Here is a 69,556-nt window from a genome sequence, read left to right on the forward strand (position 1 = left end):
AAGGTCTGTTCAAAAGCATCTGGAGGTCTGGATTTGGCCCGCAGTCCAGCTACTGACTACCCCTGCATTACAGGTTATGAGGTGCTCAGATAGAATGGCAAGGGCGGGGTGTCATATTGGTAGACAGCTTTGGGCTGCATTTTAGTAGTTAAAGAAGACCTGATTTGGTGTTTCTCAACCTCATGCCATATAAAGGAGAGGCACATAGGGCAAAACTCTACCTGTAAGAGTTGGCATATTTGTTTTGAGCTGTCACTCCACCTATATGTAGCTGAGCTGGAGTTAGTGCTGGATTGACATCGGGGATAACATGTTTCAGAGTAACAGCCGTGTTAGTCTGTATTCGCAAAAAGAAAAGGAGGACTTGTGGCACCTTAGAGACTAACCAATTTATTTGTTAGTCTCTAAGGTGCCACAAGTACTCCTTTTCTTTTTGGGGATAACATGGAGTCTTTTGGTCATTGAATCAAACTGTTCTGATCTTTCCACCACCCTTTGTGGGTAGTGGGGACTGGAAGAAATACGTCTGAAGTCATTCTGTAGCCTCAACACTTGGAGTTTGGAGCTAGTAAGCCATGGTCAATAGCTACTTCTTCCAGAATGCCAGAATGAGACTTTTAATTTTTTTCTGACCTGCTGAGTTATAGGGCTAGTGAAAAGCAGAATTTCTACAGCTGATTATTAATATATTACAGGAGCATCTGGAGAGTCCAAGCAAATCAGGGCCCCATTGTGTTAGGTGCTGTACAATCGTATGGTGAGACGCAACCTCAGACTCAAGGAGCTGACTAGCTAAATAGACAAGACAGATAAAGAGTGGAGGGTGAAACAGAGTCACAGAGCAGGGAAGTTATTTGCCTAAATACCAGTGGTTTCCAGAGAGGCATGTCTCTTTTTCAGACATACACTGCCATTTATACAATACAATGCACACAAACAGCTCCTAAGCACCTTTCTTTGTAGCTGCCTCATCCCTATAAACCAGAGTAACTTTTTTCCCAGCATGCTTTTCTGGGGGCTAGCCCTTTAAATTTGACAGAGCCAAATACCAGCAGCCCTAAAATGGTGATTTGCCACTGCACTGGGTTGCTGGCTGCTGCTTCTTCTTCTTCCTTTCCAATTGGTACGTATTAACCCTGGTTTTCCTCTGCTTTTTCCCTTCTTATTTCTGAGGAGCTGATACATTCTCACAGTAGATTAATGACAATTCAGACCTTAAGGCCCTGATCCTGCTAGAACTGACTAGTACAGACCCGGCTGCAGTCACATATGAAGCTGGGTCTCTGTTATAAACAAGGAATATTTGACCATAATATTAAAATATTTAAAAATTTTAAAAGAAATGCATATGGATCTACATAATAATTCTTGGTTTCAGAGTAACAGCCATGTTAATCTGTATTCGCAAAAAGGAGTACTTGTGGCACCTTAGAGACTAACCAATTTATTTGAGCATGAGCTTTCGTGAGCTACAGCTCACTTCATCGGATGCATTAGTTCTTCTCTAGCACTTCTCAACTGTAGATCTCAAAGTGCTGTCAAAAGAAAATTAATGTAAATACTATTTATCATCTACCTAGGGCCTGATCCTCCAAAGACTTAACTGTAGATCATAGAATCCTAGAAATGTAGGGTTGGAAGGGTCCTCAAGTCCACCTCCCTGTGCTTAGGCAGGACCTAGTAAACCTAGGACCTTCCCTGACAGGGGTTTGTTCAACCTGTAAGGGCTGGTTTAGGCTTAGCTTGTTCGGGAGGACTGCTCGCCGTACCTAATGTCAATAATGGCTAGTGCTTATATAGTTTAACTTAGTTAAACTCATGTCTTTGCAGGATTCGAGAATTAGATTGTGAGCTCTTTAAGGCAAGGATCATCTTGTCTGTATGGCTGTGACCATGATCTTAGCGCATTGGGACCTTGCTCCCTGCTCGGGATGCCAGACACTCTCAGAACAGAAATAAATAATAACAATGATCCCCATATTACAGATGGGGAAACTGAGGTGCACGGGCAGTGACATGCCCAAGGTCAGTGGCTGGGCCAGGAACAGAATCCAGGTCTCCTCATTCCCAGCTCACCCATCAGCCCTCTTTCTAAACAGCAGTTCATAACAATATTCCTGACGGTAAGGCAGGCAATAGCAAGAGAGGCAATGGCCCGGTGTTCACTGGTGTTGGGCACTACGCCTGTTTTGTTTAGATCCTAATAAACACAAGGGAACGCTGACCAGCGGCGTTCCGCGAGCCGCCTCAGGAGCCGACCCTACTTTCCCACGTGCCCATTTGCCCTTAACAAAGATGGTAGCACTCTCCCATTCTCTTCAGTAGTGTGAAGTCAGATCCCGGATGTGCCGGCCCGTCTGCCCTCTACCAACATGGCGGCCGCCTCCCCATTCCCATGGTTTTGAAACCACCCACGAATACCCCGGATGGAGCCGCCAGCCTCCCTCCACAAAGATGGCGGCCGTGCCCCCATTCCTTCCTGTGGCGGTGAAGGAAGGCGGCGGGACCCCGGATGTACGCAGCCCCTCCTCCTCCCCCGCCCACTCGGGAGGAGGTGCCGGTTACCCGGATGTTGCTCCTGCTCTAGCGGCAGCGGCCGCCTCCCTCGGACGGGGAGAGAAGCTGACGGATCCAATATGGCCGCCCTGATCCTGAGGAGAGAGTGAGAGGCCTAGGGAGCCCGGGGCAGCCCCCCAGTCCGACAGCAGCAGCCCCTGGGGGCGGGGAAAGGAGGAGCGGGGGGAACCAGCCCCTGCAAAGGTCCAAGCTCCCCCCAGCTCCTGCCACCCCCCCGGGCCCTGGGTGTCCTGTTCTCTGGGGGGAGGGGCAGCCTCTAGCTGATCCTGGGGGGAGGGGAGCACTTGCCATAGCCCCCCTCTGCCAGCTCCCACTGAGCCCCACCTCCTGGGGTACGGGGGGGATGGGGAAGAGAGGGTAGAGAGCAGGCAGCTAGGAGGGTCCCTGGGTTGATCGTTGCTGGGGAGGAGCGAGCCATTCATTTCTAGCTTCCCATCAGCCCTCTTTCCCTGGGATCTTTATTTTTGTTGGGGGGAGGGAAAGGGGCAATAGAGCTGGAGAGAGACGCATGACAGGCAGGTGGAGAGTCTCAGGGTGGCTTTTTCGGGGGGAGGGGGAGAAATAAGCCAGTTAAAAACATCCACATTTTCCAGCTTCTCATAAACCCAGTTTTCCTGATTTATTTTTTATCTGAGGAGGCAGGATTAAATGTGTATATTGACGTGTGGGAGAGGAGGGGATCGTCTCTGTGGGGGAGAGTTGCAGAAATTAAAACAAGACACTTTAAAAACCTTTTCTCAGCTTCACATTAAACCAAATTTCCCTGGCCTAGGAAGGGAGAGAAAAGGGGGTCAGGGACAGGAAAGTAGGACTAGAACTGCATATTGAAATGTGGGAACTGCTAGGTAGTTATAGCAAATATTAGTTAATAAAAAGGGAGGAAAGAAGCAATCACAGGTAAAAAGCAAGCTGTGTGATGACATTAAGCATCTTCAGATAACCCTATTTTGGTGGGTTAGTTATATTTTGGGAGCTTATTTTTAATTTCTGGGGGAGTCAGAGTTTTAATTTTTTTTAATATTTAAAAAGAATGTAGGAAGATACAGCTGTAAAAAGTGGGGAAGAGCCTTAAAGTTGAACAGCTGCTTGGCAAGCCAGTTTTCTGAAAATTTAACCCCCAATTTCTAAATCTCCTGCTTTTGGAGAGGGGTCTGTTCTTTGGGGTAAAGTAGTATTATGGGAAGAGTGTGTGTGGGGGAAGACAAGCACTAAAAGTAACAATCACAATTAAAAATAAAAAGGAAAGTACAGGTTGAATTTTCAAGTATTTCGGAGATTCTAATGACTTTTTCTTGGTTATTGTGGTAGAGTCTCTACTTAAATTTCCCAGAAATTCAGTTAGTTCTAATAAAACTAGAACAAAATAACTTGGGAGCAGAGGAAAGTAGACAAACCCTCCTTTTAAAAAAGAGATCATCTCTGTTTTTGCAAGAGTGGCAAAGGAACTACTAGTAATAAGGAAACAGAGACGCGTCAAAGCTTTAGAAAAATGTTTTTAAAAGAAATGACCTAGAGGGTGCAGGATAGATTTTGGATCTTCCCCTCCTCCCCTTCCTTTTCTCAGTGGGGTGAGATAGATGGGGAGATTTTGGCATCAGAGTTATTAGGAAAATTCTTTAGGCAAGTGTACCTGCTTTAATACCACACTCTGATGCTCTAACTGTAGAAGTTAGGCTTCCCTGACACGAGAGCCATACTGTAAAATCATTCACAAAGAGCTTAAGCTGTTCTGCTGGGTTTTTTGTTTATTTAAAAAGTAAAATAAAAGGGAGGAATAGAAGACTCCTTAAAAATTCTTGTTCAGCCCCATGTTCGAATCAGTGCAGTAGAGCGGATATAAACAAGACAAGAAGAGCTTCAAATTAAGGTTGGTCTCTATTTTGTCTGTATTTATATATCATTTTATAATACGCTAGTGATTCATCCGCTTCAGTTTATCTTCATAGGAGGTTCTATTACTCCATAAGTGGAGATATTGTGCCTTGTGCTGGCTTCTGTTGTGTGAACTGACTTAGCCTCCAACTGCCCAGCTGATGTGTAAAAGTTTCTCACACTGTGTAAGCCTTAAACCATTGATTCATTTAAAACTGAACATGTGATTTGAGGGAGGGGTGAGAGTGTGGTTTTCAGTCCAAGACATGATACTAATTGCTAGGACTGAGTCCAGTTGCTCTTGGTTTAGCTTCTTGCCAGCCTTCTAGAATCATAGAATAAAGGAGAATGCTAGAAATTCCATGACTTGAAACATTTAAAACTAGACTGGATAGTGCCCTAAATGAGCATTTCCTAAAGTGTGGTGTTACACCTCCCTAGGGTTGTCTGAAGCTGTGTGCACATATGTGTGAAGAAGACATATACCTTAAGGTGGGTAGGCCTTTAACAACACATGGCACAGTTCTGTGATTAGTTTCATTTTCTTGATGGTGGGATTCAGCTTCCAAAAGTTTGAGAAACGCTGCTCTTAGACAAATACATAGCAGAAAATTCTGTCCTGGAGATGAATGGGAAGGGAGGGTGGATGAGAAGTGGCTTAATATATCAGACATCTCTGACCTCTTTGCTTATATAAACAGGTTTTTGGATAAGGTTGGCTAGACTTGAGAAGTTTTCACAGTGTGGTCCAGGTGATAGAGTACTGGGCTGGGAGTCTGGAGATGTGGGTCCAATTCCTGGCTCTGACACTGATCTGCTGTGTGACTGTGAGCGAGCTGCTTCACCTTTCTGTGCCTTAGGTTCCTGATCTGTAAAATGACAGGTTTCAGAGTAACAGCCGTGTTAGTCTGTATTCGCAAAAAGAAAAGGAGTACTTGTGGCACCTTAGAGACTAACCAATTTATTTGAGCATAAGCTTTCGTGAGCTACAGCTCACTTCATCGGATGCATACTGTGGAAAATACAGAAGAAGTTCTGTAAAATGGAGATGATACTGACCTCCTTTGAGTTTGCTGGATTGGGACGATGCTGTATTAGAGCTCAGTAGTATATAAATAGCCAAAGCGCTGTTCAGAATACTTATTTTTCAGAAGAAACTCTGGATTCTTAGTTGAACTTTCATGTAGCCTTAAACTTGGGGTCCAAACTTGGGCTCCTGATTTGAGCCTAACATTTGGCTAGATCCAGCTTTGAAGCCCACTCATTTAAACTAGCGTGCTTGGTTAGTTCTGCTGTCTGTGGCTCCTTAGGTCCTGCCTACGCTATAACTTTTAACTGAGTTTGTAACTAGTCCTCTGGCTGTAAACATAGCTTGTGTCTATGCCCAACATGGTTATATTACAGTTGTTAACTCTGGTAGCTGTTACGCCCTTGCCAGCAGCCTGGGCTACTGCGTGGCTGTTTTTCTCTAACTGTTCTGACAAACTTAATTTGCTTTGTAGATGGATTCTCTCACTGTGCCTGTGCATCTCAGTTGGCTGGTCTTATCCTCCCAGTTTTCTGCGTGGTAGGAAGTATCTGAGTGCATTTCTGTATGTCTTACTCCTCTGAGTGTGTGTCCTACTGGCACTCCATCCATTGCTAAGGCATTATAGGAGAGCACTTGGATACTGTGCTGGTTAGTGGTATAAATACCTGAAAAGAAAACGGCCTAGTTTTCCCATGATACACTGATCCCATGCTGCCAACCATGTTTGTAGTGTGGATGTGCAAACAGGATGGATATGTGGTTGTGCTGTGGGGAAAAAAAGCCTGTTGCATGGCCACAACCATTTTTGCTGTAACCTGGTTAGATAAGGGTGTCATGACCAGGAAGTGAGCTGTAGCTCACGAAAGCTTATGCTCTAATAAATTGGTTAGTCTCTAAGGTGCCACAAGTACTCCTTTTCTTTTTGCGAATACAGACTAACACGGCTGTTACTCTGAAACATGACCAGGATACAAAACCATGGCTGTCGTTATAGTGTAGACAGTATTTTAAGTTATTTGGCGTTGGAGTCTGCCATGGAATGGGCGTGTCATATTGAAAGCCATCTCTGGACTGAAGAAGAAACTTTTGAAAGGACTACTTTAAAACAGTGGGTCACCCCAACAGGGTTACAATCACTTTGTCTAACAGTGTAAACCATGTTTTAAAAACTTTGGCTACACTAGTTCCTTCTCTAAGAGCCCTTCTCTAACCCCTGTCTATGCTACAGATTGAACCACGTTGATTATAACAGGTTACTGGTAAACAGTTCCCAGCTGTACTAGAAAACTTGTAACAGTATTTGGAAGGTGAATAGCACAGGTGCAACAGGCTTTTTAATAACTAGCCACTGAGCAGGACTAGCTGATGTCGAATGCCCATGTCCTGCCTGCAATACAGTTTAGAACCCCAGTAATTCAATTTCAGCTGTTAGCTGTGTAACACACATTGGGCTCAATCTAGTTCAATGCAACCATTCAGTGGCATTTCTGCCAATGTACAGAAATCTCCATACTGTATCAGATCAATGGTTCCTGCAGTCCAGGATCCTGTCTCTGGCAGTGACAAATACCAGTTGCAGAGGGAGGTGCAAGAAACTCCATAGTAGACAATTATGGAATAATACAGGTTAGTGATTGGCTTATGCCCTGAAGCAAGAGTGTTTATACCTCTGATATTTAAAAATAATCCTATCTAATGTGCCTGAACTTTATTGAATTGTTGTTTGCTTGTCCATACATACCATGCTTCACAGTTACATTTGTTTGCATTCTGGCAAAAATCAGGCAGTTCTCCTATCTTCCCTTCCCAGATGCCATAGGTAGAGGATTGTGGGTGTCTTTCAGGTGATGTAGTCCACATTGGGGTATCCGGTGCTTAGAAGCCGGAGAATTAAGAAGACTTGCTAACCTTGTTATACACGCATTTAAGTATTCTAGTCTACGCGGCAGAAGAACCATCCAAGAACCTGATTGCAGCAGGCCTGATGATCACGTTGTTCGTCTCATGTGCAGGGTTGAAACATTATGCCACATGCACAGTTGGGAGCCATGTGTTAAATATGTTTAAGCTTGGCATGATTCAATTTAAATAATTAATTGTTGGTAAATGTCAATTTCACCTGACACACAGAACAGCTAGCAAGCATGGCCTCCACAACATCTAGGGCCTGTAGAGATCCGGTGTCCCTGGCCCAGGGCTATGCAGGGAGTCCTGTGCAGTCCCCTGTCGTGGCTGTGGCTCTACCCGCCCACCTGCTTGCTCACTCGTGGCTGGGAGTATGGGGCCTATTCAGCAGTGGGATGGTCTCTCCAGTGGCTGGAAGCTTGTCCTTCTCTTCATGAGTCTGGCCTGGGGTCACTGCTCTACAGCCTTTCCTGTGCCCGGGTGTCTCAGGCCCTGCTGTTAGCACTAAGAGCTCCCTACAGCCCCGCTGTCCATGCTGCACTAATCCAACCCCCCCTTAATTTCCTGCAACTGCAAAAATTAAAATGATTAAAAATGAAAAAATTCTTACAAATAAAAATAATTATTGTGAAGCCTTACAAATAAAAAACAATATTGTCAAAATTACAAAAATAATCAAATTTTGTCAAGCCTAAATATGTTGTATATAGGCACTCAAAGGCTCTAGTGTGATTTTTAAAAATAAGCTATGCTATTTTTTGTCCTACTTTTTGATATAGAAGGCCTTAAGTTAGCACCTCCTCCATCCCACCCCCCAAAAAAAGTTTTGCTTTAGAAAGATCGGGAATGCTAACTGTACAGTGTCTTTATTTGTACTGGGTCTCAGTGATGCTGGATGGGAATGGGCCAGAGACACACAAATTGGGTCACTGGTCAACAGCTCACAAACCCAGACAAATAAGGAGTGTCATTCACATACCATAAATTAGCTTTCAGGCGGAGCACTAGAAAGACATGCTGATTCATAATATGGAACCAAGAGACGGAGGATTCTTGATGCTGGAGCTTATGGAACTTAGATACAGACAAAAAATACTGTATTGGTCCTTTTGAGTAAAGAATTAGGGAGTTTATGGTGGTTGTGATGGTTTGGGAAATTGAAGAAAAAGAGAATCCTCGAGGAAAGAGACATTTTTAGTATTATAAGAATAAATAATTGCTTCTGTCCTTCCAGAATTTTGCACTTATATAGTTAATTGCATTTAAAAGGGAAAGGCATCTGTTTTTAAAAAGACCTTGTCAACTTAATCAAATTTTCAAACCAGGGGTTTGCCTTTTTTCATGTACTCTGGTTTCAAGTAATGTGTAAGGGCAAAACAGTTTTGCAAAAACTTAAGTATGAGAGTATGTGGATTAGGGTTTACGGTCCTGATCCTGCAAAGACTTTTCCACATGCTTAACCTCATGCACTGGGTGTAGTTTCACTGAAGATTAGTGGAACTGTTCGCGATGTGTAAAGTTAAACATGTGCATAAGTCTGATGGATTGAGACCTAAGATTGCCATTACTGATAGGGGTAGGGATTCGGGGGGAGGGGGTTTGGGGAGGGTGTATATAGCGGTACTTTGTCTAGTGTCAGTTGAAGTATTTCCCCTGTATAGTGGGCTTCCTCTGGTTTTGTGAGTCTTTCACTGTACAACAGATGGAGAAAGCAACGTGTTTTAAAACAAAAAAACTAATAAAGTGTGATTGTAAAACTAAAAGAATAGGCAGGGCTGACTCAGGACTGGTGGAGAAGCTGAAACTATCTGAACCTTGATTAGATTTCAAAGTTGATGGTGGCCCTTTTAAAAATATTCCTTGTGTGTTACTAGTAAATTCCTGAATTATGAAAACAAGACTTAAAAAATACAATTTACTCTGCAAGAGGTAGAGCATTAAGGTTGACTTTAGAACATTAACCTTCCATTTTCTGAGTTTTATGCAAAATCTCAACCTAAGGTTTGCACTTGTATAGCTTTTAATATATTGCGTGCTTGCAGTTTTCATGTATAAAGGGTACCATAGATCTGTTGTCCCATGGAATAATTTTTTGGCCATTGTCTTAATTTAAAAAGTGAGTATTTTGAGAAAACATCCCAGGAATCTGTGTGTAGTAATAATCTAGTCTCCTAATATTATTTGAGTTGATCTATTGTAGAACATATGTGACTTAAGTAGGGTTGTGGGGTTTTTTTGGGTTTTTTTTGTTTTTTTGGCTGTTCAAGTTACTTATTGTACCTATGTCTTTCTGAGTAGTGTGGAAGGAGAAAAAAAACAATAACAACAACAAACTCCTTCATTTGAATAGGGGTGTGTGTGTGGGGGGGGAATAAATGTTTATGTACTGGCTATTAAACTCAGTAATAGCTAGCCAGGCTGTGATGCTAGAATGATCAGATACTTTATACCATGTGTGCTGGTGCAGTGGTGTTTTTGTAGCCATGCCATAACGGGCTTGTCTTACTCGGTTACAATGAATACAGTTGAGTTGTACCTGTACATCCTCTTTCTACAGAATATAGCCATGTGGCTCAGATAGATGCTTGCAAGTACATGCACCTGTGTGTGTTTTTGTCAGTGCATTCTGGGAGAACCTGGGCAGTTGTCTAGTGCCTCAGAGGGACAGAGTGCCCAGAGGATATGTGCGCGTATAGTGTCAGCAGCCTGTGGACAATGTGCTCCTCGAGCATGAAGAACTGGGAGGAAGGGGGAACTGCCAAATCAGTCGTACATGCTCACTGCCAGTGGTCTTGCGTATGCTGCAAAATAAGTGCTATGAAGTGTTTACAGGAAAACAACTCAACATGCCAACAGCATATTAAAGGGATACCATCAACTTAAAATCACACTTCTGCATGCAATTTTTACCCATTTTTGTTACAAATAATAAAACATCTAAGATCACTGAGTAAAAGAGAAGAACTCTTCTCTGTTTTTGCCGTTTTGCTTCATGTATTTTACAGCAGTTTTTATAGTTCACTTTCTCTCTCCTGCTGTTGTGTGAAAGACCCACACAAACAGGGAAACGTGTTTTAAAAAAAATCTCTAAAATTGGCTGGAAGAGTTGGGACAGGTGTAAGACACGTAACTACTACTTTGTAATTAAACTTTTGAAACTGGCTGCCTCTCCAGTTGACTGGGTCCCTTTAATCATGTGGGGTGTGGACACAAACAATTGGAGCAGATCTTCACCTGCTTTGTTTTGGCAGGAAGCTATTCCAGTTTGAGGAGCTGGACTCACTTCCTCTCCTCCTCCCCCCCCTCCAAAAAAAAAAAAAATCATGCCACTTGCTTGTTGCAAACTGGGATTAAGAACTGTCCTGTACAGAGGGTTTTAGTCTTCAGTGAGAGATTCTGTTTCCCATCCATACACCCACACCTTCAATCACAGAGCAGCTGTAAAAGATCAAAGGATTCTAGTCCTTTATATACATGCTACTGTACAACAAAACAGGTTGCGTTCTCCTGGGTGGGTGACTTCGAAATTGGAGGAGAGCAGAGTTGGAGGGGAAGTGGAGTGTCTTCTATCCTGTACACAATGGAAACCCCTGATTAAAGTAGCCTGAATACAACAGACTTAAATGTCGTTCTGGAGTATTGCAGCAATGAGAAGCTGCCTGCTGGGACTTCAAGAGACTGGAGTTTTTGTGCTGAATTTTCATTTCTGTCCAGAGTGTACAGCATAGAATTTCCTTATGCTTATTAATTTTTTTAAACTTTGCACTTAATTTTCCAGGTGTTTGGTACTTATGTATATATAAAATATACATACATGCCTTTGAATTCTAGAGTAAGGGGTTGTGTTAATTTAGTTTATACCTCAAGTAGATTTTATAAATCCTAATGTCCCTAGAAATGACTCATGAGAACAAAAATACTTATTTAAACAAATTGTATGTATGCATATGTATATTTGGCATTCAAACCTTGCCCTGCAGTCTTGGATTCCCAGATTCAGCATCAGGCCTAGAGCATGGGAACCAGGAAGTGAAACTTGAGTAGAAACAGAGTGAAACTGAAGAAGTGCCCATAATAAACAAACGGCATAAATGGGGAAAAGCGAGCTAGACTTTTAGAGTTGGTTTTTTAAAATATGTTTGTAAAACATGGAAGGTAAGTTATTTTCTTGATAGTGCCCCTTAAACTGACCTGAGTGTGCGGAGGCTGAGAGTGCAAATTATGTACAACAGGTGCTTCAGGATAGAAATTTGGTTGTATGGGCTGTCCCCATATCTAAAATGATTAGTGTTGCCACTCTAGTCTTTTGTGGTGTTGCTGCTCTTGGTGGAGTGTGGGAAGGAGGAGGAAAATGTTACTGTGTAAGCTGCTAGGTACAGTCTAGCTAATGAATTCGGCTGAATGATACTTGGCACTACTTTGGTGTCATCTCTATAGAGATCTCAAAGCATCGCACAAACACTAAGACTTATGATTGAGGAAGGCAAGCGTCATTCTCCCCTTTTTGTAGCTGGAGGAAACTGAGTCACAGATTATGAGCCTACACCCAGTGAAGTCAGTGGAGCAAGTCCATCAGCTTCAGTTGGGTTGGGATCAGATCCTCAGTGACACACACAAGGTCATTAAGCGAGTGTGTGTGGATCCCTGCTGCTTGCTATCTGCAAGCTAGGCACTTCTGCCTTCTGCACTAGCTGCAGGCAGCAGAGAGGGAACTACTATAGTTAATCCACTTGGTCATGAAGAGAAGTAGTCACACAACAAGCAAAGGGTTGGCTTGCCCAAATGCAGCAGAAAGAAAACTTTATACTACATCCAGCATGTGGAAGGGGTATGTACGTTAATGACGTGGTTCTTAAACTGCTGTAGTTAAAGCAGTATGACCTTCCTCAGTGGATGTGGTTGTATTGATACAAAGGTGCTTATTCCAGTATAGCAATCCCTGTGTGAAAAGGGGAATAAGCAGTACTGGTGTAAAGTACCTTTATATTGATATAACTGTGTCCACACTTGGGGGTGCAGTGCTATAACTATTTTGGTTAAAAATAATCAGACCCCTGACCAAAATGGTTATACAAATATAAAACCTGTGTAGTCCAGGCCTAAAAGCTGGAATATATTGTTGGCCTCTACATATAACATTGATTGCTCATTTTGAAATATGTTTTTGGCCACTTTTGTTACAGGAATTAAAAAAAAATCACTATCCATTGCAGTCTTAATATTTCACACTGTTATAGCATCTTCTACCCAAGGATCTCAAAGCACTTTGCCTTAACCAGTAAAACTTCATGGTGTCCTGTGAGTTGTGGAAGAAGTATTTAGAGATTGGTTTGCTTACTGCTGAAATGCACTCCTTTCTGGGGTGGAACGTGAGTGCACCTTAGCATCCTGTATCAACAGCACACAGCACGTCAGAGCAGAAAGTGAATGAGGTTAGCCCTTACAGCTCTTATATCTTCAAAGTGGTGCACAAACATTCATTAAGCCTCACAACAGCCTGTGAAGTAGGTCAGTATTGTCATCCTCAGTCGTGAGTCATTGATGGAGCCAGAAATAGAACTTAAAAGATTCCTGTCTCTCCATTCATGCTTACTCCATCAGGCCATGTTCCCTCTCAGAATAACGCACCTTGGCAGTGCCCACCCTCATTTTGTTGAAGTCCCCGCATTCTGTGAGTTGGTAGAGGGGTGCCCTCTTTCTATATCCCCTTTTTGTACCATGCCGTGACCAACTTCTCGTTCTGTCCGTTTTCTTTCCCTCCTTTTTTTCTAGTTGTCTCCATTGCCTCCCTTCTCTAAAAGGCTATGTGCTACTCAGGGTGATCGTCCACTGACTCTCTGGGTTTGGACCTTGTTTTCTTGCACCCGAGTCAAGTGCCACAGGGCTAGAGATTGGGGGATGGAAGGGAAACTTGATCAGGTCAGCTGCTGCCTGCAGCCCTGTGTGTGAGCTGCTTCAATGGCCAGCTGCAGTGGGGGAAAAGACTGGTGGTTTTCTAGGAGCCACCACCTACAGTCAGGGGAGCAGGTTGCAGTGGATGGAGGAGATGATCCAGGGTTCTGCAGTTTTCTCGGCCTCCACTGCTCTTTCCCTTTCCCAATCTCCAAACTGGTTTGATATCCCTGGGCCTGCTCTCCCAGGCAAGAAAATGTTGCTGTGTCTGTGGGTTGAAACCATAAGGCCAAGTTAGGGAGACTCCGTAGTTAATGTCCTGACTCTTGTGAAAGGACTGCTCAGGACCTTGGTTTGACATGTCACAGGAAAGAACAGGAGGAAATCTTGGACACAGACTGTAAAGGGCCTGCATTCTTTGAAGGAAACAAAAGCGGTTTGATTAAATGAAGCTGCTGGATCTCCCCAAGCTGGCAAATTGAACATCTCTTGATGTTTCACTACTTTTGGTTCTCTTTTAAAATGCTGGCTCTCTTCAGCCCACCACTCATTTGAGAGGGGTCTCTTTCCCGTGGCTTTTTTACTGCTTGCTTTTACATTCTGTTACAACCTCAGACACACATCTCTTGACTTAGGCTGTGTCTTCCCTGCAGAGCTAATTCAGGCTCTTATTTGGCTGTTTCCCCTAACTCCCCTCTTGCCCACAATCACATCCCTCTCATCTGTGCTTGGTGCTTTCACAGCTTGGGCTGGCTGGAAGTGTAGGTTAGAATTGTGTGCTGCTTTCAACTGGGCTGATCTGCCCGCTTTGCAGTGAGGATGCAAGCTAAACCACTTGAGTGTTTCAATGCTCCTCCAATGCTTTTCCACAGTTTCCCTCTGTGCACCCAGAAGGACAGACAAGTTCACTGGGAAAGAATCACAGAGTGGCTCAGCTTATTGCAGCACAAAGAACCATAGGATATGCCCCTCAAAGTTCTAGTGACGCACTTGAGTGTGTTCAGTACCAGTGAGGGTGCAGTGATTTGAGCAGGGCTTTCTTTGGTTGCTCACACCCATGCTAGGCCTGGGTGCTGATCACTGGAGTTAATAGTGCAGTGAGGACATCCCTGTAGACGTTTCTGATGGTAGGGGTGTCATTGACCTTGATGGAAGACCCTACAGTTGAAGTGTAGACATGAGTTAACTTACACTAACTTTATTTGAAAAGAGTGCGGGTGGGTGGGTGGGTGTGCACACCCGCGCATGCCTGTGCACACACGTGCACTTTTAATTGGAGCGTGAGGATTCCATAGCAGCCCTGGAAGAGATTAATTCCCAGACAGCATGAAAAGTGAGAGGAGCTCCTCTGTGGTACAGGTTTTTGACAGTTAAAGGATATAATGCTATCAGTCCCCAACTGTTAGGCAACTGTGCTTCAGCATGGTCATTTTCTTGCTGAGAGACAGGAGCAGGAGGTGGAATTAGGAGGTCTCTTTTCTAAGATTTTAATTGGCAACATATATACACTCCCTTGGTGGAGACTTTGAAACAACCTTTTCTCCATTGTTTGATCTTTACTTTTAACAGTTGCTACATCTAAGTCCAGTGTGTACCTTGTAAAAGTACAGCTCCTTCAGGAGAAGCTGCATCTCAAAAGAGATAAGCAGGGCTTCTGATTTTAGATTTTAACCAATAAAACATCCCTCCCCCAGTATTTATTCAATAAACACCAGAAATGGTTACTCAATTCATACTGACCTCACCTCTTTCCTAGTGCAGTTTGTTTATAAATGTGATGTTCCTGCTCCTTGGCTCATATCTAAGGGCTTGTCTACACAGAGCAGTAATGCGGGCTATGGGGATTGATTTCTAAAGTGCATAAAGATGTTCCACATGAATTGGTCTGTATGGACCCTACAGGTTCACGCTCGTAACATAGTGCTGTTTGAAACAGGACTACCTGTATATACAAAGAGATCCCTGAAACCTGCTGATTTTTGGACGGCTACATGGAACTCAAAAATTAGTTAAAAAAATATATATATTCCCCCCCCCCAACCAAATTAAATTAATAAACTCCAAAAACCAGAAGCCTTCAATACAAGCCTTTTTAATGTCTTTAAAATGTTCCCTTGTCAGTTTCTTACGGCATTATTTGTTCCCGCAGTGTGCTTTGTGCTCTGCAGTGCCTGCTTCCAATCTAGTGCAGTCTGTTAAAACAATTCAGACATATGCAGTTTTTTTTCCCATGTAGCTTAGCAACTATGGAGGACAACCTTCTCTGAAAGGGGTAGGCAAAAATAAATCATATAGATGCCTCCCATCAGAGCCCCGGTGCAGCAGGGGGCAGAGATCGCACTGTGTGTGACCCAAAATAGGGCATGCAAAGCATTCTCTGCCTATCCTAAGCAGCCTACCTTGCCTACAAATATCCATGCTGATGATATGCAAACTTCATATTAGGTGTAAAAGCTATGTAAAAGTAATCGTAAGTTTATTTTTTTAAAGGACAAGTTCTGAAATTCACAGCTATCGCTGTCTTGGTCTGTGAGAACTTTTCAACTCAAAATTGTCCTAAAACTTAAATTTTGCTTTAAAAAAAAAACAACAACAACCTGTTGCTTCTCTTCTCCTCCTCTCCCGCTCCCCCCCAAACCTTCCCTTGTAGTGAGAACCTGGAAGTCAAGCTGATTCTAAACAAAACCATAACTGGCTAAATGGGGCATATGTCAAGATGAGAGAAATGCAAAAAATAACACTGCAGAAAGAAGGACCAGGAAACTGGGTTTTTAAAAGATTATCTGTTTTAATAATTTAAGGTGGAGTTTTAATATCGACAGGGAACCTATTTAAAATATGATTAAATTCAGTCCCATTAATGTACTTAAATATTGAAAGGGCCTGTCTTTACAAGGTCTCAACGCTGAACAACCTACCATGGGCAACTTTCCTTAGCTATGTTAGTGTCCAGGTATCCTCTCCTTTGATCACTTTCAGAGCATGTGTAGGTGGATAGGGTTTATGTTCTCAAAGCTCTGAGAATTCCCTCTTCTCTCCCCACCTGCCCCCAGATTGGGGACTTGATAGAACTCCCTTGTTGGAACAGGTCAATGCTACTTTTAATCAGTTATGGGTATGAGAACATTAAGATGCAGACACCTACCAAATCAGCTGCTCTACACTGACAGCCCCTGTCACCATGGGAGTAATGTCTGGGCATCAGACTTAGGTGTCTGGCATGGCAGGGTTTTCCCAGCCTTTTGGGGCAGTTTTATAGCAGGTGAGTGTGCATAACTGAATGGTAGACAGGTGACATAGACTAGTCTAGAGATTCACTGAAGCAAGAAGAAAAGGAGTACTTTTGGCACCTTAGAGTCTAACCAATTTATTTGAGCATAAGTTTTCGTGAGCTACAGCTCACTTCATTGGATGCATCCAATGAAGTGAGCTGTAGCTCACGAAAACTTATGCTCAAATAAATTGGTTAGTCTCTAAGGTGCCACAAGTACTCCTTTCTTTTTGCGAATACAGACTAACACAGCTGTTACTCTGAAGCAAGAAGGGGTCACAAAAGTCTGTTCCCATCTGATTTTAAAAGTGAAACAGGTTCTTGCCAATACTTGACATATTGGGCTTGCTGTTTCATTGTGATACCAATGGCTGCTCTCAATGATTTTATATATTTGATGGCCTTTATCGTAAAAACCTGCTCATAGGCCTTGGATGGGGCCATTAAGCAGATTCTGCTTTATCTCCGTAGTTGGAGGCACTACTGTTAGATGCAGGGGTCGTTGCTGGAATGGAAAAAGCTAACTGTTCACTTGATTACTTGCTTGGATTCCTTTAGAATACACTAACCACTTCAGGCATTGTAACTTGTATATATGCTTGCTAGAAGGTATTTGGGATCATAATAGTTAAAGATGGTGTCACAGAAAGGCTGGTCCCTGTAAATGAAGTAGGTTCAGTGCCCCCTGTGCCAGGACGGGTGCTTCCATTTGGCTAATTAAGAGTGCTGGGCAGTATTAAGCTGTTCAGCCTGGGGCTGTTCGGTATTAGGAAGGGGAGTCCCCATGAGTCAGAGCAGACTGGTTCAGTCAGGAGGGTAGATGAGAGCTGCCAGGGGACTGTAGGAATCCTGATAGGAAGCAGGAGGTATTTCCTGGGGAAAGGCTGAAGGCAGGGAGAGCAGCAAGAGGGGTTTGCTGGCTGGCATCCCCAAGCCAGAGAGCAGAACTGAAGGAGCACCATAGAGAGTTGCTTGCTGGCTCTAAGCTGGAGGGGTAGGGGAATGGGGATGGGGGCTGAAGTGGAGGGGCTTACTCACAGGGCCAGAGAGCTGGACCTAGCAGAGCCATGAGAGAACTGGGGAAGTGAGGGATGCTTCCCTGGCAAGAAGGCTCCCCAGCAATGAAGTTGTGGGTGTTCCCACTGGGAAGAACAAGGGTGCTCTCCAGTTGGAAGGGTTAGGGTGGCTATTCTGGTACAAGGACAGGAGAGAACTGACAGAAGAGCCAGGGTATGGTGAGAGATGCCAGGGCAGTGCTAGGGAGCTGGGGTGTGCTGAGGGCTGCTGAAGCTGTATTTGATGCTTTGTCTGGACTGTGGTGTTGTGATTTATGTGCCCAAGGGTGTGTGTGTTTCTCTTGTAATAAATTAAATGTAAAAGGGCTATGGGAACTAAGTCTTTGCACTGTTTCTGGCGACTCTGAAGGAGGGAAGCCGAGGCAGGTGTGCCTGTTATGCCACAGCCTGTCACTCAAGGTTGGGCAGCCTGATGACTGATGAAAGACCTGCAATACAATTAATTTATATTCCACCCCTTGAAGGGTTGGATAGAGTCTGTGCCATACATTTTGCACCAAGTCTCTCTCTCTCTCGCTCTTAATCTAAGTCTTACACATGTGCAGGTGGCAGGATGACAAATTACCAAGCAGGGTGAGAATTGAGCCATATGGTGTGAGTGGGAGGAGGAAAAGTTAAACTACCTTAACCTCCATGAATGAAATGCTTCAGTTGTGCTAGTATTTAGAGTGGGGAACTAGGTGTCAGGGCTCCTGGGTTCTCTTCCTAGATTTGCCACTCGTCCATTGGATGGCCTTGGGCAAATCGCTTACTCCCTCTATGTGCCAGAGTATTCCTCTGTAAAAGAGAGACTGCACCTTTCTCAGAAGGGAAACTGTGAAACTTAATGTTTAAAATACTTTGAGATGCTTAGATGAAAAATGATATAACACTTTATATTGGTCTATAGATATGTTCATGCTGGCCATTCAGCCATGGGAGTAGCGTCAGTACCTGGCTAGATACTCCATGGAAAGCTTCTCTCCCCCCCTCCTTCGTAAAAAGCCGAAGTATGTTTTTTGCATTATGTCTTGAAGGCCAGTAGACTGGTCTCTAGTGAACAGCAAGATGGAGTGATTTCCAGCATCTTTATAGGAGGAGGAGTTGGTAGAGGAGATCAGATATAGAGCTGGTGATCAGGACTCCTTGTTTCTATTTCCAGCTCTGACACAGACTTGTTGTTTGGCCCTTGAACACACTCTGAGCCTAAGTAACCCCACTTTCCAGATGGGGGAAATATAATCCTGCCTGATCACCGTAGGGACTTAGGTGAAAAGCACTATATATAGAGAGGTGGGAAGTATTAGCATGAATATTATGACTCTGCATAAGGAGGATCTGAGCACAGACTGCTCCGGATGCAGGAATTCAGACAACGATTTTCATTTAAGTATCTTGTGAAGAGTAATTAGGGAACAAACCCAGCAAAATTCTTGATTAAAGCCTGTGGGACCTCTTTATCTTCCAGGGTTGCAGTGCTGCGAACAGCCCCCCAATCCTTTGGAATTGGGTGGCACGTGGCAGGATCAGCCGTCGTGCAGGATGGACACCTTGAAACGGAGTCGAGCACAAGCCTGGCCAGAGGAGACTGGGGACAGGGAGCATGGACTCTATAGTTTGCACCGCATGTTTGACATTGTGGGCACTCACCTGACCCACCGGGACGTACGTGTGTTGTCCTTTCTTTTTGTGGATGTGATTGATGACTACGAGAGGGGGATGATCCGCAGCGGCCGGGACTTCCTGCTGGCACTAGAAAGGCAGGGCCGCTGTGATGAGACCAACTTCCGCCAGGTGCTGCAGCTGCTGAGGATTATCACGCGCCATGACCTATTGCCCTATGTCACGCTGAAGAGGAGAAGGGCCGGTAAGTCATCTGATCTGTGTCCTAGGCTGCTCTTAATGCTCTATTGAGAACTTTAGAACTCTGTTGGCAGTTTAAGTCAAGCTGCTGCTGCTTTGTGTTGCTGAGAAGTGAGATAAGCCTGTCTGCGGCTGTCCAGTGACCATGTGGGCAATGGTCTGTGCTGCCGTGAGGGTCAACCTAGTTGAGTTCTGAGGGCTGTTAAGATAACTTGTCCCATCAGAAGCGGGGTAGACCATACAGTAGAATCTCAGAGTTACTAACACCAGAGTTATGACCAGTCAACCACACACCTTTCATTTGGAACCGCAAGTATGCAATCAGGCAGCAGCAGAGACACCCCCCCCCCCCCCCAAAAAAAAAAAAAAAGCAAATACAGTACAGTATTTTGTTAAACATAAGGTACTAAAAAAATAAAGGGAAAGTTTAAAAAAAAAAATTTGACAAGATAGAACTTTCTGTGTTTGTTTCATTTAAATTAAGATGTTTAAAAGCAGCATTTTTCTTCTGTATAGTAAAGTTTCAAAACTATATCAAGTCAATGTTCAGTTGTCAACTTTTGAAAGCACTACCATAATGTTTTGTTATGAATATACCGGAGTTACAAACAATGTTCATTCCCGAGGTGCTCATAACTCTGAGGTTCTACTATATTATGAAGATGAGCAGCAGCAGAGAAGTGTCCTGAAAGGAATCCCTACTGGTCCCCCTGAGCCTAGAAGCATAATGGGGATGGTGGAGGGGATTAGTGTACTGGTGTGAGATGCTCAGACAAGGAATGTGGGGGAGCTGAGATGGAGATGCCTGCCTCTTTCCTCCGTTTCTTTGCTTACCAATAGCAATACCATGCAGGATTTCAGTGACTGGTCCTGCCACCCTGAGAAGGTACAAATTCACACACTTGAGAAGCAAAGAAATCCTGAAGTATGGTAGAGTCTAGTTATAGTTCCCACATGCAGCAGGGTTTTCCATTTTCTCTAATAGCTGAGAGCTGTAGTGTGGTCTCCTGTTGCTAATGCTTTGTTACTCCTACAAAACAAACCATTAAATATCTGTTAGTACTTGGATAGAGATAGGGCTGCATATTTGCCATGTAGTCATGAATAATCTTTTTTAAAACAAAGCAAAATGAAGCTACCATATTCATTTATTTACAGAAGTTTTGCGGAAAATATTCCTTTTTAGACTGAAGTCTCTCACTTGGTGCTGTCCCAGCTGTGAGAGTCTTTTGGAAAAAATGGAATAAGTTCAGTTGGTTTTGATGCTTGTATGTGTAAGGTGAGGATAGGAATGGCAAGCATATGCTTGGGAGCTTTCTTGATACAAATTGTTTTCACTTCTCTTGCACTCAATTCAGAATTGGGTGTTACAAACTCCAGGGCACTGTGTACCTGCTGTCTTTGATGATGACTTGATATTCACTACACTGTGGGAGGGAAACATTTTGAAATGTTAATAATGTCCTGGTTATACCCTCCCCTTGCTAAGCCCCTGGGGATGTGCACATTGTAAGTAAATCAGGGTGAACTTTGAAATAGACGAGGGTGCAGGGGTTAACTCTCTGGGAGTGAGGCTTCAAAAACACATTTGTCGTCTTCCAGTGTCAAAGATAGTGTGTGTGTGTGTGTGTGGGGGGGCTAGAACAGTTTCTCAATCCCTCCTTCTTTCCTTCATCCCACAAAATATCTGTTCAGAAGGGGTTAATGACCCTTCTGCTTTCTCCCCTGCCCTGTCCCATAACTGCTTTCATACATTGTGAGCTCTGCACACTCAGCATTCTGCAAAGCACTGGTCTGAGAGATGTATTTGAATGTGGGATGTAGTGAACATTTCAGTAACCACCCAGGTACAGTGATTCTCCCTTCCAGATCTGAGCAAATTAACCTGTAGGGTCTCAGCCACACCACAACTCTGTACCAGCTTCTGAACCTTCCTGGATCAATGCCATGCATCTACTGGCTGTGTACTGCCTTAGAGCATGCCAGGATTCCAATGCTTGGCCTAAGAAACTTTGACCCAAATTAAACAGAACCTGAGAGATCCACCTGCCAGAAGTCAGATAGAAACTTTCACTTATAACAAGGAAAGATTGTCATCAATTTTTTGCAGAATTTAAACTTTCATTTTTCATAAAAACCAAAACACAACTAGCCCTTATAGTTGCAAATGTAAATCAAGCTAATTCTGGCTGAGTCAGCTGCTTCTGGCCTTCCTAAACCACCATGAAATTGACATGTCTGATCAGTTTTCAGAGTGAAAATGAAAACTGACCTTAGACTTGTCAATTTCAGGCTGCCAAGTTTCTGGTCAGTTTGCAGAGTGAAATTGACAAATATTTGATCAGTTTTCACTGTTGTTGTTCATAGGATTATGGACAGCAGTGGCATTTCATGCTACTGCTTAGGAAAGCTGTGAGCAGCTATATAGGCAGGCATAGAAATGATACACAGGTGGAGGGAAAAGGGGACCAAAAACAGGCTGGGGGAGGTGTCAAGTTAGTAACTACAGCCCCAAACTTCCTCCTGAGCTGGCTGTTCCCAGGCTTTCTCCTAGCAGGACATATCATGCTCTCCATCTCATTTGCCTTAGAGACTGTAAACTTTGATACTCTTGATTTGGAGCTAAGGAGACCCACCTGGTCTACTAGGGTGAATCAGAATAGCTATTCATTCCCATGAAAACTCCTAGAATGTGACACCTAGGTTCTCCATAGCTGTTGAATAGCTCTTGCTGCTGTCTATATTAGTCTCTTAATTTAATCTGGTTACTTTTAGCTGTGTCACCTTGTAGCACCCTGAAGAATCCTCCTCCTTTAGTGTTTAGGCAAGGGTTAACATTAAAAATTGATGGCATTCCTGTTATCATATTATGGTGGTGTCTTGCCTATATGGTGACTATAGGTAAATGTTGACAATTTAAAGGTATCCACTGTAAATCAGTGTATATTACCTTTCTCTGAGAAGGACACCCATTTGCTCTCTGTTCATTGACTTGTCTTCACAGCATTGGTAGCTCAAGTTATAACTTAAGTGTTGCCTCTCACCCAACTCCTGCCCACACCCACAAATGTTTTGCTTGAGTTAAGTGGTCCTTTAAGCTCACGCTAGGTGTCCTGTTGTGGATGAGAGTTGGAGCTGGAGTGCTGCTGAATCTAGAGCTGGGGGATGCAGGGACTTGAGTTACAGCTCCTCAGCTGCTAATCCAATCATTCTGTGTAGTGAAAAGAACAGGAGTACTTGTGGCACCTTAGAGACTAACAAATTTGTTAGTCTCTAAGGTGCCACAAGTACTCCTGTTCTTTTTGTGGATACAAACTAACACGGCTGCTACTCTGAAATCTGTGTAGTGAGTGTTTCACAGTGTGGCTGCCCTCACTTGAGCTAAGCTAGTTTGAAAGGTGTGACTGGAGGGTATTAGTAATTCAAGCTAACAGTTGCAGTGAAGACAAACCCTAATAGAAGAGGAGATTGGGAGGAACATATATGCCAACTCTTGATTTTTCTCGACAATAAAGTGTTGGAAGTAGTCGTCAGTGTAATAGACAGTTTCATTTCCTCAATAACGTATGGTAAACCTGGAAGTGAATCAAAGAGCTGTCTAAACAGATGAGCAAACTGTCAACACTATTTTTTTAAATTGGTATTTTGCCATATAGTGTCCAACAACATAATTGTTATACAGATGAAAGTAGATTTGCATTTACCTGGAAAATGAATAGAAGAGCTAAGTTTACTGCACCTTTGGGAGGAAGGGATGACATTTGAGTTCTCCTCCTGTTGGCCACAGACATTGACATTGGGCAGGTCACTTAATCTGTGCCTCAGTTCTCCATCTGGAAAGTGGGGATAAGGTTTTTTGTCCTGGTCGTGGTGTTGTGGTGATAAACTCCTTTGTGTTTGTGAGGTGCTCAGAGATTGCTGTGCTGAGGGACAGAACCATAGAAAGCCTCTAAAGAAAGTAAGATAATTCAGCTTTTTATCAATAGTGTGTTTTAAGGCTTCCTTCATTATGGTGTCTGGGATCTACCTTTCCTTTAAGTCAGGAGGAGCTTCAATAGGAGGGCAAGCATCTTTCCTCCACCTTGGGGGTGGCCTTCAAATGTTAAGACCTATTAGCCAGAGGCTCATGATAGAACCCACAAGCTGGGTCCATAGTCAGCAACCTTGTAGGAATCTCGGTAAGCAGTTGGAGTAGGGCTGGGCTTTTCATCCATGCATCATCCCTGAACTTCCTTGGGGATGGGGCCCTCCTCTTTTTTGCTCATGCATCATCCTCTGGCTAGTGAGTGACTGGCAAACTTTTAAGCCCTAACATAAAGGCTCCAGTGACTTGAATGTGCAGCCCCACTCAATTATATTTAATTTCTCCTTCCCTTGTTTGGGTTTTAACCAACAAAATTAAAGGGAAAAAAGGAAAGTTTGAGAATTGAAGCAGACTGAAATCCAGAGTTAGTTCCCCACAGCAGTGTTAACCATATTAGATATATATGGTACATAAATTCACAGTACAAACACTTACGCACATTGTGACTGAATTAATATTGCTTTGAGATTCCCTGAAGACACCTAGATTTAAAAAAAAAAAAGTTAGCTAAATAATGATTTCGTTAATTTCAGGTAATTCATGTGTCCCAGAACTCCCCCTGCCAGTTTTCTGAGCATTACAATAATTTTCATATTTTCATTAAATGCTTTTCTCTTCCCTCTTGTGTTACAAATCCAAACAAATAAGCAGTAACTGAGAAATTGAGTGTGTAAAAAAAAAAAAAAAATGCTGAGAACAAAAAAGATTTTTTTCTTGATTTTTTTTGTTTTTGTTTTTTTGTGTTTGAGGTGTACAGGGGTCTCTGATATTGGAACAATAGTAGGTAAAAATTCAGTGAAGCATGATTTATTTTAAAAAAAATCTAAACTGAAGGCCTCTCTTTTGAATTTGCACATAAGTTCGCAACATTTTGCATTTGTACAAACAGCACTTCTATTTTAATCTTCATCTCTATGTCCTGTTGCATGGCGGATTGATTTAAATAATCCATTTCAATCTAATTTTGCATTTGTACTTTTTAAACTCTTTTTTCCTAAAGATTCTCAAAGCTTGGTATAATTAATTACATTTTTGTTCACCAGCACAACACTGTATCTATGCACATTTATTTAAGCAGTTATATAGCTTAACATAAACTTATTCAGATTCATAATTTTTGTTTTATTGTTAGAAAACAGTGAAGCATTTCTTGTTTACTAGATTAACTTTTTTTTTACTGATTGTTGAGCTGCATTTGGAGGGAAATTGGAACAGAATTAAAAACACACAAAACTAGCATTTTAAAATTATTGGTTGAATTAAATTATCTTAAATGTGCTGTATACATAAGAACTTATCAAGCATTTACCATTTAAAATTGATTTATTAAACAAAGGAAATTTTTATATTTAGTGAATCGAACTGATTGATTGTTTTTGGTCGACATATCCTGCAATGTTTTAGAACTAGTAGACCGTATCCTCTCACACCTCATTTTTATTTATAGGTTGGAAGAGGGCAACATGCTTTTTTATTAAAACTTACAATCAGTTTCTTACTTTGAAAGAACTAACTATTGAACTGAACTGGTTGAATAAACTGGAATGAAGGAAATAGAAGAGGCTGCTGCTGTTGACAAAAGCTGCTTTAGCACTTCAGCGAACTCTATTTCCAGATACTCAGCCCATGATTTCCAGATCTTGAGCCTGTGATTTCCACCAGTTCAGGGGTTTGACTTTCTTTGGCAGCATATGTGTACTGCTTGAATATTATTTTTATTTAATTTAAATGATTTAGTAGATTAAAATAAGTTTAGGTCTTAACAAAGGATGTCATAATTTAAATTTATTTAATCTGAATTTTAAAAATCAGAATTTTTCATCAATTTTTATTGAGTCTCCAGGTTGTTTTCACTGGCATAAGAGGATAGTAACTATGCTCAATGATTGCACTCTGATCTTGCGTAATAGCAGTTTCCTGCCAGACTCCTTTAATACAATTTTGAAACTGGCTGGAATCAAATGCCTAGACCAGTGGTTCTCAAACTGTGGGGCATGGAGGAATGTTCATGGGGGAATGCAGTGGGGCCCAGGCCAGTGCCCCCATGGGGAGCAGGAAAGGGAGTGCCATACTTCCAGCCCTGCTGTGCCCACAGGCCCAGTTCCACCCCCAGTCTAGCTCTGTCCCCAGACCTGTTCTGCCCCCAGCTCCACCTTCAGCCCAAGCTTCGCTGCTGAGGAAGCCTTGGCTGTGCATTAATGTGTGAAGGAAGGAGGCAATAGATTCCATTAATAGTAAGGGGGGGGGCGGTGCGCAACTGGAAAGTTTATGTACCACTGACCCCATACTCATGTGATCTTACTATGTTTCAGTCCACTGCTGCATGATTCATAGATTCCAAGGCCAGAAGGCACCATTATGATGATCTAATCTGACCTCCTACCTAACACAGGTCAGACAACTTCCCCAAAATAATTTCTAGAGCAGATATGTTAGAAAATACATCCAGTCTTGATTTAAAAATTGTCAGTGATGGAGAATCCCACTACAGTCTTGGTAAGTTGTTCCAGTTGTTAATTACTCTTACCATTAAAAATGTATACCTTATTTCTAGTCTGAATTTGTCTAGCTTCAGTTCCCACACACTGGATTGTATTATACCTTCTTCTGCTAGACTGAAGAGCCATTATTAAATATTTGTTCCCCATGTAGGTACTTATAAACTATAATCAAGTCACCCTGTAACCTTCTCTTTGGTAAACTAAATAGGTTGAGTTCCTGGAGTCTGTCACTATATATGATAGGCTTTCTAGTCCTTTAATCATTCTCATGGCTCTTCTCTGAACCGTCTCCGGTTATTCAACATTCTTCTTGAGTTGTAGGCACCAGAACTAGGCACACTATTCTAGTGCCAAATACAGAGGGAACATAGCCTTTCTGCTTCTACTTGAGATTCCATCGTTTGTCTCCCAGGGTCTCATTAAGTCTTTTGGCCAGTCTCTCACTAGTAGCTCATGTTCAGCTCATTATCCACCATGACCCCAAATCTTTCAGTCACTGCTTCTCAGGGAGAGTCCCCGACCCTGTAAATACGGCCAATACATTCTTTGTTCCTAGACGTATACGCATACATATAGCATATTAAAATGCATACCCTTTGTGCCCATTTATTCAGTGATCTGAAGAGAAATAAGAAAGAGTTCTGCGATTGTTGAGCATACTTAAGTCTTTCATCTGAGATTTCAGGTTGTAATGTGGATAAGCCAGATGGGTGGCCAAGTCTGAACTCTGTGGGTAGCCTGGAATATACTGGGTCAAGAGACAGAGGGAACACAACTACTAAGTATCTTTAAAAGCAAGTAATAGATTTAGAAATTAATACAAAATTTGGTCAGCAAATGTAGGGAGCGTAAGTCAAGGATGAAAGGTTCATTCAGCTGGACACCTGTGAGAATAGACTGCACTGTTCTATACATATTGCTTTCTGGGCAATACGCACCTGCAAGTGAAGGATAACTGTATCATGCCCTGAAGCAAGGAAAACTTGGATTAGTGATTCCTTGCGAATGTAAGACTGGAACCTGGGTGAGAGTTAAAGTTATCAACAGATTGCTCAGGCAATTAGGCTATAAGGAGGCCTTTGGGATGTTTGACCACTGGGAGGCATTCATGGACAGAGGACAGTTCTTAAGGGATGGACTCCACCTGAACAGGGAGGGAAATATACTTCTGGGATGAGGTGGGCACAACTCATTAAAAGAGCTTTAAACTAGGAACTCAGAGAAGACTGCTGGGAGATGCTCATGTAATCTCCACGCCTGATTTTAACATTGAGAGGGAGGAAAATCAAGTAAGAGAAGCTATATTAATGAAGAAAGGAACAGCCGTGGGTAGGAGAATGGACATTAAGAGGAAGGATAGATAGGCGATACTGGCAGTGGAATGACTGTACCCAGTTAGGCGAGGAATTTGGGCGAAACCAAGCAGCAACCACTAAGATGTTTGTAAACCAATGCAAGGAGCCTGGTAACAAAATGGAGAAATTAGAACTACTGGTGCAGGAAGTGAAACCAGATTTATAGGGATAAGAGAGACATGGTAGAATAGTCGTCATGACTGGGACACAGGTATTGAAGAGTGTATGATGTTCCGGAAAGACAGAAATAAAGGCAAAGATGGTGGAGTAGCACTGTATGTTAATGTTGAGGTAGACTGTAAAGAAATGAGAAGTGATGGAATGGATAAGACAGTCTGTTTGGGCCAAAACCACTTTGGGGAAGAAAACGTCTAGAAGTTCCCCTGATATAGTGGTTGGGGTGTGTTACAGACCACCAGGATCCAATTTGGATCTGGATAGAGACCTCTTTAATGTTGATACTGAAATAAATACTATGGGGAATTGTGTGATTATGTGAGACTAACTTCCCAGCTATAGATTGGAGGACAAATGTTACTAATAATAGTAGGGCCCAGATTTTCCTGGACATGATAGCTGACAGATTTGTTCACCAAATATTTGTTGAACAAACGAGAGGTGATGCCATTTTAGATTTGGTATTGGTGAGTAGTGAGGACCTCCTAGAAGAACTGATTGTAGAGGACGACCTTGGTTAGAGTGATCATGAGTTAATTCAGCTTAAACTAAAGGGAAGGGTACACAAAAATAAATCTAAAACAAGGGTCCTTGATTTCAAAAGAGCTAATTTAAATTAATTAGTGGGGAAGTGGACTGGATTGAAGAACTCGGGGATCTCAATGTGGAGGAGGCTTGGCGTTACTTTGTCAAAGTTGCAGAAGCTATCTAAAGTCTGGATCCCAGGCAAGGGGAAAAAATTCATAGGGAAGGGTTGCAGACCAAGTTGGATGAGCAAGAATCTGACAGGTTATTAATCATAGAGTATCAGGGTTGGAAGGGACCTCAGGAGATCATCTAGTCCAACCCCCTGCTCAAAGCAGGACCAATCCCCAACTTTTGCGCCAGATCCCTAAATGGCCCCCTCAAGGATTGAACTCACAACTGTGGGTTTAGCAAGCCAATGCTCAAACCACTGAGCTATCCCTCCCCCTCAAGAAAAGCCTACAGCACCCAGTATTCCCAGGAGGTCTCCCATCCAAGTACTAACCAGGCCCGACCCTGCTTAGCTTCCGAGATCAGATGAGATCGTGCATGTTCAGGATGGTATGGCCATAGAGAAAACAGAAAGCTTTCCTCGCTGGTTCCTCCCATCTTCCATTTCTTGTAGGCTGTCTCTTGGAGTCAGAAAGTATAGAGATAAAGGGAGAACTGCCAAAAGCCAAGCAGAGCTGGACCTTGAATAAAAACCAATAGTTAAAGGTTTTGTAGCCATATAAATAAGAAAACACAGGAAGAAGTGGGACCACTAAGCACTGATGATGGGGTGGAGATTAAAGATAATCTAGGCATGACCCAACATCTAAACAAATATGTTGCCTCTGTTTTTAATGAGGCTAATTAAGAGCTTAGGGGTAGTGGCAGGGTGGCTAATGGCAACAAGGATATGGAGCTAGAAATTACCATATCCGAGGTGGAAGTCAAACTCAAACATCTTAATGGGACTAAATCGGGGGGCCTGGATAATCTCCACCCAAGAATATTAAAGGAACTGGCACATGAAACTGCAAGCCCAATAGCAAGGATTTTTAATGAATCTGTAAACTCAGGGGGCATACCCTATGACTGGAGAATTGCTAATATATTCCCTATTTTCAAGAAAGGGGGGGAAAGTGATCATAGAATATCAGGGTTGGAAGGGACCTCAGGAGGTCATCTAGTCCAACTCCCTGCTCAAAGCAGGACCAGAAACTACAGGCCTGTCAGTTTGACCTCAATTGTATGGAGGGTCTTGGAACAAATTTTGAAAGAGAAAGTAGTTAAGGACATGGATGTGAACAGTAATTGGGATAAAATACAACATGGTTTTACAGAAGGTAGATTGTGCTAGAACAACCTGATCTCTTCCTTTGAGAAGTTAAGTGTGTTTTTTTTTTTTTTTTTTTTTAAGACAAAGGAAATGTAGTAGATCTAATCTATTTGGATTTCAGTGAGGCATTTCATACAGTTCCATGTGGGAAATTATTAGTTTAATTTGGAGAAGATGGTGATTAGTATGAGCATGGAAAGGTGGATAAGGAACTTGTTAAAGGGATGACTATAGTGTGTCATACTGAAAAGTGAACTGTCAGGCTGGTGGAAGGTTACTAGTGGAGTTCCTCAGGGATCGGTCTTGGGACCTATCTTATTTAACATTTTTATTACTGACCTTGGCACAAAAAGTGGGTGTGTGCTAATAAAATTTGTGGATGACACACAAAGTTGGGAGGTATGGCCAATGTGGAGGAGGACTGGATTATTGTACAAGAAGATCTGGGTGACCTTGTAAACTGGAGTAATAGAAATGGGATGAAATTTAATAGTGCCAAGTGTGAGGTCATGCACTTAGGGACTAACAACAAGAATTTTTGCTATAAGCTGGGGATTTATCAGTTGGAAGCAACAGAGGAGGAGAAGGACCTGGGTGTATTGGTTGATCACAGGATGATTATGAGCCATCAGTGTGATGCAGCTGTGAAAAAAGGTTAATGCAGTCCTAGGATGCATCGGGTGAGGTATTTCCAATAGAGACAGGGAATGTTAATGTTATACAAGGCGCTGGCGAGACCTCATCTGGAATACTCTGTGCAATTCTAGTCTCCTGTGTTTAAGAAGGATGAATTGAAACTGGAACGGGGCAGAGAAGGGCTGCTAGGATGATGCAAGGAATGGAAAACCTACCTTATGAGAGGAGACTCAAAGAGCTTGACTTGTTTAGCCTAACCAAAAGAAGGCTGAGGGGAGATGTGATTGCTCTCTCTAAATGCATCAGCAGGATGAATACCAGGGAGGAAGAGGGAGTTATGTAAGGTAAGCACCAGTGTGGACACAAGAACAAGTGACTATAAATTGATCATCAACAAGTTTAGCTCAAAATTAGGATCCAAGGAGTGAAGTTCTGAAACAGCCTTCCAAGGGGAGCAGTGGGGGACAAAAAACCTAACTGGCTTCAAGATTGAACTTGATAAGTTTATGGAGGGGATGGTGTAATGGAACTGCCTATGATGACACGCGGCTCATCAGTGACTGCCAGTTGCAAAAATCCCCAATGGCCAGAAATGGGACACTCTGAGTTACTACAGAGAATTCTTTCCCAGGTATCTGCCTTGGAGGTCTTGCCCACATGCTCAGGGTCTAACTGATCGCCATGTTTGGGATCAGGGAGGAATTTTCCCCCAGGTCAGATTTGCCAAGACCCGGGGGTGGGGTGTGGGGGGTTGCCTTCCTCTGCAGCATGGGGCACAGGTCACTTGTGGGTTTAAACTAATGTAAATGGTGGATTCTGTGTAACTTGAAGTCTTAAACCATGATTTGAGGACTTCAGTCACTCAGTCAGAGGTTAGGGGTCTATTTCATGAGTGGGTGAGGTTTGTGGTCTGCGATGTGCAGGAGAACAGACTAGATGATCACGATTGGTCCCTTCTGACCTTAAAGTCTGAGTTTGAGTGCGTCACTGGTTGAAGCCTTGCACAGGGCTAGGTCATCTGCATACCTTACGATCCTGCTTTTACTCAGACACTGCATTGCCTGGTTACGGTTGTTAACTTTCTAACAAAGGGTTGTGTGTATGCGTGTGTGACCTGTAACGCCCAGTTAAGTCTGACCAATCATTAGGCCCTCCAGCTTCTAATGAGTTGAGATGATGTAAGTAATAGTGGTAGTAAATCCAAATAGAAGTGTTTCTGTAAGTTCTGTTTTATAAAGTCATTGGTATGCTCTCACGTTTTGAGTATTTTGTTTTAAAATATGTCCAGCCAAAGGGATCTTAAAGAACAATTAATAGTTCTACACGCTGCAGTTCTTGATGTGCTGTTTAATTTGAAAATGGGTCGTGCCGCTTTTTGTTAGGTTATGTCTATCATTTTGCAAACTTAATTAAGTTTGGGAATAAATATTAGATCATCACTGTTAGGGCTAGAAAAATCTTCTTGTCCCTGGGATCCAAGCAATCAACTTTTTTAGAATCTAAGGTTTAATTAAAAAAAAAAAATCTAGCCTTTACGGTTGGGAAGAAAACCATTCAAAATGTGAATGAGCGCAGAGCCATGTTCCTGAGACTGCTGCTTATAGATTTCTCAAGCAGCAAAGTGAAACTGACAACAGTTCCCTTGCTGCTCTTCAGAACCCAGTGGGCAACAGTGAAAGTGACGAGAATGATGTTAAATTTCATTCTCGTCAAGGCAGTCTCTGCATTGGAGCTCTTGCCCCTGGACCTCCTTTGTGTGAACCCTTCCTTCACCCTGAAAAATCTTTCATGTTGGCCTCTGGCAGGTAGATGTCAAATTTTTCACACCCTGATTTTGAACAGTTCCCTCTGCCTTCATGTTAGTGTCTGCTAGATCAGCAATGGTCTCCTCTGCCCTCCTTTTAAAAAAATACATTTTCCTCTTTTCCAGTGTGCCCAGACCTTGTGGACAAGTACCTAGAAGAGACGTCCATTCGTTACGTGATGCCCCGAGCTCACAGCGACGCAGAGCATGGTCTCGCCCCCCCCCACAAATCAGGTCAGAGTTTGGTACTGCTGCCTCATACCAGGGTTTCACTGGAATCCTTGGTCGTAAGCAGCTGGGATCTCCTGAGACTTATGCATCATTGTGTTGCAGGTTAAATGTGGATTATTGGAACTGTCCTTTTTCCCCTTTGATCTCCTTGTCTGCAACCCTTTACTTCCATGGCACTAAACTCTTAACATATTGAAACTGATGCATATTACACCCTGTTTAGGGGTGCTCTAGTTGAACCAGAAGTTTTGGGCAGGAATTGCTGAGGGAAATTCTCTGGCCTGTGTTATGCAGAGGTTGGATTAGGCGATCGTAACTGTCCCTTTTGGGTTTAAAATCTATGAATTTATAAATGTTTGTAAAGCCAACTGAGACCTTCCAATGAAGGCCCTAGAAAGGGAAAGTACTACTTAGCAGCAAAAAGAACAGGAGGACTTGTGGCACCTTAGAGACTAACCAATTTATTTGAGCATGAGCTTTCGTGAGCTACAGCTCAAGCTGGAGTCCTGGGCTCCCAAACTGTGGTCCCAGGTTGTCCCAAATGCTCATTTTTTTCCTGGAAAAGTTCAAGTCTGTAATTTCTGGCTCAGAAATGTCACTTGTAACAAGTCCAGCTCACAGCTGTGATTTCAAGCGTTGTTCAGGGTGAGAGTTAACTTTTCAGTTTGTAGAACACGCTCAATGGAAAAGGTTCACGAACTTTTAAAGTGAGGTTCTTTCCATGGCAAACGGAGTGTTTTCTTCAGCGGGCTGTTGGAGGCACCCACTACACTGTGAAAGACTTCTGCTCAGACATAGCCCTGTGTATCCCAACACAGTTTAGGGTGGAAAAATATTATGACCAAATCTCTACTTCTAAAATCAAAATATATTGTTACCCTCCGAAGAGGACCCAGTGTGACTCCATGTCGCTCCTCTGTGATTCCAGACTAAATGTGCCCTATTAAGTTAGGGAGGGGGGAAAAACTTCTAACTGCTGGTATTCCAAACTCCTCTTGGAATCTGAAAATCAAGCTGCTGCTGCTTCTGACCTTGTCCAGCAATTATGATTCTGCATTTGGCCGTGCTCAGCAATCCCAAAGGATGAGCCAGAGTATGAATTCTAATTCTTTGGGTTTTGATTAAATGAACATTAAGGGCAAAACCATCCTTACTATTGTACTTTGCTATAGTTGCTTAAAATTAGCAATATAACTCTGACACACACAGGGAATGAGGTAGCAGTGTTTTTACATAGACATTTTCAAAAAGAACACACATACAAGCGCTCCTTGGGTTCCGGAGCGTGTTATTCCTCTGACTATAGATTTTAGGCCAAAATATGCTCTAACCCTGCATAGGAACAATAAAGCAACTCCTTGTAGATAGGCTGCATCCAAAATGCACTTGCTTGCTGATGTACTGGAGCCTGCCACTAGAGGGTGCTTGTGACACTTCAAGCCAGTAAGTGAGCTGTAGCTCACGAAAGCTCATGCTCAAATAAATTGGTTAGTCTCTAAGGTGCCACTAGTCCTCCTTTTCTTTTTGCGAACACAACTAAAGGCTCTCATTCATTGAATCAGTGCAGAAATGATATTGAAACAGATTAAAAGGCTCTCGGTGATGAATGAAATCCCAGCAGGCGTAAAACTGAATTTAAGGAGCGTCATTTCCTTCTGGAGGCTTATGTCAAAATTATCAAATGTTGCTTGGCAGGTGTCTAACTTTAAGCTCTGGGGCTGAAATTTTCAAAGGTAACTCTCCGAGCATGCTCCACCCAAACACCTCAGTGGGGGGTTAACTGCAATAACAGCCATGCATTGAATTCAGTGAGCAAAGTCTTAGCCTCAGACACCCAGGCCTGTCTCTGAAATCCTGTGTCATTTTGTTCCAGAGCAGCAGGTTGCTGTGGTATGTGCCGCCGCCCTCGATGAGCCAGAATTATTTTTCTTGTCCCATTGTGCTTGCTAATGTCTGCCTCTGCAGCCATCCCAGCCTGTGCTGTGATCTTGTGGGAGCTTGCAGACTCTGCAGGCTTGGGAGAGTGATGTTAAATGTTCAGAAGGGGTGCTTTTCCCTCAGTGGGTCATGCGCCCCAACATGCTCTGAGAAGCACTGTGCTGCTGGAGGAGTTTCTTTTGCATGAGGTGCCAAACTGCAGTCCTGACCATATGGGGCCATTAAATATGTTCTAGCACTGTTGGTAAGAGCTGGAGTGTTAACCTGGCCAAATGCCATATGTTCTGCTTCATTAAATTCCTCCCTGTAGTTTGAATTGGGGATAACATGGGAGCAGAAGTGAAGAAAGCTCTGGTGAGCAGTGTTGTGAGCTGTTAAACCGCTACCATGCCCCACCCAAGAGGCAGCTGCATTTAAGTTGTGGTTAAAAGTGATCGTGGACAGTAAATTAGACTAGTGTTTGCATTGTAATATTTGACCAAAAAAGATGAGTGCAACTTTGGGCAGCATGAGCACAGGTATCACTAAGCAAGAAAGTGACCATCCATCTCTCTGGCTCAGTTCTCTCTGTCTTTGGGTATTGGTGCCGTGTTTCCAGAAAGACGGAGAGAGACTGGGGAGAGTTAAGAGAAGAGCAGCAAAATCATCTGGGAGGTGGAGGGTTTGGCTGGATGGGGGCGACGAGGAGGAGATGGAGTGAAAGCACTGGGCAAGGCTGGGGCTTTCGTCTGCTGATCTTTAGAGGCTGTACACAGCAAGGAGGGTGAGGAATTCTCTAGACTGCTGCAGGGGTCAGGGCTAACTGAACAGCCTCCCTACTGTAAGGAACTTCCAGACTGATGGGATGTTGACCACCTTCCCAAAGGAGAGGCTGCAGTCCCCATCACTGGAGACCTACAAAACTTCCCACAGCAAGTGCTCTGCCATGGCTGGGGAAGGAATACATGGGAGCCGAGAGGCTTCATCTGTCTTTACTTGGTGTGATATTGTTCTCCCTTGGAGAAGTGATGTGATCCTGGGCTCTATCTACGCTTCCCTTTCTAACCCCTGGCTCCTCTTTCTCTGCATTAGTGCCTCCCCATCACCCTGTGGTCTGCCGCTCCTCCACTGGACCTCCAATCTGTACCAAGAGGCCTGGCCGTGGGAGAGCCCTCCTCAGTAGCCAGCATAAGAGGAGGAAGTCAATGACACCGGATCCTAAAGAGAAACAGACTTGTGGTAAGAACTTGTGAGGAGCCTAAGTTCCTGGAGGATAGGTCCATCAATGGCTAATACCCCAGATGGTCAGGGACACAACACCATATCCAGGTGTCCCTAACCTCCAACTGTCAGAAGCATCTAACGCTGGCCACTGTCCAAGACAGGACACTGGGCTAGATGGAACCCACTGTGGCCATCTTTCTGTTCTTATGCCTGTCTGTGGCTGTGGTGGGTTTGTGGGTTACGCACTGGGGTGCTGGGAGAAGCTTATTCTTCCTCCTTCCAGGGACAGGTTTTATTTTATATGGTCATCTTGCCTGGCTGGTAGAAAGATCTGCATCCCCACTTTACACAACTCTCCCAGCAAGGCTTAATGGTGGGGCAGGTTTGGAAGCAGAGTTCTATTATTTTTACTTTGCAGATAATATAAATTAATACTAAGTTCCGGGGGGATGGGGGTGGGGTTGGTGGCCAAATTGAACACCGTGCTGAGGTCTCTAAACATTTTTGGAGCATTTTGATGCCTGTATTTTCATCCACCAGCATCAGAACAGCCTGACAAAATTCTGCTTTGCCTCAGATCTGGTGTTCTGGCTCAGCCTGTTACAAGGTTAGCCACAAATTGGGATCTAGCCCAGCCTGGAACTGGTCAAAAGCTTTGTATTCTGATTTTGTTGATGGGGCAGAGGGGAGTAGCTTGGGGGCGGGAGAGAGGGTTGGGGTCTTTTCTCGGACTAGGGAGTTAAATTTTATTCCCCTCCTTGTGTGAAGGGTGGGGCTGGTTGATCTTGTACCTGAGCTTGATAGTTTGGCACCTGTCTTCCAAAGGCTGCATTAGAAGAAATTAAGGAAAATATCAATAGTCTGATTTAAACAACCCAAGCCCATTTTGTGTGTGCAGCTGGATCCTCAGCCTAGTTTGGCGGGAGGGCAAGGGGGGAATGAAACCTCTGACTATTGCCCCCTGCGCACGCCAGTTTAGGAGGAGAAAGAGAAAATCCAAAGAGTGAGTTTAGTAAAACTAAATATTTCAATGCAATTCCTAGACCAGAAAGAATCTGTTGTGCAGATGCTCACAATTCAAACCCTAGAGGTCACAGGCACCTTAAGGGTATTGGACATAATAGGAGGAGCAGTTACGTTGATCAGCAGCTTGAGGTTTTTAAACCTTCTGTCCTTGGAGGTTTTTAAAAACCGGTTACACAAACACCTGACAGGGCTGGTCTCCTTTACTTGACCCTGCCGCATTGTGCGGGGAGGGCCCAAATGACCTTTGGAGTTCCCCTCCAGCCCCCCCTTTCTAGGAGTCTCTAGCTGTCACAAGGGCTAGATTATTTTTTAAATAATACATTGGGACTAACATGACACTTGCCAACTGTCACTCTTAATTCTGCTTGTTGTTATATCCCTTTTACCCAGCGTACCCACAATGGGGTCCTGGTCTGGCTTGGAGCCTGTAGAAACTACTGGAATACAATAGAGATGGTGAACCTCCAGTTTCAGGTGGTGAATCTCTGCCTGTGCAAGAAATCAACGTTTGTATAATCCCGGCCCCCGCAAAAGGGTTTTTTAGTCCCGGTGTGAATGAGGAATCTTTCCAAGGGGTTGAGAAGCAGTTGAGGTCTTCATTGAGATGCTAAACGTTGTGTGATGGGAGTTGGGTACTTACAGCATGGTCAAGTTTGGAAGACTTGGCATCAGTAGACCCCGTTCTTTACTCTGCTTCGTCGTGGGGATGACACAGTCTCCTTGGAGATCAGTCAGTTGGGAGGGGCTCCTGGCCATGAGCTCTGTCGCTTCAGCTCTTCTCGAGGGGCTTGGAAAGGCTGCCTTTGGTTGTGACGGCAGGACTTAATTCCAAACTTTCCCATTGAAAGTGAGGTGCAAAAACCAGTCAGCTCCTTTGATCTCCTCCAGATGACCCTGAATGGCCTTCTCCTCTATTGCCTGCGCGGAGAGCGATCTTCTGCGATGAGTGAGATTGACTGATTGGTCTGACTTCCAGTTCACTGGTGCTGTGGCCTCTGGGCACATGATTTTTAAACGGCCCTCATGAGACAGCATTAATATCACCCCCACCTCCCAGCAGTGAGTCCAGCCTGGGGCTCTGAAGGCACTGGTGGGCAGATTGCCAAAAGGAGCTGGTTCCCCAGCCGGGGACCCTCTGCTATCTCCACTCTTCAAGCATGATCACCATCTAGGGACTGTCAGCAGAGTGACCTCTGCTGTTTGCAGCCATTAGTACTGCCTGGAGGAGAAGTGATCCCTAGGCCAGGTGGGTCCCACACCACCTGGGACTAGGTAGGTTAAATGTACACCTTCCATCACACTCTGAATCAAGGGAGAAGGTGGCAGAATTCCTGGAGCACAGGAGACTGTGTGGCCAGCGGGTGCCTCTAGATGGGAGCTTGTTGGGATAGTCCCACCTGGAGGTATTGACAGGGGAGGAGAGTGTGTGGCCTCTTAGCCACCCACAGATAAACCTGTTCGAGCCACCACTACTACCTGCAAAGCCAAGAGCAGCCCGGAGTCCTGGCCTCTGGCAAGGGGTGACCATGTCTGCAGCACATGGAGCAGGCAGAGACCCCATCCCTCTTCTCGCTGCCCCCCCACCAGCCACATGGCTCCATTAGCCAGACTGAGGCAGCTCATTCGTGCCTGTCTCACCCGAGCCTGGAGACTGCGCTGCATGACTCTGAGAGCTGTTACAGCTGGCCCTGCCCCCTTGCTTTCCCCATCCTCCTCCTCCATATGTCAAACAGGACTTGGGAGTGGGGGGCAGCAGCCACTGTCAGAGCTTGGCCCATGTTTTAATTCACAAGAAAAAACTGATCATGGTGCTGCCGTGGTGGGAAAGCTCCTGGTGCTCGACGACAGCAGGGCCCGCTCGGTGCACTTGTGCTCAGTTAGACAGCACCCCGAGCTCAGAGCTGGCAGTCACGCTGACCTGGTTTGTCCGTGGGAATCCGCATGGGCATGCGGATGTCAGGGCACAGGTTTGGATCGCACAGCTGATGTAAATCGGCAGAAGGGGTTGGGGCTTTGGAGGAGACAGGCTGTCGTCTCTGCAGTGCGCTGGGTGGTGATACTGAGCTGGGAATCTGAGCACTCTGGGCCGGGTTTTCGGAAGAGCTCCGCTCCCGGTTAGGCGCCTATAGCGAAGGGCTTGTCCAGCAGCTCCTGCTCAGGGGGATGCTGCAGGGGTGCTGCTGGCAACAAGCGTAGGGCTGGGCACAAGGCACTGCCCTGTCAGCTGGAAACAGACCAGCTGTCATTGATATTTGTGACTGTTCTTTGTCTCTTGGTTTTTGTGCTGGTTGCCCTGACATCTGGGCATACAGCATACGGGAGAGGCAAGACTGGGTCCAACAGCCAGACCCTGTGGCCCCACCTCCCCACCCAACACCAGAGCCACCTCTCCACAGCTGATGCTTGGTGACAGAGGTGTGGGGAAGGAGTGGTGAGCTACTGGCCACTCTTGGGGTTCCAGTCTGAGCTCCGCTGCTGGCTCTGGCCTTGGTTACATCCCTCCCCTCTGTGCCATCTGGACAGGGCAGCTACCCCTTCCCAGGGCACGGAGCCTCCTGTCCCCAGGGCAGAGCGCTGGGATCCTCAGGCAGAGGGGGGTTGCAGTGAACTCGCTAACTCCTGCCCTGCCTTCCGCCCCCAGACATCCGCCTGCGAGTGCGAGCCGAGTACTGCCAGCACGAGACGGCGCTCCAGGGCAACGTCTTCTCCAACAAGCAGGATCCCCTGGAGCGGCAATTCGAGCGCTTCAACCAGGCCAACACCATCTTAAAATCCCGGGACCTGGGTTCGATCATCTGTGACATAAAATTCTCAGAGCTCACCTACCTCGACGCCTTCTGGCGCGACTACATAAACGGCTCTTTGCTGGAGGCCCTCAAGGGCGTCTTCATCACGGACTCGCTCAAGCAAGCCGTGGGCCACGAGGCCATCAAGCTGCTGGTCAACGTGGACGAGGAGGATTACGAGGTTGGGCGCCAGAAACTCCTGCGGAACTTGATGCTGCACACGGCCCCTTGACCCTCCCCCAGGCTTGGCCTTGGCGGCTCTTTGGGAGCCAATCGTTTCATTTTTTTTTAAAAGGAAAAATCATTTAAATACCCACCGCCCCCCCCGGTCCCCACCCAGCACCACCGCCCCCCAGCAAACTCCTGCCAAGTGCTGTGTAACTGTAGGACCCGCCTGAGCAGGAGGAGGGCTATGCTGCCACTTAGCCAGCTCTCTGGTGGCCCCAGCCCAGCCGAGAGTCCACGATACCTGGGGCAACCCAGAGAGCAACTCCCCGCTCTGCTCTAGGAGCCTGGCCGGAGGATGCCGAACTGCCCAGCGGTAGGAGGAAGGGAGAGCTGCCGGCAGGAGCGCTGGGTGCTCACATGTCCTCCCCTCCCCCCCGGTTCTCTTGTGCTGGTTTTTCTTTTATACGGTCTTCTTCTTAAAAAAGGCAGAACTGTCATGTGGCACCGGGGCCCTGTGCGTGTGGGGGATGCGGGGCAGAGATGGGCTGGGGAGGTGGGACTCTTGATTATTCACTTTAATAAAAATGAACGAGTGCAGCGGGAGCTGTGTGCGTGTGGAATGAACAGCGTGCGGGGGGGCCTGGGCCATTGGCCTTCTATTGCTGGGAGCCTGTTTCCACCAGTCCACTTCGCACTCAGCTGGCGATCCAGCAGGGGTGCCCTTTAGCCAGTTTGGGTATCTTTCCAGGGTGGGATGGTGGGGAGGGAGGCTGAGCTAAGGCGATTGCTGTCCCAACCCCTGGCGGGGTCCTGTGGCATCATCTGCTCTAGGCTGGGCAGGCTTGTTTCAGGAGTAACATCTGCACGAATGGAGCCCATGCTGTTAATCTGCCTCCAGAGGCAAGAGCTAATTGTTGGGTCAGTGTTCCCTTCTCCCAGCCTGTGCCTTTGTTACCCCCTTCCCTGCAATCCTCCCCCCATCGCTGCCAGGCCAGCATCTGCCTCTGACCCCAGAGAGGAAACCTGAGCAAGAGGCTCCCTGCCCTGCCCATCTGATGCATAGAGCTGGTCGGACCCAGCCACAGCTGCTCCCCCCAGAGCTGAGAGATGCTTGCAGGCCCAGCAGGAGAGTTCTGCGCATGGAGATGTGCACCCTCGCTCCCTTGGCCTGCAGGGCGGGAACGCATGGGGGCAAGGCCAGGCTTTTGGGATGTTCAGGGACAGTGTCACAGCAGCAGGGCCTGGGGGTGGTGAGCGCCCAACCCTGGCCTATGTCACAGATGATGCCCCAATGTCTCCCTCTTGCTGCTACAAGGCTGGGCCCAGCAGCGGTGCAGATTCCTCTGGTGGTGGGGTTGGCTGTGTCCCGTGGGCTGTGCAGCAGGGAGGGATGCAGTGGGGCAGATGGTAGAGTAAGACTTTGGCACAGGGCCCATTCCCAACTGGGAAGAAGATGGCTCCTGTTTGATCCTACCCCATAACAGAAGGTTTGAGAGTTAAATTTGTTCCCCCTGCCCAGATGTACAGACTCCAGCTGGGAACCTAGAGGTGGGGAAAAATCCGAGGAGGGGCCAATCAGGGTGGTGCTGCCTGGTTTGCTCCCGGTCAGCTCCTTGGCGCTGGGTCTTGTCTGTCTGTCGCTGGCACTGGACGTCCATCCCAGGAGGAAGGAGCTGCTCCCAACAGGCAGGACTAGGAGGTGCTGTCCTGCATTAGGCCCTGTCTAGTTACAGCGATGGCTCTGGGGCCAGCAAGCTGGCTGTTTGGAAAGCACCTGTCACCTCGGGGCTGCTGTAATACAAACAGTCTCAGGGCTGGCCCTCTGCCTGCCTCTCCCTTACAATCCCCATGGCTGAGAGAGAGCCCTCGCCCAGCATGGGGAGTGGGGCTGGCTAAAGCAGTAACACGCTAGAGGCTGCGGTCCGAGCACCTCCTGCCACTGCACGCAAGATGCCACAGGTGGCCTGGGCCAGTGGCTGGCTTAGCTGCATATTTTTAATTTTGGGCTGACTTTTGTTACTTTTTGGTAACAGGCCTCTGGGCTTGTTCCCTCCTGCTGAGCCCAGAACTTGGTGCGAGGGCAGACCTAGCCAGTTACGTGCCCACTTGGTAACATCATGTCAGGGATACAGTGGGCCTGGGGCTGTGTGGGCTTGTCAGTGAAATGGTCATTCTCAGTACCAATCTTCCAGGAGCCACGAGTGCATTTTAATTGGAAAATTCTCTTCCTCCCCAGTTCTTTTCCTGGTAACTCAAGTAAACACCCCAGGATTTAGGAGCTGCAAATCTAAAGCAGCTCCACAGAACTCCACACTGAGTTGAGGGAGAACAAGTGGGTCTGAGGGTTATTTTTGCTGCATTTGATTTTCTTCTTCCCATCCTCCCAAATCTCTGCTGAGCTGCAGGACGTTTTCCCTATCGGTTCAGATGCTCAAAGGTATGCAGGTGCCCAACTCCCATGAGGAGATACGCACCTCCGTACTTCTGAGGAGCTGTGCCTTGAAAGACTGTTGAAAGCCAGATCAGTGCACGTGGGGTGGAGGAATGTTTGTTACAGATTGTTGCCTCCCTACCCGGGCATGGGCAGAGGGATAAGAAAGAGGGTGTTGTGCTTACCGAGTCCCCATCCAACGAAGCTGGCATGTGATAGCCCTGCAGGCTGCAACCCTCATGCCTTGATGGGGTTGTTTGGTGTGTGTGTGTGTGTGTGTGTGTGTGTTGATGCATTTTCTATCCACAGGCTGTCTCAGTTGAGAGCGTGTAGACCCCTCCCTCCCCGCACACACCTCCCTGTTTAAGGACAATTCTGGCACAAACTGTGTAATTTCTGTGACTCTTCTGTATTTTTTAAACTTCCAATATAACAGTCATAATCCCCATGTAGCTTTCCGTTTTCTTGAAATAAACATCTACTGCATCTCGTCTGCTTCCTTACTGCACAGATGCTGGGTCAGTTCCGTTCCCTTCCAGCTGTTTGGGGTGGTTTGTTTTGAAGTGTTGCATCTGGCCTGGGGTTTTCCATTTCCTACCAGGGTGACCTTGAGCTCTGCAGAAGCACATGTGCCTAGGACATGCAACGTTCATCTTGTTCTTAAGATCCCAGCTGGCCTACCTCAGCTAAACCCCAGAGCGCCGTTAACCAGCAGTGCCGTGGCTGGGCCGCTGGTCCCCCCCTTGGGTTTTGTAAAGGTGGGTCCTCGTTGTGTCACATCTGCACTTCAAGTAAAGGTGCTGTGCTGGGAAAAGAAGCCACGAGTAGCAGGGGCCCTGGCGGTTGCATGGCTAAAGACTGCCCTTCTTCACTGCTGAGTTCAGCTTCAGAACCATTTTGCGATGTCTGCCTGAGTCTGCAGCCAGCCTGAACCGACAGCTCCAACTGGCAGGAACTGCCCCACTGTATTTAGATCAGCCTGCAGATGATGTAAGTGCGGCCTTGATTAATTGCACTGGCTCAGCCAATGCACCCAGCTAGGTTAGGGCTGGAGCCCCTCTCCCCCATACAGTGTGCTCACTGCCCCCTAGTCAGCTCACAATTCTCTATTATGGACTGAACCCTCATGCTCTTCCTGGGAGGAAATCCAGCCTTGGCCCTGGTTTATAGATGCAAACCAAAGGGCCACCGCAAAAGTACTGTCCCAACAGTCAGTCTCACTCTGAGTGCACCAACCACTAGAGTGACAGTCCCTTTACTGGGGTAGGGAATGTGTTTCCTGCTAAACTGTGGGTCTTTGGGCCTTGCTCTCCATTGGGATCGGAGGAGAAAGTGATACACAAGAGGGCCAGTAGCTTAGATACAAGGCAGAGCCACCATCAAGCGCTAGGATGGGAGACCTTGCTGGGGCAGGGCTGGGGAGGCACTGGCTGCCTGCAGAGGGGAGACAATGGCAGGGAGGGGGTCCTGAGCTGTGGGAGAGAGGTACAGTGGGAAGATGATCCAGTTCTCCTGCTTCACCCTAGGGTTGTGGCCAGCATCCAGCCCTCTGGGTTGCCCATTACCTCAATTACTAAGTGTCACTTCTCCTTTCCCCAGCCACTTGGGTCTCGTGCTAACATGGAGCTTTTCACCTAAAGATTGTGGAGCATGTGTCGTCAGACAGATGGGGAAACTGAGGCAGAGGGAAGGGACCTGCCCAAGGGCTCAGAGCAGCATTGTAGGGGCTATAACTAGGGTGCAGTTCCGTGCTCCAAGACCCATGAGCTTTAAAGGTGAAGTAGCCCAGGCCCATCCATCCCTTGCTGAGGCCAAAGGGGGGAATCAGGCACACTCTATACGCTCAGAAGTAACAGACTTCTCACCCTCTTAGAATTTCCTAACTAGTTATAAATCACAGGGGAACTGCCCAGGGTGGAGAGCCCCTCTCCCTCTGCTGGGAAATTGAGCCCCACCCCACCTCAGGCAGACCATGGGACAGTTTTAGGGCACTAAAAGGGGAGACTAAGGGGGGATATGATAGAGGTCTATAAAATCATGAGTGGTGTAGAGAAAATGAATAAGGAAAAAAGTTATTTACTTGTTCCCATAATATAAGAACTAGGGGCCACCCAATGAAATTAATGGGTAGCAGGTTTAAAAGGAAGTTGTTCTTCACTCAGCACACAGTCAACCTGGGGAACTCCTTGCCTGAGGAGATCGTGAAGGCTACGACTAACAGGGTTAAAAGAGAATTGGATAAATTCACAGAGGTTAAGGCCATTAATGGCTATTAGCCAGGATGGGTAAGGAATAGTGTCCCTAGCCTCTGTTTGTCAGAGAGTGGAGATGGATGGCAGGAGAGAGGTCACTAGATCAGTACCAGTACCTTGGGAGCACCTGGCATTGGCCACTGTTGGAAGACAGGATCCTGGGCTGGATAGCCCTTTGGTCTGACCCAGCGTGGCCGTTCCTATGGCAGGGACGTAGTGACAAGGGCAGCAGGCAGGACGCCTCAGGAACTGGTACAGCTCGAGCGCTTGCTGAGAGGGGAACGGGTCCGACACACCAGCTAGCCCCAGCCTCCCCAGGAACCTCTCCACTGCTCTGTCTCTGAGCCAGGGTTTTACCAGCAGCCGCCTCACTTCCGCTTCCTCCCCTCTATCTGCTCAGCTCTGGAGCCCACTGCGAATGGTCCTTCCACGGGGCAGCTGCCGCATCAGCTGCTGCCTGGAGAAGCCAGGGGCCCGGCTGGAGCTTCTCCCTTCACCCTTGGGAAATGCTCCATCTTCGCTTGGGCCTGACAAGGCAGCACCAGCCCGAGCAGGAATTGTTGGGGGATGCTGCAGTTCCATGCTGTCTCCCAGAGGGCGCCTCTGCCCAGCACACACCAGGAGAGCCCTCAGCCCTGCTCAGTGGGTCTCGGTGGGGGGAGGAGGTGATACCGGGAGGGGTCTCTGCTCCCTGCTCTGCCTCCTGATTATGGAGGGTTGCAGGGCTTGGCTGGCAGTGGCTGATTTTCCGGGGGGGGGGGGGGGGGGGCAGCCCCTCAGGGAGGCGGGGGTTTCTTCAGCACAGTGACCCTGCCGTAGAGATCGGCCCGCCGGTGGGTGCAGACCGGCATCTCCTGGCGGATACGGCGCAGGTAGCCCAGGTCAATCTCCGCGTAGCACAGGCCTGGCCCCTCCTGGCACTGGGCGATCACACAGCCCCAGGGGTCCACCACCATGGTGTGGCCGTAGGAGGTGCGGCGCTCGTGGTTCTTCCCGGTCTGAGCTGCTGCCACCACGTAGCACTGGGTCTCGATGGCGCGGGCCCGCAGCAGCGCCTGCAGCAGGTCGGACAAAGGGGCAAGGCAGCTCACCACGGACGCTCTCCAAGCGCCACACCAGCCAACCCTCCCAGCTAGCTCCTGGGCTAGTTTTGTGCTGCTGAAAAAGGCAGGAGGCTCCCCACGTATCATCCAACCAGTGGGTCTCAGCTCAGTCTCGGCTGGAAGTGCTGCCTATAATTAAGGTTGCCTGACACTTCCCATTCTGAGACCCTGTTTTCAGTGGCTTCCAACTTTGTCAAACTTGAACTGTTCGGGCTGATTCCCCACGCCAGGTGTCAGCCTCGGGGTGAACGCTTTTGGAAAGTTGCGGCTAAAACGGCTCTGCCGTTTCTGAGAACGGGATTAGGGGATACATGGCTTTGCCCGAGTTAAACACATTCTCACCATGCTCTCATTGAGCGGTTCTAGTGCCCAGAGGCTTTGGAGCAGGGACTGGGTAAATGGCCTTGGGGCCACTGAGGTGCCTTTTGCCATCACCCGGAAAACTGGCCCAAATTTGGCCAAGTTATGAGCCTCTGAAAAATCTCAGTTTGCACATGCTCAGTAGAGACTTCTTAGAGTTGGCAGCTAAGTTCTCCCCCCGAGCATGCTCCAGCCTCCCCCACCCCAGCTCCTACATGCTCCAGCCTAGGGATGCCAGAGCTGACCGGGACTTTCACTGCTTGTTTCTCCAGGTACTGGGGGCTCATCTGGCATCAGAACTTAGAGCAGGGGCACTCAAGAGGAGGAGGGATTGGAATTTGGAGTGGTGAGGATGGGGGCTGAGCAGGGCAGAAGATGGAGAGATGAATAAGAACAAAAAGCGGGAAAGGGGCAGGATCCAGGACAGGGAGGGAGAGGAATGGGGGGGCAGGGGCAGCCATGGCTGGGGAGGGGAAGGCTTGGGCATTGGTAGGGATTGAACTCAGGGCTGCCAGTACCAAACAAACACAGAGACCTCTAAAGGAATCCCCCCCTTCTTATAATGGTCAGGAGCTATTCTAACAGATCTGTGTGTTACACCCGCCAGAGTGAGCCATGGTCTCATATACACAGGCTCTGCATTGTCCATGTCACTATGCAACAGGCAATCACAGCTGGACTCACCTCCCAGTGGGCGGAGCCTGTGGTCACGGTGAAGGCTGATGGGTAGGTGAGAATCTCCGCCCCCTCCTGGGTTAGTGCCAGAGAGATTTCTGGGAAACGCAGGTCATAGCAGATGGCGAGGCCGATCTGGGGGGAAGAAGAGGGGTTCTTTGAGCCGGCGAATGACACAGAGATCGCCATGGGTGCTGCCAGTGATGGGCCTCAACCAAGCAAGGGCCGCATCTGCCCTGGGCCCCAGAACTCACCCCCAGGGCAGTTCCAGTCTTGTCTGCACAACAGCTGCCACCAAAGTGTGTGTGTGGGGGGGGGGGGGGGCAGGGATCCAAGGACCTGATTGTGCCTGCTGCTCCCCAGACCCCATCCTCCTCCACCCCTAGGATCACTGGTTTGGCCCTCTTGGGAGAGGGATTTGGGGCAGCTCCATGATGTGCATCAGCTCAGTGTGTAACAGCATTCGCACATTCAGCTTGGGCCACCTCATTGCAAGGAAGGCCTGGCACAAGAAGGGCAGGGAGCCATGGGAAGAAAAAGCCAAGTGACTAGGGCTATTTCACTGGAGAGAAGGCCAACTGGGCTCCCATTTACCCTGTGCCCAAACACCCAGGGGCGCTAGATGCATTGTACAGGCCACCCATGGAAAGCTGCAAGAATCTACCTTCTAGATGACCCACAGAACTCACTACTGCAGGATTTCACTGCAGCAGACATTGGCAGGGATCAGTCAGGGGGCTGGAGCCAGGATGGCACCTGCACTGATATTAGCAGGAATCAGAATGACGTGGACCACCGGTCCACATGCTCCAGGGGTTCCCGGGGGCCAGGCATAAAGCCACACTGCACACCAGAGTGCATCATGGTCACTGTTGGGGGAGGGGTTGGGTCTGTCATGCGTTAGTGAAATAAGGGAACTGGTCCTGACACACCACTGTATCTGGAAGCGGTTACCGGTACCAAATATGGTGATGACAGCCAAATATTCAGCCCTGTGAGATGCCTCCCCTCCCGCTCCGGCAGGGAAACACAGAAGCCAGCACAGATTCCTGGGGCTCCTGGTTGGGCCCAGGGCTCCCCCAGCCCCAGTTTGCAATAGTACTTCTCCCCCCGCCCCGTGCTTTGAACTCTCATTTGCCATGGAACAATCCGACCTGGGGCAGGCAGTGGTCAGGGGCCCCGAGCAATGACCCAGCCAGACCTCAACTCCCAACGGAAACATTTCTGAATTCTCAAAAATACTCGCCAGACGGGAAACCCGTCTCCAGCCCAGCCCTAGCCAGAGTTGCCTACGTGTCTGGGAGATGCCGACTCTGCGGGGTCTGTCTCGGCAGCCATGGGAACTGCTGCCATAAGGCTCAGGCTCCATGGGTGCAGGAGCACTGCAAGGGCCCAGCTCTGCCCTCAGCTACTCCAGGGTAAGTCCAGAGTCACCCCCACTGTTGGTGCCGTCGCTCCGGAGCGACAGTGCAAGGCTTGGCCTGAGAATCTCGGAGCACCCTGCCCTGTCCATACCCTCCTCCCCACCACACCGGGCTCCTACCTTCCCAGCAGGGGTGCTGACAGGCAACACAATCTCAGGCCCGGGGTTGGTGAAGTTGCTCTCCTTCATAGACACTCGCCCTTCCAGGTCTACATCGCAGAGGTGCGTCTTCCTGTATGTGGCCACGACGTGCCCTGGGGACGAGTGGGGAGAGGAGACTGCAGGCAGCATGGGCATCCCGCTGCCTCTGGGGAATCACTAGGAGAAGGGGGTTAGGGGAAAGGGCCAACACTCCATGGACACTCAAAGGGCCAACACTCCAAGCACTTTGCAACCCCACCTCTCCACAGCCTCTAGGAGGTGGGTCGGCAGCATTGTCCCCATTGGAGGCAGGGGGAAGGGACGACCATAGCAAAGAACAGAGTTGGGGACAGAACCCAGAAGTCCTGACTCCCAGCCCCACCACTGCTCTAACCCATTGGACCCCACTCCTCCTGCAGAGCTGGGGATAGAACCCAGGAGTCCTGACTCCCACACTGCCTCCTCCTTGCCAGCTTGGATGAATTGGGGGTCTGGTTCATGCCCTGGCCCGAACTGCCAGAATGGGTGTGATACTGTCTAAAGGGGAAGGTGGAAGTCTACACTAATATGGTCACCACTTTTACAAAAGCGAGATAAACCTTGTTGAAAATATGTATTGTGAGGTATCATTGGAAAAGTTGTAAGCTGCTGAGTATTATTATCCTGTTATAATGTATGAATTAACACTGTATGGGGAGTTACGAAATTCTGATATATATTTGTAACTCAAACATGTTATATGTCTGAGAAATGCCTACAGGCTGGCTCTTCAGGTATAACAAAAGAACTGTAAATAGGGGCCTCTGCATGTTGCCCCGAAGACCCTCAGACTGTATGTGCACAGGAGGTGCTAGCAAAATTTGTAGTTCACATCCAGGACTGATGGCAAAGCACGTACACCATGGAACTGCCTGACCCATGACACAGCCAGGATTTTTCCCGTTAAGATATAAAGAGGGAGACCAAAGGCCCCTCACCACCTCTTTCCTACCTCATCTCAGGACTGGTGAATTCTAAATAAATGGACTGAGGTCCCCAAAACTATTTGGCCCAACACAGGGAGACTTATAGACAACCAGCAGATTTAACATCCTGCTATCATTTTGGACAACATAGTTTGATCCAACTTTTATTTGCTTTGGCCTTTTAGTAACTCTCATTCCTTTTTCTTAGTTCATAAATCTTTAGTTAGTTTACTAAAGGATTGGCTACAGCGTAGTCTTTGGTTTAAGGTCCTGAGCATCCACTGATCTGTTTTAATAACCTTTGCTCACAGAAGTCTAGTCTGCCTGGGTGATGATATAGACTGGAATGTCTATGGGGACTGTCTGCGGCTCCGGGTTAAGCTAGTATGGCGATCCAGGAACACACAATTGTTGCAGCTCTGATTAAATCTAATTCTAGACTATACCCCGAGTGTGGGAGTGCCCGCCTAGTTTTTGACAGTCTGACCTGAGAATGGCCCTCTCAGCTGTGACCCATACCAGGCACGGTGACAACAGGCAGAGAGCAGTGACCCCTTCACATCCATCAGTTACCCCACAATGGCAGGGGCTTGGAGCCAGGTCAGTGGGCACAAGGGGCAGTGCCTGGAGATTTCCCTGCAGGGAGTGGCTGGCGGTACCCGATGCTCTCACCTGTGGGGTCCAGGAGCAGGTGACAGTTATAAATCCTCCGGGTGCTGGCCCAGTCCTCACCTCTCTCATGGAAGCCACCCAGAGACAGCCACACTTGGCACTCCCTGTCAGGCAGAGATGCACCCACATTACACAGGGAGCGCGGAGACCCTCGCTGCCCCTGCGTGCCTGAGGAATGGCTCTGGAGCCTGACAGCCTCAATCCCCAGAGCGGCTGCAGCCCAAGGCAAGCTTCCCTCCCGCACTTCCCTGCTTGTGTGCGTGTTCCCCAAAACCCAAACCCAAGGCCCCGTCAGAGGATAGCGCTGGTTCCATGGCTCACTCAGCACTTGGCCCTTCTGCCGGCTAGTGCCAGCCACATCTGTCCAATAGGAACAGGGACCCGATGGGGACAATGCCCCAACCGGCAGCCCAGAGCGGACGGGCTCCACTGCTTGTCCCAACGAGAGCGGCTGTTGTACACACTGCCATTTAGAGAGACGCTGTCAAGGCTGGGAGGCCTGTAGTGAACCCTAACCAGCTCTGCTTTGCTGCCTCTCCTCATCCCTTGCCCACCCAGCCTGGGAAGGGACCACAAGCCCCATCGGCTCCACTGGGGCTCTTCTAAACAGGGTTCTGGTCACGTCCGACCTCTCCCCCTTGAGGGCCTGACCCTTCAGAAATGTGACACCACCTAGGGTAGCTCATTCCTGCCCCCTCTCATCACCCGGCTCCCACGCCGAGTCCCTTGCTTCTAGAGGGATAATGACAGAGCGAAGGGAGTTCAGGAACAATCGGGGGTGACAATGGGGAAAGATTCAAAGCAACACGGGCAGGGGAGCAAGCTCTAGACAGACGAGGGACAGACAGGGTGGGACATGGGGGCGGAATAGTGGGAAGAGGGCGAAACGAAACAGGGGATCACAGTTTGGCTGGAAAGCAGAGCACTGCCGGGGGCCAGCTCCCCAGGGATGGGGCAGGAGCCCCATCACGCAGACCATTTGAACAAAGGCGGGCTGCGCGAGTGGGCCCAATCCTGCCCTGGCCCGGAAAGGGATTTCCCAGCCGCCGCCTTCTGTCGAGCAGAGCTGTACCTGGCCAGGCCAGCGTAGCGCTGAATCTGGGCCCCCTCCAGGCTCTCGGCCAGGCTCAGGGTCTCTTGCGTGTTGCTGCCGATGAAGTCGAAGGCCTCGGGAAGGAAGACGACGCAGGCACCTCGCTGTGCTGCCTCCCGGATGAGCCGCGAGCAACTGGCGAAGTTCTGCTCCTTGTCAGGCGTGGAGGTGAGCTGGCACACAGCGATGAGGGGCTTCAGCGCAGTGGCAGCCATTATGCCAGGCTGCCAAGGGGCACAGGACAGCAGGGAAGAGCTGGGGGCCAGGAACAAGAGGAGAGTGGAACAGACTGATATGGGGAGGGGCAGACGGCTGCAGTTTCTGGGCTCTCAGCCCAGCTCCAGCCCAGCCCAGGTCCCAGTGGGGAGGCCATGTTGCTGGACGGGAGCGTAAAGCGTCCTCCCAAAGAAGGCCTTGGACAGGAAGCCTATGCAAAGGCCTCAGAGAATCCGGCATCAGCTTCCTCCAACCCTCCCCAGGAGCCCAACTCCCCACAACCCTGCCCATTGTACCTGCGGCTGGCTGTGCGGGATGGGATCCTTTGCAGCTGTCTCCCAGGAACCCGGCGAAAGGCACAGTGCAGCGGGCATAGGGCAGTCTGGATCACTGCTCTCAGCCTGGGGGGATGTGCAGAGAAAGGGGGGTTAATGATTCAGTTCAACCCCTGCAGCGAGAGGCCCAGACCAACCCCCCTCCTCAGAGGCCTGATGCTGGCAGCCCGGGGTGATGGGTGGAGGTGAGAGCAGGGGGGCTTTAAAACAAGATCAGTGTCTCCCTTTTCAACAGAATATAATCATAATGGGAAATGGGAATAGACCAGTGCTCACAAACAACCCGATCACCACACACCAGCTGGCCAGCCCAGGACTTGTGAACAATCCTACCATAACAAACCAGCCCGGTTTTCAAGAACAACCCTGCCACAACACAAACCTGCCCGGCCGGCCCAGCGCTCGTCAACAACCCTGCCACAACACAAACCGGCCCAGCGCTCGTCAACAACCCTGCCACAACACAAACCGGCCCAGCGCTCGTCAACAACCCTGCCACAACACACTATCCCGGCCAGCCCAGCACTCGTCAACAGACCTAGCACAACACACCAACCTGGTGCTCGGTAGCACAGCTTAGCACACTCCTTGAAAAGCTTTCCAAAATACCTGTGCCAACAAACACCAATATTTCTTCATCCAGATTCATGTCCCTTTTGCAGTCATTTTCCCCGAACATCTGACCCCAGAGGCTTCCTGGACTGACCATCCTAGAAACGTGGCCCCAAGAAGGGGGCTCAGGCAGCCAGAGACAAGAAACCAGTCTCTTGCTCTCAGTGGCTTATCTCAGCAACAGCAGGAAGGTCAAGTCTGGCCTCCCCGGGGTTGCTTGGAGGAGCTATGGGAGGGCTCGGCGATATTTGCTCAGTGCTCTTTGAGCTTGTCTCCTCCAACACAAACACAGAGCAACGTGCGTGTGAAAATAGCCCCCCACAACCGGCCCCCACCCACAAGAACAAACCCCACCAAAGCAAAACCAATCCCCTGAACACACTTATTCTCCTAGGGAGAGGGAGCGAGAACCACACATGCCAGATGCCAGGCACTTGCTTAATGCATGACCGAAGGGCTCCTACGCCAGAGACGAGCTTGGGGGCGTGAGACTCCACGGGGAGCAGAAAGTCCTGGATCCAAGGGCAGGGCTGCCGCCCTCACCGGTCCTCGATCCAAGGGCAGGGCTGCCGCCCTCACCAGTCCTCGATCCAAGGGCAGGGCTGCCGTCTCAGGCACGAAGGCTTCCGTCAGCCAAGACGTGCCTTTGCTGTTGGAGTCCACACAAGTCAGAGCTTTGAGCACTGTGACTCCCTTCCCCTTTCAGCTCGGACTTGCTGGGCTCTGGGGATTTACGCTAGCTCGGCAGTTCGCCCAGGGGCCGCCAAGCCGAGGCCGGGGCCGAGTTTTTAAGGGGGAAACCCAGGCCCAGGAGCCGAACTCTCAGGCTCTGGGCGGACAGAAACTCAAGGGCGCGATCAGATGCGCCCCGGCCCGCCAAGGGGGGGGGGGGGCCCTATCGCCTGGTAGCCCGCTTCCCAGGGCGGCGCCCCCACTGGCCAGTCACCAGCCCCGCGGGGCGAGCCAGAGCCGGTAACGCCCCGCCCCGCCCCCGCCGCGAGCAGGGCCCGTTACATGGAGCAGGCCGCGGGGGACGGGGCGACTCAGCTCCTCCGGCCCGGGGCGGGCGAGGCGGGCGAGGCAGCTCCTGGCTCCCAGGGACCGGCCCCGCCGGACGCCTGCGGGGGGTGGAGAGCGGAGCAAGGGCCCGCGAAGCCGGAAGGCGACGGCGGCCCAGGAGCGTCGCTAGGGGACGTGCCCCAAACAAATATGGCGCCCGAAGGGCCCTTTTTCCCGGCCGGTGGAGGTCGTGACCCCGGAAGTGGGGGGGAACGGACCATGCGCAGAACTGGCGGGAAGATGGCGGACAGTGGGAAGAGCAAGACCGCGCCGACAGCTCCATCCGCCGGCAAAGGCCTGACGGCGGAGCAGGTACCGGGCGGGCCCATCGCACCCCATGGGGGGGGACGACGTGTGTGTGTGTCGGGCGGGCCCATTGCACCTGATTGGGGGGGGACGTGTGTGTGGGGGGGTGTGTCGGGCGAGCCCATCGCACCCGATGGGGGGGACGTGTGTGTGTGTGCCGGGCGGGCCCATCGCACCCCATGGGGGGGGACGACGTGTGTGTGTCGGGCGGGCCCATTGCACCTGATTGGGGGGGACGTGTGTGTGGGGGTGTGTGCCGGGTGAGCCCATCGCACCCGATGGGGGGGGACGTGTGTGTGTGTGCCGGGCGAGCCCATCGCACCCGATGGGGGGGGACGTGTGTGTGTGTGCCGGGCGAGCCCATCGCACCCGATGGGGGGGGACGTGTGTGTGTGTGCCGGGCGAGCCCATCGCACCCGATGGGGGGGGACGTGTGTGTGTGTCTGCCGGGCGGGCCCATCGCACCCGATGGGGGGGACGTGTGTGTGTGTGCCGGGCGAGCCCATCGCACCCGATGGGGGGGACGTGTGTGTGTGTGTGTGTGCCGGGCGAGCCCATCGCACCCGATGGGGGGGACGTGTGTGTGGGTGTGTGTGCCGGGCGAGCCCATCACACCCGATGGGGGGGACGTGTGTGGGTGTGTGTGCCGGGCGAGCCCATCGCACCCGATGGGGGGGACGTGTGTGGGTGTGTGTGCCGGGCGAGCCCATCGCACCCGATGGGGGGGACGTGTGTGGGTGTGTGTGCCGGGCGGGCCCATCGCACCCGATGGGGGGGACGTGTGTGTGTGTGTGCCGGGCGGGCCCATCGCACCCGATGGGGGGGACGTGTGTGTGCCGGGCGGGCCCATCGCACTCAATGGGGGGGACGTGTGTGGGTGTGTGTGCCGGGCGGGCCCATCGCACCCGATGGGGGGGACGTGTGTGTGTGTGTGTGTGCCGGGCGGGCCCATCGCACCCGATGGGGGGGACGTGTGTGTGTGTGGGTGTGTGCCGGGCGGGCCCATCGCACCCGATGGGGGGGACGTGTGTGAGTGTGTGTGTGTGCCGGGCGGGCCCATCGCACCCGATGGGGGGGACGTGTGTGTGTGTGGGTGTGTGCCGGGCGGGCCCATCGCACCCGATGGGGGGGACGTGTGTGAGTGTGTGTGTGTGCCGGGCGGGCCCATCGCACCCGATGGGGGGGACGTGTGTGTGTGTGTGTGTGTGTGCCGGGCGGGCCCATCGCACCCGATGGGGGGGACGTGTGGGTGTGCGCCGGGCGAGCCCATCGCACCCGATGGGGGGGACGTGTGTGTGTGTGGGTGTGTGCCGGGCGAGCCCATCGCACCCGATGGGGGGGACGTGTGTGTGTGTGCCGGGCGGGCCCATCGCACCCGATGGGTGGGACGTGTGTGTGTGTGCCGGGCGGGCCCATCGCACCCGATGGGGGGGACGTGTGTGTGTGTGCCGGGCGGGCCCATCGCACCCGAAGGGGGGGACGTGTGTGTGTGTGTGCCGGGCGGGCCTATCGCACCCGATGGGGGGGACGTGTGTGAGTGTGTGTGTGTGCCGGGCGGGCCCATCGCACCCGATGGGTGGGACGTGTGTGTGTGTGTGTGCCGGGCGAGCCCATCGCACCCGATGGGTGGGACGTGTGTGTGTGTGTGTGCCGGGCGGGCCCATCGCACCCGATGGGGGGGACGTGTGTGTGTGTGTGTGTGCCGGGCGGGCCCATCGCACCCGATGGGGGGGACGTGTGTGTGTGTGTGTGTGCCGGGCGGGCCCATCGCACCCGATGGGGGGGACGTGTGTGTGTGTGTGCCGGGCGGGCCCATCGCACCCGATGGGGGGGACGTGTGTGTGTGCCGGGCGGGCCCCCCACCTGAAGGGGGGGTATATTGAGTGAGGTCCTGTCCCCCACGCCTGACCTTCCTCTCTCCCTGCAGGTGGTGGCCGGGTTCAACCGGCTGCGGCAGGAACAGCGGGGCCTGGCCTCAAAGGCGGCGGAGCTGGAGCTGGAGCTGAACGAGCACAGGTGGGGGCAGGATCGGGCCCCCCCTCCCCCACGCTGAGCTGCCCTCTGACCAGCCAGCCTGGAGCCCTGTGCTCCGAGCCCCTCAGGGCCTGGAGGCTCCCCGCTACTGCAGCACGTGGCCCTTCTCCCAAGCCCCCCACAGTTCAGCACAGGGGCCGAGCCAGACACGGCGTGGCCCTGATCTTGGTGGCTCTGCATCTGGGCCCCACCCCTGCTCCTGCAGAGAACCCCAATCTCTGAGGCCCAGGCCCAGGGTCACATAGGGACTCTGGTGGAGTTGGGCATTGAACTCTGGTCTCCCAAGTCCTAGCTGGCACCCTGAGTGGGCCGCTGTCCTTTTCAGCTCCCCGTGGGGACCTGCCTGCTGCTGCCTCTTGCCCGCCAGCTCTCCCTGAAGGGGATCCTTAATTGGATTCCAGTGTGTGCTCCCTGGACTGTTCAGTGGGGCCAGACGGGGGAGCGAGGGGGGCAGAGCTGGAGTTTGGGTTGTTGGGAGCTGTAGGCTGGTGAGCTAGGGAGCCTGGAGAACTGCACAGCAGCCAAAGAGTTGAGTCGTCCTTCTTCCTCCCCATCCCATCGTGACTCTGAACACAGGGCCCTGGGTATAGGGTAGGCTGGGCCTGAGACTATCCCACGTAGCCAGGCCCTGTGGATCTGCAGCCCTGGCTGTACGCTCTCTGTGGTGTCTGGAGGGACCTCAGCAGCATCTGCCTTTCCCACAGCCTGGTCATCGACACGTTGCGCGAGGTGGACCCCACCCGCAAGTGTTACCGCATGGTGGGCGGGGTGCTGGTGGAGCGCACCGTCAAGGAGGTCCTCCCTGCCTTGGAGAGCAACAAAGAGCAGGTAATGCAGGTGCCGGACACCGGCAGGATCTGGGGAGGGCACTGTGCCCACTGTGGAATGCTGCTGTGCTCTGAGCCCCACTGGTATAGGGTGGTCACGGGTGCTGGCTGCACCCTGTTTCTCTTGGTGATGGAGTGTCTTCTCCATCTTGCTGGAGGTGCCATGATGTGATTAGTGCAGGGTGGATGGGGCGTCGTGTCTGGGAGTGGGGAGGTGCTGGACCCCTCTCCATGGGGCTCTGTGTGGGAGCTGGAAAGGATCAGTGTCTCCTGGATTTCACGGGGAGCTGAGCACCTGTGGAACTCCCAGTCCTGGGTCCCAGAGAAACCCTGCCAAGCCATCCCTTGTCCCAAAGGAGCAGTTAACCCCTTCACATCCAGGGGGTAGCACAGAGTGTGAGTGGGGACACTGAGTCGCGTCTGTTTTTCATTAAAATATTACAGTTCCCACGTTTTCCCAGGACGGGCTGTCGCAGCGAGTCAGTAATCGAGACAGGAATAGAACCCAGGCATCCGGGCTCCTGTGCTTGGGCTCTTCTCAGTCCCTAATTTGAATCTTTAGTCTCCGGCAGGGCTGTGCTGATTGCTTCCCTTTCCCCTTCAGGGAGCTGGGAGGGGGCACTGCTGGCATCACAGTGAGCACAGCTGCTGTCCCCTCGTTAACTGACCAAACCGCTGCAATATGCTCCCAAGCTGTGTCCCACTCCTGGCCAGTGTGGCCCTGATCTCCTCCCTTGGGTGGTGGTGCAGGGGTTTCTGGCCATACACATTGGCCTGGGGCTAAGTGACCCTGCCATCATACATGGAGAGGAGAGGATGGCACTGTTCAGCCTGGGATTGCAATAGACCGGAGATGGGCAAACTATGGCCCGTGGGCCAGAGCCGTTTTAAGCCAGCCCAAGAGCTTTCACTGTGGAGCAGAGTCTGGGGCTTGCCCCACTCCGGGGCACTGGGTCGGGGGCCACACCACACAGCTCGGCCCTGCTCTGGCGCTCCAGCCGGAGGGCTGGGTGGGGGGCTGCCCCACGTGGATCCCGGAAGCCACGGCATGGTCCCGCTCTAGCTCCTGTGCGCTCCAATGGCCCCCTCTGGTGCTCCAATGGGAGCTGCAGGGGCGGTGCCTGCGGATGGGGCAGCTTGCAGAGCCGCCTGGCCGTGCGTCCGCATAGGACCTGGAGAGGGGACATGCCACTGCTTCCGAGAGCCACTTGCGGTAAGTGCTGCTCGGAGCTTGCACCCCTGAGTTCTCCCCAAACCCCTGCCCTAGCCCTGATCCCCCTCCCTCTCTCCAAACCCCTCAATCCCAGCCTGGAGCACCCTCCTGCACCCCAAACCTCTCATCCCCAGCCCCACCCCAGAGCCTGCACCCCCAGCCGGAACCTGCACCCCAGCCCTGATGCCCCTCCTACTCTCCGAACCCCTCAGTCCCAGCCCAAGAGCACCCTCCTATACCCCAAACTCCTTATCCCAAGCCCCACCCCAGAGCCTGCACCCCCAGCCAGAGCCCTCACCCCCTCCCGCACCCCACCTCCAATTTTGTGAGCATTCATGGCCCGCTATACAATTTCTATTCCCAGATGTGGCCCTCAGGGCAAAAAGTTTGCCCATCCCTGCAATAGACCCACCCTAGGGGGGTGGAGGGAGGCGCATGCTGGTGCCCGCCCTGCACCCCAGCCCTGACTCCCTCCCTCCCTGCTTCCAACCCTGCAGATCAACAAAATCATCGAGACCCTGACCCAACAGCTGCAGGCGAAGGGCCAGGAGCTGAATGAGTTCCGGGAGAAGCACAACATCCGTGTGATGGGGGAGGACGACCAGAAACCGCCGCCCAAGGAGAGCTCCGACGGGGCAGGAGCCAAGACCAGCTCTGCCGGGGTCCTGGTCTCCTAGTGGGGAGACCACTGTGTCCAGGCCCCTTCCCAAAGGACTTTCTGCCTCCCTCCCCCTCCCTGACCCCTGAGGCTTAACTTTATTATTTGGTGTCGCTCTTGTAATATTTTTTTTTTTTGTTAAATAAACATTTTTCTGTCATGAGCTTAGGTGAATGTGGGGCTGGGGGAGGGGCTGGACTGGCCCCCTAGAGGTTAGTGTCTTCTGCCCACCGAGCAGGGGCACCGGCTACCGGGAAGGGATGGCCACTCTATAGGTCGGTCCTTGAGTTCTCACGATATTGCCAGTGCGGGAGCCAGACACCACCTGGGGTTTTTATGCAGATGCCTGCTCCCAGTAGCTGCTCTGAGGCGTGGCTCTCGTACGCCAGCAAGCAGGTGTCCCTCGCGACCATGCCGTAGCTGGATTTGTGCTGCTGTGTAGAAAGAACAAGGATCTGCGGCCCACCACCAGAACCTCCAGCTGGCCGACTCTCCCGCTTGGAGGCTCCTGTCTCGGGGAGAGGCTCCTTTTCCGGAGCCCCGGCTGGCGGCGAGTGACAAATGAGTCTAATCAGCCGCCTTGGAAACAAGTGGAGCCAGATGTGCTGCCTGGCCGCAGCATTGGGCATGGAGGGATGGGAGTCAGTGGCTGCATTACACCTATTTTGTCCCATGGGAATCCCCTCCCTGCTGCCAAGAGGGAAGGTCACTGGGAGCCTTCCAGTTAGGGCTGGTGGAGAATTTTCCCTCCACGGTTTTATGGAAAAATCAGGTGGTTCGTGAAAAATTGTGTTCGGTCGCAATGTCTGCTGTTTCTAGAAACTCTCGCCTCAGACGCTGCCACGTGCTGGGGCTCCCAGGCTGCTACGCCCCGCATCTGCCAGCTGCTTCTTGCCGTACAGAACTGAGAGAGAGCAAGTCCATGCCCTGCTCCCACTGGCCTGGCCACCTGCGGGCCCAGGAACCAAACACACACAAACCAAACCAAGGATGAGAGCATTGGCCCTGCCAGCAGCACCCCCCTATGACTTTAAAACCCCACCAAACCCAATGGTCTTGGCAGCATTTTCCCAAGTTCTGAGTGGAGGCCAGGCCCTTGGCTCCCTGCTGGATGCATCTGACGCTCATGGACGAAGCTGATTTCCCCATCTGTGGCCATTCTCTCATGGGGTCTGGCTGCGGGGTTGACGTCAGTGGAGGTTGCTTGGCTGTAGCAGAGCTCTGTGTCACAGGGACGGGTCTAGAGGCATCTTGGGACCTGCTTTGACTGCCCCACCCTGGGGCCTTCAGCTCTCCTGCCATGGAATCCTGTGATTGGTTTAATTGGGGATTGGACCTGCTTCGAGCAGATGACCTCCTGAGGTCCCTTCCAACCCTGATCTTCTATGATTGTCCCACGTTTTGCATGGGCCCTGGGCTACAGCCCCCAGCATCTCAGTCTCACTTTCCCACCAGGTCCCACTGGGTTTGGTTCTTTTCTTCGGCAGCTGGGCACTGTGGTGAATACAGCGATCAAGCAGCTTCTTAAACCCCAGGCTTGTTTATTTTAACAAAGTGACTAGGAGGGAATGGATTTCAAATCACAGATGGTCTATACCCAGGCCTGTCTTACGTAAGGCCTTGCCCTCCCCAAGCCAGGCCTGACTTGACACATGCCAGTGGGGTCTGTGTAAAGCAGCACGGTTCCCCCAAAGCCCTCCCTGAACAGCTCCTCTACAACGCACATGTGCAGTGGTCTAATTCTGGGTGTCGGCTTGTGCGCTTGTTGTGTTTAACGGCCTGTGCTAGAGGGGAGCTCAGTCTAGCTGGATCTGGCCTTGAATTCGAGGACTCCGATCTCTTTTCAAACTGCTACTGTCTGGTTCCCAGCCCTTTTCCCAGCCTGGCCCTGTCTCTTGACTTGTTTGCTTAGCTGGAGCTATTATTCCTTACAGCTGCACTCTCATTAAACTAAACCACTCTAGTCTTCCAATAACATCTCAGTCACCAAGCCAGCACTCAGGGGTTATAAATTAGCACAGAGCAGTTCCACTTCCATTACACTGTGAAAGGATATTGCTTTCACGGCTCTGCTGCCCCCGCTGCTGAAGGGAGATCACAGTTCAGCATAATCCCTGGCCTAACGCAAACCTGTCAAGTTCCCTAAAATTCCACTGGGATACTGGGAAGATCTCCCCAGCCAGAAACTTGAGCATGTTGATCTTTTACAGCCAAAAAACGCAGAGCTAAGCAAGAAAGTTTGCAGCTGCAGCATGGCCCCCATCCCAATGATGATTTAATTGGATCAACCTGGACTCAACCAGGGAAGGAGATTGAAGGGTTTGACAGCCTGAACCCCTAGGATGCATCTAGAAATAGGACACAGGGTGGGACGAACAAGTCAACAGCTGGGAACTGTACAAAATTTAAGCATTCATCACTTAGCTCTTGCTTAATGCAAACTGACTGTATTTGGTGTTGGCTCGCTTTTTGACATAAGACAGGCCCTACTGGGTCAGACCAAGGGTCCATCTAGCCCAGTATCCTGTCTTCCAACAGTGGCCAATGTCAGGTGCCCCAGAGGGAATGAATAGCACAGGTAATCATCCAGTGATCCATCCCCTGTAACCCATTCCCAGCTTCCGGCAAACAGAGGCTAGGGACACCATCCCTGCCCATACTGGCTAATAGCCACTGATGGACCTATCCTCCATGAACTTATCTAGTTCTTTTTTGAACCCTGTTATGGTCTTGGCCTTCACAACATCCTCTGGCAAGGAGTTCCACAAGTTGACTGTGCATTGTGTGAAGAAATACTTCCTTTTATTTGTTTTAAACCTGCTGCCTATTTCATTTGGTGCCCCCTGGTTCCTGTGTTATGAGAAATAGTAAACAATACTTCCTTATCTACTTTCTCAACACAAGTCATGATTTTATAGACCTCAATCATATCTTCCCTTAGCCGTCTCTTTTCCAAGCTGAAAAATCCCAGTCTTATTAATCTCTCCTCAAATGGAAGCCGTTCCATACCCCTCATCATTTTTGTTGCCCTCTTCTGAACCTTTTCCAATTCCAACATATCTTTTTTGAGATGCAGCAACCACATCTGCACACAGTATTCAAGATGTGGGCGTACCATGGATTTATAGAGAGGCAACATGATATTTTCTGTCCTATTATCTATCCCTTTCTTAATGATTCCCAGCATTCTGATCACTTTTTTGGCTGCCGCTGCACACTGAGTAGATGTTTTCAGAGAACTATCCACAATGACTCCAAGATCTCTTTCTTGAGCAGTAACAGCTAATTTAGATCCCATCATTGTATATGTCGAGTTGGGATTATGCTTTCCAATGTGCATTACTTCGCATTTATCAACATTAAATTTCATCTGCGATTTTGTTGCCCAGTCACACAGTTTTGAGAGATCCTTTTGTAGCTCTTCACAGTCTGCCTGGGTCTTAACTATCTTTAGTAATTTTGTATCATCTGCGAATTTTGCCATCTCACTGTTTACCCCTTTTTCCAGATCATTTATGAATATGTTGAATAGGACCAGTCCCAGAACAGACCCCTGGGGGACACCACTATTTACCTCTCTCCACTCTGAAAATTGACCATTTATACCTACCCTTTGTTTCCTATCTTTTAAACACCCTGACAGCAGGATTGTCTGGCTATGTAGACTCCCTCCTCAGGCCCTACGCTACCAGCACTCCCAGCTATCTACGAGACACCACTGACTTCCTGAGGAAACTTCAATCCGTCGGTGATCTTCCTGATAACACCATCCTGGCCACGATGGATGTAGAAGCCCTCTACACCAACATTCCACACAAAGATGGACTACAAGCCGTCAAGAACACTATCCCCGATAATGTCACGGCTAACCTGGTGGCTGAACTTTGTGACTTTGTCCTCACCCATAACTATTTCACATTTGGGGACAATGTATACCTTCAGATCAGCGGCACTGCTATGGGTACCCGCATGGCCCCACAGTATGCCAACATTTTTATGGCTGACTTAGAACAACGCTTCCTCAGCTCTCGTCCGCCAATGCCCCTACTCTACTTGTGCTACATTGATGACATCTTCATCATCAGGACCCATGGAAAAGAAACCCTTGAGGAATTCCAGCATGATTTCAACAATTTCCATCCCACCATCAACCTCGGCCTGGACCAGTGCACACAAGAGATCCACTTCCTGGACACTACGGTGCTAATGAGCGATGGTTTCATAAACACCACCCTATACCGGAAACCTACTGACCGCTATTCCTACCTACATGCCTCCAGCTTTCATCCAGACCAAACCACATGATCCATTGTCTACAGCCAAGCTCCACAATACAACCGCATTTTGCTCCAACCCCTCAGACAGAGACAAACACCTACAAGATCTCTATCAAAAAGAAAAGGAGGACTTGTGGCACCTTAGAGACTAACCAATTTATTTGAGCATAAGCTTTCATGAGCTACAGCTCACTTCATCGGAACCGATCCGATGAAGTGAGCTGTAGCTCACGAAAGCTCATGCTCAAATAAATTGGTTAGTCTCTAAGGTGCCACAAGTCCTCCTTTTCTTTTTGCAGATACAGACTAACACGGCTGCTACTCTGAAACCTATCTTTTAACCTGTTACCAATTCATGCGAGCACCTTCCCTCGTATCCCTATCCCTCTTATTCGTTTTTCTTTCCCTGTTTGCTGGGATGCCACTAAACCTCCTGCTTTTTAGTCCTGGCCTAATTTTAGAGCCAAAGCCGGTAACCACGTGTGGGGCACTCTGCCTGCGGAACCAGTCCCTCTGCTTCTCCATGGATTCCTCGGCTCCTTGCAGGGCATCAAACACGCTCGGCCATTGGCTTTGAGAGGCTTTTGGAGAGAGGACTTGAACTTCAACCGCTTGGCCTCCAGCAGCAGGGACCCTGCAACTGGTGGCTCCGTTAGTGTTAGCACAAGGATGCGGGAGGCTGGGCTGCATCCTAGGTTGGAGAATTTGTAGCTGGTTTGCTCTAGGCTGAATCACTGCAGCTGCTCTACAACAGTGGTTTCCAAACTGCGGGTTGCGACCTAGCACTGGGTTGCAGAATGGAAGGTGCTGGGCCGCGGCGGCTCTGGTCAGCACCACTGACCGGGCCGTTACAAGTCCTGTCAGCGGTGCTGCCCAGCTGAGGCAGGCTAGTCCCTACCTGTTCTGACATCGCGCTGAGCCCTGGAAGCAGCCAGCAGCAGGTCCGGCTCCTAAGCGGGGGGGGAAGGGGGGGGGCGCACAGGGCTCCGCGTGCTGCCCCCACCCTGAGCACGGAAACTGGCCAATGGGAGCTGGGGGGGGTGTGTGCCCACAGGCAAGAGCCATGCAGATCTGCTTGCACGCTTCTGCCTAGGAGCTGGACCTGCTGCTGGCCACTTCTGGGGTGCAGCGTGGTCCACGATACCAGGACAGGCAGGAATCCTGCCTTAGCATCCCCACTGCTGCCGGGGAGCTGCCTGAGTTAAACCTATGCCCCAATCCCCTGCCCTGAACCCCCCCAAACCGAGCCCCTTCCCGCACCCCAAACCCCTCATTGTGGCCCCACCCCAGAGGCTGCACTCCCAGCCGAGCCCTGCCCCCTTCCCACACCCCAACCCCCTGCCCCAGCCCGGAGCCCCCCCAAACCCAGAGCCCCTTCCTGAACCCCAAACCCCTCATCGTGGCCCCACCCCAGAGCCTGCACTCCCAGCCGACCCCTGCCCCTTCCTGCACCCCTGCCCCAGCCCTGAACCCCCCCAAACCCAGAGCACTCTCCTGCACCCCAAATCCCGCAGCCTTCACCCCCGCATCCCAACCCTCTGCCCCAGCCCTGAGCCCCTCCCACTCCCCAAACCCCTCATCCCCAGCTCCGTTGGGTCACGGACATCAACAATTTTCTTCAACTCGGTGGCCAGAAAAAAAAAGCTTGAAAGCCACTGCTTGACAGTCCATCCAGCTCCGCCTCAGAACAAAGTTAATTGTGGTACAGTTTTTGGTGAAACAAAACCAGGGGCGCTACATATTCTAAGTCCTGCCCCTTAGCTGATGGATGCATGGTGCTGCACCCTTTAAATCAGCAGAGGATCCATCCTTCTGTTCCTACCCTCCCAGCCCATTCAGGTGCTGGCTGTCAGAGGGCTTGGCTTTTCCAGGGCAAAACCCAGCTTGCGCGTGGTGGTTGAGGTTCACTGTCCATCCCCGCTCCCTGCTGAAACTGCAACCCTGGGCCTGAAATAAAACTCTCCTGCACCAGCGGTGGGGAATGGCTGGCTGGAGCTAAACCAGGAGTCGGAGACAAACTCTCTGTGACCTGCTGGGTAGAAGCAACCTGGACCCAATCTGCGCTAATCCCTCTGGATTCCAGGCCAGGACTTTGGAGCTGTGACCCCAGTGGTTGCTGGGAGATAACTGGCAGTTCAGCCCAGTGTTTTGGGGCTTAATTCCAGAACCCGAGGGAGGGGCTGGGGCATGCACAGACCTTGTTCTCCACCGTCTCAGCAGAAGACATTTTTAATAACTCAATCTCTAGGTGTTATGAGTGCAAAGAAAACCCACCTTGGCTGCAGAGATGCCCGCCTGAGTTTGCAGAGAGTCTGAAACAGTCAGTGCATGTAGTCCAGTAGTGCTAAGGGGACCCCCAACTGAGATCGGGGCCCCTGTGCTGGATGCTGCACGCACAACACACTGGGGGACCAGTCCTCATATCAAAGAGTTTACAGCCTAACTAGACAAGCCTGGTGGAAAGGGCTGGAACATACGGAGGGTGAGCACAGCTAGGCGTGGGCATGCACATGTTGGAGCAGGCCTTCCCCACCCTCTTCCCCCTCCCCTCCCCAGCAAGGGTGGTTGTCTTTGCTCCTCTACAGCGTCCAGAGCATGCAAGCCACCCTTCGCTCCGCAACCCCCGTGCCTCAGCTGTGACCTTCAGGGCTGGGGGGCAGAAAGGAGACCAGCCCTCGTCCTGGGATCCGTCCCTGGCCCTTTGCTGAGTGTGCCCCCCAAGGGAAGTGGTGGGCACATATGGTCCCACTGTAGGGTGGGGTACATCTGCAGGACCACGTGGCTGGCAGAAGAGTGTGAGAGGGCGTGATGTCCCACCATATCATGCTCTGAATGGGGAAGCAAGCACGGGCCCAAGTTATTTTTAGGAGGTGATTAACGCCAAGTCCTTTGGCTGGGGACTTGTCCCAGCTGAGGCCTCTTTCATTTACAAGCGCTCAGTTGGCATACGAATGTGGGAAAGTTTCTGGCTGTGATGTCGTGAGAGCTGTACGGAAGCCAAGGTCCCTTCTCCTGGCATGAGCTGAGGGCCAGGCTGGCCGTACTAAGCGATCCGCCGACAGCGCGGCTTGGAACTTCGGGGAAACCAGTCTGTGTGCTGGGGGGCACAGCCTCCTTCCTGGGGGCTGGTGGTGCAGGCACCCCCCCGTTCGCCCCCTCAAGTCATTTCACACGCAAACTAGGGAACGGCTGGGAACACTAGCACCAGGCTGCTTCCCGGCCCTGCCTCAGGACAAGGGACGGGCCAGCCAGTCGTTTCCGCTGATGAATTCTCGAGAGGGTGGAAGGCTTTATTTTAACGGTGATCCGTGGAGGAAGAGAACAGCTCCCTGCCCTTCCCCTGCTCTCAGCAGACCACACAGACCTGCCCCATTCCGCCATGTTTGGTTTCTTTTCCCCCGAGACATGTCAGCACCACCACACCTGGCCTCTCCTGGCTGTGCGGGAGGCCGCAGAGAGCCGACTGTGTGTTCCTAGAGACCGGCGGGGGGGACTGACTCTTTAGCAAAGAAACTTTTTCTCCCCATTCTCTCTCTTGTTTGAGTTAAATCCCTGGTGCCAGCGTGCAGCTCCCTGTGGAGAGGAGGGGGAGCTGGGCCAACAAGGGGCACTTTTATTACACATAAACAGAGCTGGCTCTCAGGGTCGCTTGCAGGAGCCGCACGATTGCCAGGGAATGAGTGGGGAGGGTGCCGGAGAGGAGGGGGACGTCCTCCTCTCTCTCCTCTTCCTCACTAGGGGATCTCTAAGACGCAGATCTCAGGGCAGGGGGTCTTCCCATCTGGGCCAAAGCCCCCCACAAGATAGAGCTTGTCGTTCCAAAGGCATGTGCGGTGCCCGACTCTCTTCTGGCCCCGATCTGAGCAGGGGAAGCGGAACCAGCTCGGTGGCGAGCATCCTGGAAAACACAATAGGAAAGGAGCAGCTTGAGGCTCTCAGACAGCTGGGCCAAAATTGATGCTCAGTGCCCTCCGCCCCTCTTGCTGTGTCAGTTCCCAGGCCGCTCTCCAGGTCAGAGCTATTGCACATCAAAGATGACAGCTGATACCAAACAGATATGGGCTTGGGACTCCTCCAGGATTTAAATAAAAAAAAAAAACAGGGGGAGAATGGGATTTAGGGAGCACTGGAAACCAGGACTCCTGGCTTCTAACCCCAGCCCTGTCCCTGGGTGACCTTGGGCAATCACAAACCCTTACTGTGCCTCAGTTTCTCCATCAGTGAAATGGGGATAATATCTCTTTTCACAGGAGATCTGTTACAATTCAAACGATCAGAGGCACCATGCTGCAGGGATTGGTACCCTGCTTCCTCCAGATAGCCCATCTTGTCCCGCTTCCTGTCGCAGACAGCAACCAGTGTCAAAAGCTACAGAGGCAGATATTAATGACCAGGACCCTCCCCTTGCCAAATGTACCACACCTGTGCCATGCAATACATTCCTTCCTGACCTCCGACCAGCTCATGCCCTGAAGCATGAGGACTGAAAACCCTTAGAAGTTTCTCCTGGCTACTGTGACCGCAGGGGCTGTCTTCAGCTGTATCAGTGTTACAATCCCTTCTTTGTAATCCTCATTAAACAACTTGCCTCCACTGTATCCTGCAGCAGTGAGTTCCACAGGGGAATGATAACATTGCAATGGAAATTTTTTTTCTCTTTTAAAGATGTTTCCCCACTCCCTTTTAAAGACGCTGCCTTATGAAAATGATCAGCAGCAGCTTCCAAGGAGGGCAGGGGAAACTGTCATTGGTCATTAGAGAAATTGGCTCTTATTGAAACCCTACATGAAATATTAACATTTTATTTAACTGTATACGTTTTGAGGGCACGTTTGGCTCTGCTCTAGAACTCTGAAGTCCTTATCTGGCCCTGGGCCAGGGATGTCTAAGCACCCCCCAACGTTTGATGTATTTATTGTCACAACAGCCCCAGGAGATAGGGCAGGGCATTTACTCCCATTGTACAGGAGAGGAATGGAGAGACTATGGCCTTGAGATTCACAAAAGTGCCTAAATCCCAGGCTTAGGCACCTAAATCTGTATTTAGGCACCTAAATCCCAGTTTAAGGCTCCACTGCAAATCACCAAATTCCCACTGGCCCCAAAGGTGACTACACTTGGCACCAACATGTTTGCAGGCAAAATTTCACTCGGCGCCTACGTTCCTGCCTCTGGGCACATACATTGCTGCCCCCAGTAGGTGCCTGGAAGCCCGTCTCCCACCTGAGCCCCGCAGGAATTCATGAACCAGGGAAGACAGACATCGAGCCACCTACCTTGCAGCCAGGATCTGAGCCGGCAGGCGTGCTCAGAGGCTGCCTACCAGAGGGGGCCCTGGAAGTGAGTTCACACACAGCAGCTGAGGGGGGGTTGGAAGAGTGAGACACCCCTCCCCGCCACTTAGCCCAGTGGTTAGGATGTTCACCTGGAGCGTGAGTGACCCCTGGTTCAAGTCCCTCCTCCCCCAGTAAAGGATTTGAACAGGGATCTGCCACCTCTCAGGAAAGTACCTTAACCATTTAGCTATGGGACATTCTGAGATGGGGCTCATCAATCTCTCCTGGTGTGGCTGGTGCACTTCAGATAACTAAATTGTCAGTGGAGCAGGGGACTGGATCCCCCACGTCCTGGGTGAGTGCTTGAACCACCAGGCTACAAAGCCATTCTCATGCTTCTGCTTTCTCTCTGTAGTCCAACTGAGACGTTATTAATATAACCTGTGACCGTATAGATCATTGGTGCAACCACTGTTATATATTTGCAGCAAATATTGTACAAAGGTTGTCGTGTAAGGTGTCTGTGGAAAGGTTATGATTTGCTAATTATGATTATGCTGTCTGTATGTGTGTATCATTTTTGTATTTGAAGTTATGAATATTGGCTATGTACTTGTATATCAATGTGTTTTGATTTGGGGGGAAGGATAGCTCAGTGGTTTGAGCATTTGCCTGCTAAACCCAGGGTTGTGAGTTCAATCCTTGAGGGGGCCATTCAGGGATCTGGGCCAAAAATTGGGGATTGGTCCTGCTTTGAGCAGGGGGTTGGACTAGATGACCTCCTGAGGTCCCTTCCAACCCAGATAGTCTAGTCTATGAAGTAGCCTTAGTAAAGCATTTGGTCAGCTTCTTGAGAAAGGAATTTGCAAATTAAGTGCCCAATCAAGAAACACTTAACGGACAATGAACCTTGGGAGACTCCAATCCACATAAGAAGTCTTCCTGAGATAGCATGTTCAAGATAGCATGTGAGCAGTGGCTGCCGCCTGTAAAGAATTGAGTCACACATGGACATGTGACTTGCCCATATGACTCCAAACTCCATTTTGCTGTAATTTTCCACAGTAAGAACAAAGAGGTGTCCTTACACCTGGAAGACACTATAAAAGGCAGCTGCCTTATCTCCATCTAGTCTTCAATCCTGCTTCTGACCTCTGGAGGGACTTTGCTACAAACTGAAGCTCTGAACAATGGACTGAATCATAGAATATCAGGGTTGGAAGGGACCTCAGGAGGTCATCTAGTCCAACCACCTGCTCAAAGCAGGACCAACCCCAACTAAATCATCCCAGCCAGGGCTTTGTCAAGCCTGACCTTAAAAACTTCAAAGGAAGGGGATTCCACCACCTCCCTATGTAACGCATTCCAGTGCTTCACCACCCTCCTAGTGAAAAGTTTTTTCTAATATCCAACCTAAACCTCCCCCACTGCAACTTGAGACCATTACTCCTTGTTCTGTCATCTGCTACCAAGGAGAACAGTCTAGATCCATCCTCTTTGGAACCCCCTTTCAGGTAGTTAAAAGCAGCTATCAAATCCCCCCTCACTCTTCTCTTCTGCAGACTAAATAATCCCAGTTCCCTCAGCCTCTCCTCATAAGTCATGTGTTCCAGTCCCGTAACCTTTTTGTTGTCCTTCGCTGGATGCTTTCCAATTTTTCCACATCCTTCTTGTAGTGTGGGGCCCAAAACTGGACACAGTACTCCAGATGAGGCCTCACCAATGTCGAATAGAGGGGAATGATCACATCCCTTGATCTGCTGGCAATGCCCCTACTTATACAACCCAAAATGCCCCTGGCCTTCTTGGCAACAAGGGCACACTGCTGATTCATATCCAGCTTCTCGTCCACTGTCACCCCTAGGTCCTTCTCTGCAGAACTGCTGCCGAGCCATTCGGTCCCTAGTCTGTAGTGGTGCATGGGGTTCTTCCGTCCTAAGTGCAGGACTCTGCACTTGTCCTTGTTGAACCACATCAGATTTCTTTTGGCCCAATCCTCCAATTTGTCTAGGTCCCTCTGTATCCTATCCCTGCCCTCCAGCGTATCCACCTCTCCTCCCAGTTTAGTGTCATCCGCAGACTTGCTGAGGGTGCAGTCCACTCCATCCTCCGGATCGTTAATGAAGATATTGAACAAAACCGGCCCCAGGACCGACCCTTGGGGCACTCCGTTTGATACCAGCTGCCAACTAGACATGGAGCCATTGATCACTACCCTTTGAGCCCGATGATCTAGCCGGCTTTCTATCCACCTTATAGTCCATTCATCCAGCTCATACTTCTTTAACTTGATGGCAAGAGTAATGTGGGAGACGGTATCAAAAGCTTTGCTAAAGTTAAGGAATAACACGTCCACTGCTTTCCCCTCATCCACAGAGCCAGTTATCTCGTCATAAAAGGCAATT

At 49.5% G+C, this 69,556-nt stretch overlaps 4 protein-coding genes and 1 non-coding gene across 10 annotated transcripts in view; 2 read left to right on the forward strand and 3 right to left on the reverse strand.

The window, feature by feature from the left end:
- The first annotated feature begins 2,473 nt into the window (after positions 1–2,473).
- On the forward strand, positions 2,474–42,143 carry DEDD (death effector domain containing). 3 transcript variants are annotated; one of them, XM_073323243.1, is made up of 5 exons: positions 2,474–2,662; positions 19,071–19,469; positions 31,998–32,105; positions 35,112–35,258; positions 38,911–42,143. In XM_073323243.1, the coding sequence occupies exons 2-5, from the start codon at positions 19,145–19,147 to the stop codon at positions 39,285–39,287; spliced, it is 957 nt and encodes a 318-aa protein (XP_073179344.1). In that variant the 5' UTR covers positions 2,474–2,662; positions 19,071–19,144; the 3' UTR covers positions 39,288–42,143. The 3 variants fall into 3 exon arrangements, with proteins under 3 accessions (XP_073179344.1, XP_073179345.1, XP_073179343.1); XM_073323242.1 differs by having other exon boundaries at positions 2,475–4,444; XM_073323244.1 differs by lacking the exon at positions 31,998–32,105 and having other exon boundaries at positions 2,474–4,444.
- Positions 28,564–28,682, reverse strand: LOC140903014 (5S ribosomal RNA). Its single transcript, XR_012156141.1, has one exon. It is a non-coding gene; the product is annotated as a 5S ribosomal RNA (ribosomal RNA).
- NIT1 (nitrilase 1) lies at positions 42,045–52,603 on the reverse strand. 3 transcript variants are annotated; one of them, XM_073323239.1, is made up of 7 exons: positions 52,516–52,603; positions 50,851–50,955; positions 50,318–50,593; positions 49,246–49,349; positions 47,588–47,721; positions 46,054–46,179; positions 42,045–44,961 (listed from the first exon to the last, which is right to left on the reverse strand). In XM_073323239.1, coding segments are annotated over exons 1-7 (1,026 nt in total). In that variant the 5' UTR covers positions 52,518–52,603; the 3' UTR covers positions 42,045–44,682. The 3 variants fall into 3 exon arrangements, with proteins under 3 accessions (XP_073179340.1, XP_073179342.1, XP_073179341.1); XM_073323241.1 differs by lacking the exon at positions 52,516–52,603 and adding an exon at positions 52,045–52,396; XM_073323240.1 differs by lacking the exon at positions 52,516–52,603 and adding an exon at positions 51,884–52,396.
- PFDN2 (prefoldin subunit 2) lies at positions 52,497–57,761 on the forward strand. Its single transcript, XM_073323245.1, has 4 exons — positions 52,497–52,872; positions 54,794–54,882; positions 55,605–55,728; positions 57,438–57,761. The coding sequence occupies exons 1-4, from the start codon at positions 52,516–52,518 to the stop codon at positions 57,615–57,617; spliced, it is 750 nt and encodes a 249-aa protein (XP_073179346.1). The 5' UTR covers positions 52,497–52,515; the 3' UTR covers positions 57,618–57,761.
- Positions 57,762–64,623: 6,862 nt separating this feature from the next.
- KLHDC9 (kelch domain containing 9) overlaps positions 64,624–69,556 on the reverse strand; it is an 11,397-nt gene continuing 6,464 nt past the window's right edge. The window contains exon 5 of one of the 2 annotated variants that reach the window (XM_073322639.1): positions 64,624–65,773. In XM_073322639.1, coding sequence (XP_073178740.1) covers positions 65,610–65,773 — 164 coding nt within the window. In that variant the 3' untranslated portion in view covers positions 64,624–65,609. The remainder of the gene's footprint in view (positions 65,774–69,556) is intronic. The other variant, XM_073322640.2, reaches the window with a different exon arrangement.

Source organism: Lepidochelys kempii, chromosome 24 (assembly GCF_965140285.1).
Source record: "Lepidochelys kempii isolate rLepKem1 chromosome 24, rLepKem1.hap1, whole genome shotgun sequence".
Classification (NCBI taxonomy): Eukaryota; Metazoa; Chordata; order Testudines; family Cheloniidae; genus Lepidochelys; species Lepidochelys kempii.

Coding starts and splice junctions, on each gene's coding strand:
- DEDD (XM_073323243.1), top strand. CDS start 19,145: ATGGACACCTTGAAACGGAGTCGAGCACAAGCCTGGCCAGAGGAGACT. Junction 32,106..35,111: donor CGCCCCCCCCCACAAATCAG/GTCAGAGTTTGG, acceptor TCTCTGCATTAG/TGCCTCCCCATCACCCTGTG. Junction 35,259..38,910: donor TAAAGAGAAACAGACTTGTG/GTAAGAACTTGT, acceptor TTCCGCCCCCAG/ACATCCGCCTGCGAGTGCGA.
- PFDN2 (XM_073323245.1), top strand. CDS start 52,516: ATGGAGCAGGCCGCGGGGGACGGGGCGACTCAGCTCCTCCGGCCCGGG. Junction 52,873..54,793: donor AAGGCCTGACGGCGGAGCAG/GTACCGGGCGGG, acceptor CTCTCCCTGCAG/GTGGTGGCCGGGTTCAACCG. Junction 55,729..57,437: donor TGGAGAGCAACAAAGAGCAG/GTAATGCAGGTG, acceptor CCAACCCTGCAG/ATCAACAAAATCATCGAGAC.
- NIT1 (XM_073323239.1), bottom strand. Junction 50,594..50,850: donor TCCCGCACAGCCAGCCGCAG/GTACAATGGGCA, acceptor CCTGGCCCCCAG/CTCTTCCCTGCTGTCCTGTG. Junction 46,180..47,587: donor TCAGCACCCCTGCTGGGAAG/GTAGGAGCCCGG, acceptor TCTTCCCCCCAG/ATCGGCCTCGCCATCTGCTA.